This window comes from Eumetopias jubatus, unplaced genomic scaffold, assembly GCF_037043125.1.
Source record: "Eumetopias jubatus isolate StellerSeaLion01/CBP00866 unplaced genomic scaffold, mEumJub1_p1.0 scaffold_3, whole genome shotgun sequence".
Lineage (NCBI taxonomy): Eukaryota > Metazoa > Chordata > Mammalia > Carnivora > Otariidae > Eumetopias > Eumetopias jubatus.
In genome coordinates this window covers 19,876,494-19,937,441 of record NW_028274809.1, presented here as the reverse complement: position 1 = coordinate 19,937,441, position 60,948 = coordinate 19,876,494, and the positions used below count along the sequence as shown (strand labels likewise).

At 54.0% G+C, this 60,948-nt stretch overlaps 4 protein-coding genes across 5 annotated transcripts in view; all 4 read left to right on the top strand.

The window, feature by feature from the left end:
* The first annotated feature begins 271 nt into the window (after window positions 1-271).
* On the top strand, window positions 272-21,683 carry LOC114200141 (putative thioesterase PNKD). Its single transcript, XM_028092135.2, has 9 exons — window positions 272-461; window positions 15,245-15,360; window positions 15,505-15,617; window positions 16,282-16,340; window positions 17,068-17,160; window positions 17,506-17,669; window positions 18,374-18,460; window positions 19,394-19,509; window positions 19,744-21,683. Exons 1-9 carry the CDS (start codon window positions 301-303, stop codon window positions 19,915-19,917), a joined length of 1,083 nt encoding a protein of 360 aa, XP_027947936.2. The 5' UTR covers window positions 272-300; the 3' UTR covers window positions 19,918-21,683.
* Window positions 21,684-28,076: 6,393 nt separating this feature from the next.
* CATIP (ciliogenesis associated TTC17 interacting protein) lies at window positions 28,077-36,464 on the top strand. 2 transcript variants are annotated; one of them, XM_028092131.2, is made up of 10 exons: window positions 28,077-30,018; window positions 30,183-30,275; window positions 31,546-31,746; window positions 32,052-32,107; window positions 32,771-32,857; window positions 33,065-33,232; window positions 34,511-34,635; window positions 35,470-35,546; window positions 35,831-35,919; window positions 36,136-36,464. In XM_028092131.2, the coding sequence occupies exons 1-10, from the start codon at window positions 29,994-29,996 to the stop codon at window positions 36,364-36,366; spliced, it is 1,152 nt and encodes a 383-aa protein (XP_027947932.1). In that variant the 5' UTR covers window positions 28,077-29,993; the 3' UTR covers window positions 36,367-36,464. The 2 variants fall into 2 exon arrangements, with proteins under 2 accessions (XP_027947932.1, XP_027947931.1); XM_028092130.2 differs by having other exon boundaries at window positions 28,077-30,275.
* Window positions 36,465-46,103: 9,639 nt separating this feature from the next.
* On the top strand, window positions 46,104-55,182 carry SLC11A1 (solute carrier family 11 member 1). Its single transcript, XM_028092216.2, has 15 exons — window positions 46,104-46,249; window positions 47,043-47,176; window positions 48,022-48,144; window positions 48,445-48,564; window positions 49,352-49,458; window positions 49,903-49,973; window positions 50,301-50,368; window positions 50,539-50,694; window positions 51,348-51,506; window positions 52,573-52,662; window positions 52,794-52,913; window positions 53,344-53,493; window positions 53,930-54,003; window positions 54,396-54,549; window positions 54,693-55,182. Exons 1-15 carry the CDS (start codon window positions 46,243-46,245, stop codon window positions 54,801-54,803), a joined length of 1,644 nt encoding a protein of 547 aa, XP_027948017.1. The 5' UTR covers window positions 46,104-46,242; the 3' UTR covers window positions 54,804-55,182.
* Window positions 55,183-59,538: 4,356 nt separating this feature from the next.
* Window positions 59,539-60,948, top strand: part of CTDSP1 (CTD small phosphatase 1) — a 5,774-nt gene continuing 4,364 nt past the window's right edge. Inside the window, exon 1 of the mRNA XM_028092217.2 lies at window positions 59,539-59,702. Within this exon, the coding sequence (XP_027948018.1) occupies window positions 59,636-59,702 (67 nt within the window). The 5' untranslated portion in view covers window positions 59,539-59,635. The remainder of the gene's footprint in view (window positions 59,703-60,948) is intronic.

Here is a 60,948-nt window from a genome sequence, read left to right as displayed (position 1 = left end):
GCAGGTCAGGAGGCCGCACCCGCCCCGACCCCGGGCCGGCCAGCGGGGGCGGGGCCAGGCCGCCTCCTGCGGGTGGCATTCGGGGCTTGCGCCCGGCGGAGCGTGGCGAGGGGGCGGGTTCGAATGCGAGTCGCGGAGCGGGGCGGGGCCAGAATGCCCCCCCACGCCCCCCCAGGCTGGCAGTGCAGGGGGCGGGGCCCCAACCCCGCAGATTCCCTGCCAAGGGGCCTGGGCCGAGCCGTCGCCTAGCAACGCCCCGCCCCGCCCGCCCCCGGTTGGCCGCGGGCGCCTGCCCCCAGCATGGCCTGGCCGGGCTGGCCCGCGCCGTGGCTGTGGGTCTCCGGCTGCGGGCTGCTGCTCCTTGTCCTCGTCCTGCTCGTGAGCCCCCGCAGCTGCCGAGCGCGGCGGACCCTCCGCGGCCTGTTCATGGCGCGCAGCAAGCGGCTGCTCTTCCGAATCGGGTTAGTGCCGGGCTCCGGCGGCGGGATGCGGGGCTCTGGAAGGCGGGCGCGCTGCGGAAAGGGAGCTGAGAGGCGGGGGCCGGGGGGAGGGCTTGGGGGTTCGGACGAGGGCTGGGACATCCAGAGCCAGAGAAGAGCGATCGAAGGGGCGGGCTGGAGAAGCTACTGATTTGGGGGCACTGAGAAGAGCAGGAGTTGGGGGGGGCTGGAAAATTGGGATGGGCAAGAGAAGGATTGGAGGGGCAGGCCAGGGAAGGGGGGCATGAGAAGACATCTGGGGAAAAGGGCCAGATGAGGGGCTGGAGACAGGGAGCTGGAAAAGGAGCTGGAAAAGGAGGGCAGGTGCAGAAGAGAAGGAATGCCTCAGACCATCGAAGTGTCACTTGAAACCGCCAGCTCCCTCCATGTGTCCCTGTCCTTCTCCCCAACACCCAGCTCCCCACCACACAGTGTAAGCTCTTCTGTCCCAAGCGAGAGCCCCAACTGTGTAGGTCCGTCTCTTTCCTTCTATTCCCCCACCCTGGCGCGTGTCTGGAGCCCCAGGCTGTGAAATCCGACCCTTCTCGCTCAGCCAGCCTTGAGGAGGTTCACTGACCTCCAATGTCTTTTTCCTGTCAGAAACCCCTTCCCCCAGTCCTCACTCCTTCCTTCCCCCTACTTTTCCCTTTTCCTGGGACAGACAAGGGGGGTAACCAGCTCTGATCTGCCTGGAGACACTAAAGGGGGGGGGACCACAAGAAGGCTTCCTAGGGCCCCTAATCCCTTCCCGCAGCCAGCCAGGGCTGGGGGCAGGATCGCAAGCCTGAGGACAGCTATGATGGGGACGGGAACTGTGGGAGCCCTGGCCAGTAGCCAGGTTTGGGGGAGGGCCTAAGCCTGGGAATTTCCTGAGCTTCAGAGAGGACATTGTACAATTTGTCCCTCCTCCCCAGACCACCCCAGATCTTCCAAGAAGCTTCAGCACTGGGATTCTGCTCAAACTCAGTCTGAGGAGTAGAGATACAAGGGCTAGTGGCGGGGGGGGGGAAAGTGGAAAAGCATGGGGGGAGAGAGAATCTTGCATGGGTGCCTTTGGGGCATTCACATCTCTGATGGCTCAAACATTGGTCACATTCTTTTTTTTCTTCTAAGATTTTTTTTTTATTATTTTTAAGTAATCTCTACACCCAACGTAGGGCTCGGCACTCAAACTCACAACCCCAAGATCAAGAGTCACATGCTATACCCACTGAGCCAGCCAGGCACCCCAACATTGATCCCATTCTTGATAATGCTCCAACCAAGTCACCATTGCTCTGCAAATAGCGTTAAATAATGAGATTTACAGATATTTAAATAATTTCATATTTGGGACCTAAAGAAAATTTTCCCCATAAAATTTCTGGGAATTTCACAGCTCTATGTGGAGAAGGGTTTTTAAATTTACTTCTGGCTTTCAAAGTCAGTCACATTGAAGTCACACAAATGGACTGAGGAAGTGGAAAAGAAAGGTTTCCGCAAAGAACTGGAATCAGAAGTCCTGAAATAAAAATTTCCAAGATCGCCTTCTCCGCATCCTGAGGGACTGGGTATTCCTAGAACTTAGGATCTGGGAATTTCCCAATTCCCAAAACTTGGAATTCTCAGAGAACTTCTTTGGAATTCGGTTTTTCTGTTGGGCTTTCCTGTGTCTGGATCTCACTATTGCCTTGGAATCAGCTCCCCAAATTTGCAGAGCAAAAGGGCGTGCCTGGAATCAGAATTCCAGATCCTGCCCCTCCATGGTCTGGGAAACAATCAGTTCAGTCCCTTGGGGGAGAGGCTGTTGGCTGCTGGGAGGGACAGGGGGTGTGAGCAGGAAATGGTCTGGGGGAAATGGGCAGGTGTTGCTGCTGGGGTGTTGCCTCCAGGAAGGATGGGGAGGAGGGGGAGGGGGGATCGGATGGGACAGGCTGTGATGGGAAGGGGCAGAATGCGGGGCACACTCCACCCTAAACATGTGGCTGGGAGGACCACCAATAGAGGGTTCCATTGGGGGCTGGAAAGCAGGTGATGGAAATACTAAGAGAAGAGCAGTTATCATTAATAACAGTAATCAGTGGTGTTTGGAAAATTTTATAAAGGGCTTTCCTCAGACATAACCACAGTTGTCTTGGGATGGGGATGACTGGGCATCAGGGAGGGTACATCCAGGCTAACCTGAGATAGACACACACATGGGAGCATGGGAGACAGCGAAGCACATTGCGTGTGGGGTTGGAAGAATCTGCTTTTGAATCCTAGGTTTGTTGCTTAGTAGCCACGGGATCTTGGATCGATAACTCGGCCTCTCTGTGCCTCCGTTATCTGCATCTGTAAAATGGGCATGGTGATTGTACCTCCCTCATGGGGATCCCGTGAGGACCAAATGAAATTGTGCATATAAATGCAAAGGTCTGGCTCATAGTAAGTGCTTGGGAAGTGTTGGCAATGGCTCATTCTGGAGCATGGAGAGTGGGGTGGGAGGGTGGCATTGGCCAGGCTCCTTCTGGAGCTTCCTTCCTTACTTCTCCTGTTTTCCAAGCCTATCTTGTCCACCCACCCCTCAGGAAATCCCACATCCCTTTATTCATCCAATGAACTCCTAATGCTTCTGGGTTGGGATTGTGGGATCACAGATATGAACAGAGTCTGGTTGCTGCTCTCAAAGTATAGGGGAAAGGAACATGAACAGGGACCCAAACTGTGGCAGGAGGCGGGGCACGACAAGTTCCCCAGGGTGTGGCAGGGGGTGACTGAGGAGGCTGGGATTAGAGCGTGGGACTCTCCCATGTGTGCCACCAGCTTTGTGCCTCAGTTTCCCTTTTGCCCTTTTGCCTTCTCAGTGGTAGTTGAGAAGGTGTTGCAGAATGGGGCCCTGTGCCTGGGTGGCTCAGTCAGTTAAGTGTCTGCCTTCGGCTCAGGTCATGATCCCAGTGTCTTGGGATTGAGGCGTTGGGCTCCCTGCTCAGCGGGAAGCCTGCTTCTCCCTCTCCCACTCCCCCTGCTTGTGTTCCTGCTCTCGCTGTCTCTGTCTGTCAAATAAATAAATAAAATCTTTAAAGAAAAAAAGAATGGGGCCCTGAGCAGAGCCTCTGTCTTCCGGGAGGGTTGGGGGGTGGTGAATGGGGAACAAAGCTGAGCTCGTTTGGGGCTCGGAATGTCTTGCACAACTGAGAAAGGAGATGACAGCCAGCCTTTGGGGTGGGCAGTCCTAGCTGCCAAAGCCCTTCTATCCTCCCTGACCAAACCCCCTCTTCATTCCTAGGCAGAGAGGGTCTTTCTTTTTTTTTTTTTTTAAGATTTTATTTATTTATTTGACAGAGAGAGACACAGCGAGAGAGGGAACACAAGCAGGGGGAGTGGGAGAGGGAGAAGCAGGCTTCCCGCCGAGCAGGGAGCCCGATGTGGGGGATGTGGGGCTCGATCCCAGGACCCTGAGGTCATGACCTGAGCCGAAGGCAGTCGCTTAACCAACTGAGCCACCCAGGCGCCCCAGAGAGGGCCTTTCTTGACTCTCCTGACCGACGTAAAACCAACTGTCCCTGGGACAGACCTTGCTTGCTCTATTTCTGCAAGAGGAACCCCTTCTCTGGGGCCTGTGAGGCCCACTGGCTTGATTTCAAGGAGCGGCAAGAATCCTGGGCTGAGGGCCCTGGAGTAAATGACCAACCTGCTTGTGACCTGAATGAAGGCTGCGCAGAGGCACTGGGCTGGGCCATCCCCAGCGCAGCCTGCATGAGGGGAGCAGGGTCCTTTTCCTTTCGCAGGCCTTTGGGACCCTGGGGAGCTACAGCCCCAGCATCCACAGCGGCCCCTTGGCTGCAGGGTAGTTTCCAAAGAGTGGCTCTGAGTGCATGCCTCCTTCCCCGAGCCACATTGCCTACACCCCAGCCCAGGCCTTTGGGGACCCTCCTTCACCCCCTGCAGACCTGCCCGATGCCATTTTCCGCAGGCCTGGATCTCTTTCTACACTTCCGTCTGGGGCCCATCAGACCTTCCTTCCTCCGTATGTCTCTACCTGTCAAATGTTGTTGCATTCTCAAACCTCACCTTCAAAATATATCCAAGCGCACCTGGCTGGCTCAGTTGGTAGAGCACACAACTCTTGATCTCGGGGTCTTGAGTTCAAGCCCCTTGTTAGGTGTAGAGTTTACTTTAAAAAAATAGATAAATAAAAGTAAAATATATCCCAAATCTGAACACACCTATCCGTACTTCCGCTGTTGTCACCCTGGGCTGACCCATGGTCCTCTCCTGCCTGGCCTCCTAAACTGACCGCTTCCTTTGGTGTTTGTACCCCCAAAGTATTCTCAGCACAGCAGTTAGAACGAAACCATTAAGATTTAAGTCAGAAATGTGCCATTCTCTGCTCAGATTCCTCCCGAATAGCTTCAAGGTCCTGTGTGACCAGCCCATCCCCCACCCCACCTTTTATGCTCTTCACCTTGCTCATTCTGCAAGGTGCCTACTCCGGCCACTTGGCTCTTCCCTAAACACTCTACGACAGTCTTACCTCTGAGCCCTTTGATTGCTGTTCTCTCTCACTAGAACCTTCTTCCCCCCAGATGGCCACATGGCTTGCTGCCCCACTCCCTTCAGGTCTCTGCTCAAATTTCACCCTACTGGGGAGTCTTGCTCTGACCACCCCATATAAAAATAGCAACGCTCACACCACTGCACTCTATCCCCTCTACCCTGCTTTGTTCTCCATAGTACATATCACCATAGGGCATCCTATATATTGATTTGTCTATTGGTTTATTGGTTTCCTCCCCCAACCAGAATCTGAGCCACAGGAGGGAAGAAATTTCTTTCCGTAATGTATCCCAGTGTCCAGAACAGTGCCAGGCACACAGTTGGCCCTTGTTAAAAAGTTTTTTGAATGAATGAAAAGCTTGGCGCAGGTGCCGTCTCCTCCATGAAGCCTGCCCAGCCTCCCCGGTCCAAATTCATCTCAGCCTCCAGCATGACCTTGGCCCTGGCCTCCCCCTTAGAGCTTTCACTGCACATTCTGGCTTGTTCTTACATTAGGTGTCCACAGGTCTGATTCCCCCACTGGACTCCTAGCCCAGGGAACGGGACTGAATCAAAGAGGGCCTGGCACTGGGGTGAGGGACAGCAGGGGAAAGCCGAAGGAACAGACCCAAACCCAAATCAAACAAAACCCAGGGGCCTTGGCTGGGCAGGTGGCCAGGATCGCAGGCAGGACTGAGCCCTGGCCAAGAGGCCTCTGGCCATGGCGATGCCTCTGATTCCCCCTGAGAGCCCTCAGCTGGACTCCTCCTCGCTCTGGGAAGATGGATGGAGTCCAGAGTGGGCTGTGAGGGCTGCAGACAGGCATGGAGCCTGGAGCTCGGCCCCGTGGTCCCCCGGGCAGGCCTGTTCCGACCCCGTGCAGGCACTGCCCCTCTCCTGGGCATGGGGAAGTGCCCCATCCCCCAGCTCCAGGCTTGCCAGCAGCTTCGGGAAACTCCCTCCCTAGGGCCTTTTTAGCTGTCTCATTATCTTCTTGGTTTCCTCAGTTTTGAGAAAGTGTAAAACATTGAGCCTCTTTCTGTTCCTAAGGGTCCTGGGAGCAGGCCCCGTTCCAGTAGCGCTCCAGGCCCCTCGGCCCTCAGACAGGCATTTCTGGGTTTGGTTTCATAAAGAGGTGCAAAGCCTAGGGCAGGCTGTGTGTCCTGGGGGGCATGAGAGGAGATGCCAAAAGTGCACCCTTGACCAGAGGCCTCAGCAACCTGGGCCTGTGTGTTGGGGCCCAGTGGAGTTCAGGGCCCAGGACGAGGTGGGACTGACACTTGAGAGCCCTCAGGTCTCTCTGGCCCAGATGGGGAGGCCACCCTCGGGTGGAGGGGAAGAAGAACTCCATTGTGTGTTCTGCACTGGGTGGCTGAGGGATCAGGGGGAGGGGAGGGGCTGTGTCTCAGTCCCCAGTTGGCCCACAGGCCTCCCATGGGGCTACAAGTTCAGACTCAGAAGCCAGAGAAGCCATGCTTCTGTGCAGTGAGGCTGGGAGTGAAAGGTGTGCCCGTGACCCCTCACTGGGGTGACTGGTGCTATGTCCCAGCCCTAACCCCTCAGGGAGGGCCCCCAGGGCAACTGCAGGAGATCACCCCAGGCAGTCTGCCCCCACCCCCACCCAAACCTGCACAGCGGTTTTTCTGAGTCCCAGGAGGCCAATTAGGAAACTTTCTTTAGTTTTTGGTGACGGGACAGTGGGTAGTTCTGGGCCCCAGAAGTGCTGAATCAGACAGAATCCAGGCAAGGGGCCAGGGCGTGGGGCGTGGGGGTGGGGCTGAGGGTGGGGGCAGGGAGAGCAGGGGGAAGAGGAAAAGGTCCAAATTGTCCTGTTTAACCAGCACCCCCAGATCATTCTGATGCAATGGCCTCAGGCCCAGATCCCACCTTTCTGACAATGCCTGGGAACCCCATGGCAGAGAGTTTGAATCCCACATCAGGCCCTGGGGTGTCAGCGGCATCTTGTAAATCATGTGACCTTTCCAGGCTGAGCTGCTCCTTCAGGGAGGAGGAGGAGCACCCGGTTTCACAGAGAGGGAAACTGAGGCGGGGAGTGTGTTCCTGGTTCTTGCCTCTGGCAAAATTAGAAAGGAAGCTGTAGGGGCCCGTTACATGGGGCAGTGACTCCCAGCGAGGTGGGGGGGCTAGCGGATGGGACAGGTTCTTCCCAGTGACTCCTCCACCTTCACATTTTCCTGGCTGGGGTCTGTTCTGTTTTCGTACTCTTCTGCCCACGGAAGCCTCAACCCAGTCGTAAATCCGGGATTAGGAATCAGAGCCTCGATTTGAAAGGGACTTTCAGGATTCTCCAGTTCAGGGTGTCTTACCCTGAGGTCCATGGGGTCTCTGACCTTCTGCGTTCATCAGCAAAATGCAGCACATGTAATGAGTTCGGCCCAAGTGTGGATCTCGACAAGGCTAAAACCAGGGATCCAAGAGGTCCCAGCAGACAGATCCTGGGTTGCGTGTCTGGGTCACTGAAGTCACCCTGACATACCATTTTTCTCAACAGAGGCCCTCAGAGGAGGTTGGTCTACCCATAAATACTTCAGGCCCACTCACGTCATCCTCCACCCTCATTCAGGGTTCGGGGAGGATGTTAGTAGTTAAGAGTGTGAACTCTAGGATCAGGCTGCTGGGGACGAGTCTCTGCCCCACCACTCGCTTTGGTGTGATCCTGAGTGGACCCCTTCCCACCTTTCCGGGCTTCCGTGTCCTCGTCTATAACATGGAGGAACGAATAGTAGCTGCCTCCAGGTTGTTTGGGGGTGGACAGGAGATGACTGGTGGGAGACACTTAGCTCGGGGCTGAGGTGAGGTTGGAAGGAGACGAGCCCGTGAGCTCCAGGGGCGCGCTCTAACCTGCGTGTGCAGACCCCTGTCCAGCGCTCCCTCCGTCTCCTCCGTTCAGGGGCCCCGGGCCCAGACCCCAGAGCCTGGGAGGTTGGAATTTGGTGCCCTGTGACGCAGCCCCACCCATGCCCTTGGGTCTAGGTGACCTGGTTATCAGAGCACCCTGCTGGGCCAGGTGTGGGTGCAGCAGGGAGAGGGAGGGACATGGGAAGCCGATGGGTGAGCGGGGGAGGGGAGAGCAGGGGCAGAGGCCGTTGCAGCTTGGGCCTCATAAGCCCCCACCAGGCGTCACAAGGTCCGTCACAAGGTCCACAGCCGGGCATGGGGCCCGCGGAGCTGATGGAGCACTCTCTGCACCAGGTCACTGCTTTAACACCGGCATGCTGGCCCCCCACCCCCAGCTTTTCCTGGGCACCAAGTCAGCATTTTCTGAGAGCCAGTGTGTGCTGTGCTGGGGCTGGGGGTACCCCGGGGAAGGGTGAGGAGGAGCCAGGAGGAGCAGGCTGGGTCACCAGCCAAGTCCGCCTACACCATGCATGGCACTGATTAGATACCGGGGAGAAGTGGGTAAGGCCCTGCCACTGAGGGAGCAGGGAGGTGGGTTTGAGCCGAGCTCCCAAGGATACTTAGGATTTGAGTAAATCCAGAAGGCCTGGAGGGTATTCATGGCCGCGAGCAGGAGCTGAGACCGGAGCTGAGACAGGAGCTGAGGCAGGATAGTTGTCTGAGATTTGCAGGAGGCATTTGAGGCATTCAAAAGAAGATAGATAATATAACAATTCCCTCGACCTCCCAGCTTAAGCAACAAAATATTACTGACATGGTGAAGTCCCTGTGCCCACCTCCCAGCCTGCCTCCTTCCTGCCCCTGCAGGAACCCAGCTGAGCTGCCCGTTGACCATCCCCTCGGCTGCCTTGATTCTTTCACTACAGCCGTCTGTATCCCCAAGCAATATAGATAGTGCTTTTGCATGTTTTGGCGTTTTTATTTATTTTGTATTTTTTTTAAAGATTTTATTTATTTATTTGAGAGGGAGCGAGCGTGTGTGCACACAAGTGGGGGGAGGGGCAGAGGGAGAGGGAGAAGCAGGCTCCCCGCTGAGCAGGGAGCCTGATGCAGGGGTCGATCCCAGGACCCCGGGGATCGTGACCTGAGCCGAAGGCAGACGCTTAACCATCTGAGCCACCCAGGCGCCCTGCTCTGGCATTTTTAATAACTGTTGCAGATTGTCTGTTTTCCCTGTAGTATGTCTGTTAGCTTAATGTTGTATATTTGAGTTTTGTGCACGTTGAGACCTGGTGCTCTAGATCATTTTGGTTGTCAGACACACCCCTGTCACCAGTGGGGAGCCATGGAGGGTTCTTGAGCAGGAGCAGGACTCATTCAGGTGGCGCTTTAAGAACTTATATTTTTCCATTGGTTTGTGGTTTGGGCAGAGAGCTGAGGAAAGGAGGCCTCATGAAGAGCTTCTGGGGCCTGTTCCCTGGCGCAGCTCTTGTTGGGGTTGTGGGGAGGCGAGACTGAGAGGATTCAGTTTTGGTAGCATGTGTCAGGGAGAGAGTTCAATGTGGAGCTCAAGCTGTGTCACTGGGAGGGTGACATGGCCTTTCCCAGAGGGAGAGGCTGTAGGGGGATATGGGAAGGAGCTGTCAAGGACGGTTCTGGACCCTGGCGACTGTGACACCCAGCCAGCACAGCAGGCAGATGAAGAAGGAGCCACAGCTCTGAGACTGGATAGAGTCACACAGAAGTCACTGTCAGGGAAAGAGCAGGCCTGGGGACAGGATCCCAGGGTCACTGGGTTCTCACCCCCATCTCCCAGCCCAGGCCAGCCTTCCGGTGCTCTGTACAGTGACCCAGACTTCAGGCCCACAAGGCTACCTTGTCCCTCCCCCCATAGCCAAGCAGGGCACCCATCTCAGGTCTGGCATCCATTCCCCCCTACCTCTGCCTCACCCCTCCAGTCCTGTCACCCCGACGGTCCCTTGTCGTGTCCCCCACTGACGACTCAGGTCCTTCGGCCACCTGCCATCCTGCACCCTTTCACCGCTCCCTCCAGCACCGCAGGCCAGCAAGCTCTTAGACAGGGAAGTTGAAGCATGTGCCTCTGTGCTTTAAAACCCACCAGCAATCCCCCCCCGACCCCCACCCCCGGCCTGGCCCCTGCCCACCCCGCTGACCCCTTCCCTGGCACTCTCCATCCTTCCGGCTCTGCCTGGCGACTGCTAGAACATGCCTGTCTGTCTCAGGGCCTTGGTGCCACAGCACCCCGGACAGCCTGCCCTCCCTCTCTCCTTTCCATTTCCGGCTCAGGTGTGACCGTCAGGGAAGAGCCAGGCCTTTTCCCTGATCACCCTCTCCACAGTCAGACTGCCTCCCCTCTGCTGCTCTCTTCCCTCACCAGCTGCACTCAGCCGCTCGCCTCTGACTGATTCCTTTCCTGGTCTGGGGTCTGGCGGCCCTCGCCTCTGACTGATTCCTTTCCTGGTCTGGGGTCTGGCGGCCCTTGCCTCTGACTGATTCCTTTCCTGGTCTGGGGTCTGGCGGCCCTGGCGGCCTCGCTCTCTGCTCTCTGCCCTGCATCCAGCACGTGCAGCAAGGATTTGCTGAATAGAGTGAATGAAAGAAAGGGGCCTTGTTGACGGCAGCCTCCCAGTGCACAGCTCCTGCCCTCGTGGCTCTTGACCTTCGCTGGGGGAGAAAGCACATATAAGAAGCATCCAGTAAGGGAAAACAGGCAACGTTTATCAGTGCCTCCTGAATGTGGACAGCCATGTTCCAACAGCTGTGAGGGGGGCCCGGCTGAAATCGGGAAGGAAGCGACAGTTGCTAAACCTTCCACCCACCAGGCCCTCGGCGGACTGTTCACATTTGTTATCTTGTTTTATGTCACTGAATGTTCACACAGTCCTGCAGGACTAAGTCCTGGTGTCTCCACTTTGTAGATGAGGAAGCTGATCTAAGAGACCAATAACTCGCCCAAAGACATGGGGCTGGGGGCGCCAAGCCATCACTGGAACCCAGAGCTTCCTATGGCTAGGGCCCGGGCACTTTCCATAAGCCTAAGTAGGAAGGAGGAAGGTCAGGAACAGGACTCCAGGCACGGATGCGAGGTGGTGTCAGGGCACAGAGGAAAGTGATTTTATTGACTTATTTATGGTCTTTTAAGTTTTCATTTTGAAATAATTTCAGACTTGCAAAAACAGTACACAGGATCCCCCATACACCTCTCGCCCAGCTCCCCTGAATGTCACGTCTTCCCTAACAACAGACAGCAAAACCGAGACGTTAACGTCCATATAAACTCTTACTGACTCTCCAGACCTTACTGAAATTTTTCCAGTTGTCCCATTAACATTCCTCTTCTGGTCTGGAATCCAGTCCTGGATATTTATGTTGTTCCAACCAATCCCTTCCTGCTGGGCATATCTGGTGTGCCGGCTCTGTAATTACAAGAACACAGCACAGAGAATGGGCAGCCCCTGCCGGCTGGCTGCCTTCCTCCCCGCGGGGACTTTTACACTTCCCGTCTGTCCCGTTCTTGGTGAGGCTTCTGGCCCAGCGGGCTCCCTCGCTTCTTGGAAATGTCACCTCCAGAGTGGCCTTCCTTGATGTCACCGTTCTCCGTTCTGTTGCCCAGTTTGGTGTTGTCATCTTGACTTGACAATATGTTTGTTATCCTGCCGGTCCCACTAGCACATAAGATGCCAGAGGGCAGTGACTCTGCCTTACTCACTCTGCCCAAAGCCGAGCCAGGCCTCACTAAATATTGTTGCATGGGTGAAAGTGGGAAGATCTGCAACAGATTTGAAAATGAAACAGAAAGAGGGCCAGGGTGACTCAGTCGGTTGGATGTCTGCCTTTGGCTCGGGTCGTGATCCCAGGGCTGGTCTCCCTGCACAAGTGGGGACCTGCGTCTCCCATTCCCACTGCTGCTCCCCCTGGCTGTACGCTCTATCTCTGTGAAATAAATAAATAAAATCTGAAAGAGAGAAAGAGAGAGAGAGAGAGAAAGAAAGAAAAGAAAGAAACAGAGAGAAAGAAAGAAAAAGAAAGAAAGAAAGAAAGAAAGAAAGAAAGAAAGAGAAGAAAGAAAGAAAGAAAGAAAGAAAGAAAGAAAGAAAGAAAGAAAGAAAGAAAGAAAGAAAGAAAGAAAGAAAGAAAGAAAGAAAGAAAGAAAGAAAGAAAGAAAGAAAGAAAGAAAGAAAGAAAGAAAGAAAGAAAGAAAGAAAGACTATGGAAACTGGACATAAAGACACAGAAAGCATGGCAAAACCCTGCCACAGGATGTCCAAATTCCCCAGGCACACAGGTGCATGGGCACCCGGAACAGAGATGGCAGTGATTAATCTCTAATGCAATCATGGAGACCTGCTCATGTTTGACCAACTTGTTTGTAGACAAATCAGCCACCTCTTCCCAAAGGGGCCTCAAGAGTGGTTGCTCCTGCCCCCTCCACCCCAAGATAGACACAGCAAATCTCCATAGATATTTAGGGTCCATCATCTACCCCCAACCCTGCACCTTGACTCCTCTCAGCCTTTTTTTTTTTTTTTAAGATTTTATTTATTTATTTGAGAGAGAGAGAGCAGGAGAGAGAGCGAGCAGGGGGGAGGGGCAGAGGGAGAAGGAGAAGCAGGCTCCACGCTGAGCAGGGAGTCCGACATGGGGCTCAATCCCAGGACTCTGGGATCATGACCTGAGCTGAAGGCGGACGCTTAACCGACTGAACCACCGAGGTGTCCCTTCTCTGTCTCTGTCTTAATCAGCCAGAATCCCTGCCCCTTTTCTGACTTGCTGGATGACCCTAAACATTGCACAGGAGGCTTTTGACACCAGCAGCCCAGCACCCCACCCTGGTCTCATTTTTCCTTGTGAGAGGCCAAGGTGTGAGACAGCTTGAGGTGGCTCGTCCTGAGCTGGCTGGGCTGCTCACAATATTTGCAGGGCCCGGTGTAAAATGGAATCCGGAGTCTCTTGCTCAAAGAGCAGGAAAAAGGTGCCATGAAAGATACTAAAATATAAGCTTTTCCTTTCTTCTATGATTTCTTTTTTGACTTGTCCTGATGTTTTTATTTATTTATTTTTTTTAAGATTTTGTTTGACAGAGAGAGACAGTGAGAGAGGGAACACAAGCAGGGGGAGTGGGAGAGGGAGAAGCAGACTTCCCGCGGAGCAGGGAGCCTGATGCGGGGCTCCATCCCAGGACCCTGGGATCATGACCTGAGCCGAAGGCAGACGCTTAACGACTGAGCCACCCAGGCGCCCCTGTCCTGATGTTTTTAATTTGCTACTCAACATCAGCATAAGTAAAGAAAAATTAAAAATCGAAATTATCAGCATGAATTTTGCCTTTTGCTTTATTATATACAATCCCAGTTTTTTGTTTTTGTTTTGGGGGGGTAGGGTTACAGGTGGGAGGGGGAGAGAATCCCAAGCAGGCTCCACACCCAGTGCAGAGCACTATCCCACAACCCTGAGATCAGGACCGAACTGAAACCGAGTGGGAGGCTCAACCGACTGAGCCACCCAGGCACCCCTGTACAATCCCAGTTTCAAATGCAAATATAAGGACATTTAAGTCACATATGAAATCACTGAAACTGTAATTCACATTTCCTAGCTTGTACACAGTATTTTGTTCTTACCCAAGCAGTGGAAATACCGCACAAAACAGAATTACCTGTTTCTTTTTTCCCTTTTGGTACACCCGCATTCTGCCAGCCCCGTCTGCCTCCGGCTTTACTAATGAGCCCGGGAGGACGGAAGGGGCAGGACAGATGGGCTACCCTCTTTCCCTTGCCTCCTGTAGCATTGTTTGCAGCGAAAACGGATCATACAGGGAAGTAACACGAGTAAGAAAGGATGGGGCAGGGGCGCCTGGCTGGCTCAGTCGCTAAGCGTCTGCCTTCGGCTCAGGTCGTGATCCCAGGGTCCTGGGATCGAGCCTCACATTGGGCTCCCCGCTCCGCGGGAAGCCTGCTTCTCCCCTCTCCCACTCCCCCTACTTGTGTTCCCTCTCTTGCTATGTCTCTCTCTGTCAAATAAATAAAATCTTTTAAAAAAAGAAAAAGAAAGAAAGGATGGGGCAGGGTTTCTCGGTCATTTGTGTTTCTTTTTTTTTTTTTTTTTTTTAAAGGTTTTATTTATTTATTCATGAGAGACAGAGAGAGAGAGAGAAGCAGAGGGAGAAGCAGGCTCCCAAGGAGCAGGGAGCCCGATACGGGACTCGATCCCAGGACCCTGGGATCATGACCTGAGCCGAAGGCAGACGCTTAACCATCTGAGCCACCCAGGCACCCCATTTGTGTTTCTTAGAACACCTTCTTTATGCATCTGAAGCACGTTCTGGTTTGGACCAAAGGCGTGGCCTCTGTATACATAGATGCATACTCACCTTGCAGCCCCTTTGAGTCTTGAATTCCCACCACGGTGGGGCCACCAGAATCCTGTGCTAGGGGGCACCATGAACGTGGTAGATGTGGGCTGGGGGAGGGGGCAGCAGGAACTGAGCATGCGCATACTGTGTGGTCTTCGACCCCGGCATATTCCCTTGTCCTGTCAGACTTCACTTCCGGGACACAAAGCCAGAGGTAAAATCATTAAGAATTTCAAGACGGCGGCAGTGGAGCGTGGAACCCAGCGTGGGGCCGTGTGTGCCTGCGCCAGTCACATGCTCGCCCTGCATGCCGCCATCCTGTGTTTGGAGGACTCTTAGTCACAAGACCCCTCTGTGCCTTGTGCCACTTTCTCGCCTTTCCCATTTGTAGCCTGGGATGGCCTGACACGGTGGTGGGAAGAGGGAGTGTGGTCAGGCCATGCCGCCTCACCTCTCCCTACTTCCTCCGCCAACCCGCGGGACGGAACTTTCTATAGTTTCCCCTAACAAGGCCCTGCTGTCTGCTGCCTCTGGGCCTCGCCTGTTGTTTTCTCTGCCCCAGAGGCTCTCCGAGTTTGGTCCCCGGGCCAGCGGCAACCAGCAGCACCTGGACCTTGTTAGGAATGCACATTCCCAGGCCCCACCCCAGACCGGCTGAGCTGGCCCAGACAGGGGGGTGGGGCAGAGAATCTGGTTCAGCAGCTCCGCGGCGGGATGTGATGCGCCACTGCTCTTTGGAACTATGTTTTCCACCTCATTTCAGCTTCCTAACTCCTACACCCTTTTTGTGGAATAAACCCCTCACCCTCTGAGTCCCTTCTGTGAATCCCTCAGCTCACATCTCCCCCGATGGGCCTGAGGCTTAGGGTGTGTCTGTCCCCTTCTCCCTCTTGGCCTGAGGACTGAGCAGGGCAAACAGTAGGCATACACGTGATGGTAGAGATGCACCGACTCAGGGTGCGGCCAAGGGAGTGGAGATGGGGGACCCCCGGCGTGCGCGGGGGGCGGGGCTGAGCGCAGACCTCCCGCCCTGCAGGTACAGCCTGTACACCCGCACCTGGCTCGGGTACCTCTTCTACCGCCAGCAGCTGCGCAGGGCTCGGAATCGCTACCCCAAAGGCCACTCCAGAACCCAGCCCCGCCTCTTCAACGGTGAGCTCTGGCTGCCCCGGGCCAGCATGGCCCCAAGCTGTGCCCACCCCCCCCCCACCCCCGCCTATGCCCCATCATATTACCTCCCTCCACCGCTGGGCTCCCTGCCCGGCACCCCGCCCACAGCCCATCTCTGTCCCCCAGGAGTGAAGGTGCTTCCCATCCCCGTCCTGTCAGACAACTACAGCTACCTCATCATCGACACCCATGCCCGGCTGGCTGTGGCTGTGGACCCCTCAGACCCTCAGGCCGTACAGGTGAGGGGAGGACTGGGTGGGGGCAGGGGTACTTTGGGTCACCGTGGGGACTGGCAGCTTTCCCTCACTGGAGAGGGGCTGTCCCTGATCCCTCTGCCAGTGGGATGTGCCCCCTCCTTGTGCCCTCACACAGAGACCCTGACATGCAAGTACACACAGAGACCCCCCCCACAACCACAGCGGGGGGTGGGGCCAGTGTCCAGGGCTTGGCGGGGGCTGGGGGGGGGGTGCGGACAGCCGTGGGGGAAGCCCAGCCAGAGGGAAAGGGACGCCGACTCAGGACCATGGTCTGAGGTTTCTTCTGTCTTTCACTCTCTGTGGTGCCTTTCTGACCCTCCTACTTCTCTCCTCATCTGTGTCTGTCAGTGTCTGGGTCTCTCCAGCTTTCCTTCCCATTTCTTATTTCTCTGTGTGCATGTGTATCTGTGTGTTCCCCTGCCCCTTGCATCTCCCTCCACCCACCTCCCCATGGCCTCCCCTACGCCCTGGCTCAGCCTCGGCTGCCCCCCTTCTCCCCAGCCTTCTCCTCCCTACCCTCTCACTCTCTAGCTTCATCACCTCCCTGTCCCTCATCCTCCCTGCTCTCGCCCCTTTGCCCAGCACCTGCACCCCTGTCCCTTGCTGCACACTGCTCCTCAGTCTCAGTACCTCCTCTCTCCCTCAGGCTTCCATTGAAAAGGAGGGCGTTAATTTGGTTGCCATCCTCTGCACCCACAAGCACTGGTAAGGGGCTGGGGTGGGGGTCTGGGTACAGATGATCTTCCCTGGCCAACCCTTGCCCCAGTGGGCTTGGCAGGACTAGGCCCAGTGAGGACACGCTGGGCTGGGGGGCAGGGAGTCAGGATGCGAGGGCACCCACCTTCTTCATAAAGTTATGGGGGCACCAGCAGAGAAGGAGGGAATGGGTGGGTCTCCCACCGCAGCGCTTATCAGGCTCCTGAAACCCTAGAGGAGGGCAGGGCAGGGCAGGCATTTATCTTTCATTCCTTGGGCACGTATTAGATGCCCAGTGTGCTCAGGACATGGACAAACCCTGTGAGCTCTTTCCCCAAGGAGATTATAGTCCGGTAGGGGAGACAGCCCTGTGTGACAGTGTACAACAATGACAAACATTTAGGTGGCAGTTGGCACAAAGTACACGAGGTGGGGGCCCTTGGTGAAGTGTGACCAGATCCACTTGGAGGAATTAGAGGCTGACGACCCTGGAGCTGAGAGAGTCCAGAAAGATTGGTCGGCACTGCCTGGGCATGGAGGGGAGGGATGGCAAGTCGTGGGGATGACACTGCGAGCAGGGGAGCAGCTCACACAAAGCCTAGAGGTGTGGACAGCTTGGCTCAGTTCAGAAGCCTAGGGCTCAGGGCTCGAAGGCCTGGAGATCTAGAACGAGGAAGGCAAAGAGGCTTCGTACCATTGCCCCTCAGAGTCCCTGCCTGTCTCTGCCATCTTCCAGGGACCACAGTGGAGGAAACCGTGACCTCAGCCGGCGGCACCAGGACTGTCGGGTGTATGGGAGCCCTCAGGACGGCATCCCCTACCTCACCCAGTAAGTCCCTGACCCGGGGTGGGTGGCCCTTCTGTGCCCCCTTTCCCACACCCCATCCTGCAGTCGACTATCGCAGGACTGCCAGCAGTTGGATCTTTGCTGAAGCCCTTCCTGGCCCTTAGAGGGCAGATCACAGCCCACCCCCCAACTCATCCAGCCATGGTCCCCAAGAGAGGGAGAGGCGAGGGTTTAGATCTGAAGCCCTAGGCACTGTCAGTGCCTTCCCTCTCTGGTGTGGAAGCCCTGCCTCCTTCAAATCACCCAGCTCCTTGGACCTCGGGTAGGCCAAGGATCGGCACGGCCGAAGCTCTAGCACCTTCTCTCCCCTACTGCCTTGCTTCTTAGTCCCCTGTGTCATCAAGATGTGGTTAGCGTGGGACGGCTTCAGATCCAGGCTCTGGCCACTCCTGGCCACACGCAAGGCCATCTGGTCTACCTGCTGGATGGGGAGCCCTACAAGGGTCCCTCCTGCCTCTTCTCAGGGGACCTGCTCTTCCTCTCTGGCTGTGGTGAGTTCCTCCCAAAAAGGGAAGCAGGAGTGGGGGGTAGGGGTCAGGGCAGAGACCCGAGGACAGCACAGCCCCATGCAGTACATGAAAACTTTGCTTTCAGTGCAGACACTGCCTGGCTGTTACTCCTATGCATGTTAGCCCGTTGTTTTGAACAACCTCACGACTCCCCCACAGGGGATGCACAGAATGAGACAATGCTTGTAACTGAGTACAGACCTGGCAGGGCGTTCATTTCCACTGGGTAGAGCCTGCCTAGTTCTCCAGTACCTGGAGAGACTAGGTTACAAAAAGTCGAGAAGCCCCAAATGAGAGGGTGACCCGTGGGTAGGGAAGGATCGTGGTCCCAGGCTGCGCGGAGTCTCAGAGGGCAGCCCAGGCAAAGAAAGAAGTGGAAAAGAGCCACCCCACACCAACTGTGCTTGGGGCCCTGGGCACTCAGCCTGAAGCGTCCATCCTCCTCTCCATCCACGTGTCAGTATGTGCAATGCGGGCCTTCCCGCAGGCTTGGTTGGGGAGTGACTATGTGGGTTCAGCAACCAGTCGGGGGGGAGGGCATAGAGGCCTGGGGGGTGAGTGTGGCAGGGGCCAGGTTGAGGGCTGGTGGCCAGCCCCAGCTATGCACACTGGTCCCCACCCCCTCCATGTACCTTAGACCGAGCTGTGTTCTTGTACCTTGTAACACACCCACTTCCCCTCACCAGGACGGACCTTTGAGGGCACCGCAGAGACCATGCTGAGCTCCCTGGATACGGTGCTGGGGCTGGGGGATGACACTCTGCTGTGGCCTGGTGAGGTCCCCCCTCCCACTCCTCCCTCACTCCCCTAGAGTCCCAGCCGCCCCAGCTGCTGGCCCAGAGGGGACACCACTCCACCTCTGGTGGCTCCTGGAAGCCACCTCTAGCCGTGAGGGCAGAGCCCCTTTCATTCTGGAGTACTGGCTCTGAATGCCTCTGCTTCTCACGCCAACTGCCCCTGACAGCCAGCCCTCGGCCTCTTGGGAGCCCTGTAGGCCCCGGTGCATCCCAGAGAGATGGCTGATATTTTATAGCCAGAGCCGAGAACAGAAAACAGCCTTTGCTTATCAGAGAAGTCAGTAAATCCGCTCCGCACGTATCCACTGCATGCATCCATATCCCACATTGCATGTGCATCCGTCCCCATGCATGTATGTGGCACGTCTGTCCGTCCATCCGTCCAGACACTGCATGTCCCTACATACATCCACGAACATTGGATAGCCATAGTTTCTCAAACACATCGCTGAGATGTCAGCTAATCTTCGGAACGTATATTTATCCATCCACTCATTTGACAAATACTTGACTGAACGCCAGATGCATACCAGGCTCTGTCCTAGGCTCCGGGAATGCATCTGTGTTCTAGTAGCATTATTTTTTCCACTTGCCAGATGACAAAACTGCGGCTCAGAGAGGTGCCATGACTTGGCTGAGGTTGCACAGCTGGGCAGGGGCGGAGTCAGGGCTAGGATGCAGGGCTCCCAGCTCCAGGTCTGGTGGTTTTGCCCCTGAACCGCTTTGGCCCCTTCACTCGTGGCTGGCCTGTGCCCACATTTAGAGAAGCAGCCCCGTGTGGTTGGGGCTCTCCCGGCAGTGCCAGCCCTCCCCCTGGTCGTCAGGTACCCGGAGGGCTTTTTCTGACCGCACCACCCCTCTCTCTGTGTCCTGCATCTTGCCCCCCAACCACCCCCCGGTGGTCCTTAGGTCACGAATACGCAGAAGAGAACCTGGGCTTTGCAGGTGTGGTGGAGCCCGAGAACCTGGCCCGGGAGAGGAAGATGCAGTGGGTCCAGAGGCAGCGAATGGAGCGCAAGAGCACGGTGCGGGGCAGGGCCTGGGGTCCAGGCCAGGGGAGGGGGGGTGTTTTGCCCAGGGCACTCCCCAGCAGGAGCCCCTCCATGCTGAGCTGCGGCCTGCAGACCCGTCCCTAGAGCCCCGACATGTTTGGTACACAGGCCTTCAAGAGAGGCCCCCTGGCCCCTGAGATGGGAGAGGCCAGGGAGGCTTCCAGACTCTCGCCGCCAAATGCCAAACCGGTGCCTCTCGTCCCACAGTGCCCGTCCACCCTGGGAGAAGAGCGCTCCTACAACCCCTTCCTGAGGACGCACTGCCTGGTGCTGCAGGAGGCTCTGGGGCCAGGCCCGGGCCCCACGGGGGACGATGGCTGCTCCCGGGCCCAGCTCCTGGAGAAGCTCCGCCAGCTGAAGGACCTGCACAAGAGCAAGTGACAGCCCCCCAGCCCACCACAGCCCGCCCCCCCATGGCGGGGAGCCCCCCCCCATCGCCCACACCACACCATCCCCCTCATTTGCTGCCACCACCACCTCATCGGCACCCCCAGTGGGCCTCAGGCCCCAGCACTGTCGGGGGGCGGAGGGGCAGGGGGACGAGGCCATGAGACCGAGAGGATGGAGGCTGGTCGAAGGCTCGGAGGCCCCACGGGGCCGGGTGGGGGGGAGGCTGAGTCATCCAGGGCCAGAGGAAAGGGGGAGCCTTGGGACATCTCCAGACCCAGCTGGGAGGGTGCCTCCTCCCTGGCTCTGCTCCTGCCCCTGGTGAGGACGCAGAGAGTGCTGGTTGGCGCTCCCTCAGGAGGCCTCACCCGCTGTAGCCCCTGAGCCCAGGCCAGCGGGAGTCGTGAGCGGGTTCAGACCTCTCCCCCCTTCTCCCTTCCAGGCTTGGGAAAGACACGCAGGCCCCCCAGAGTGGCCTGAGGTGTGGTGCCTTGGAAAAGCAGTCACTCAGAGGGGCAGCTGGGCTCTGGTGTCCAGAGACACTGGCCCTCCTCCCCAAGCCTCCCCGCTGCGTCCCCCCCACCACCATGAAGGCATTTTTTTTTAAACAGAGCCATTTCTGGGAAAGATGAAAGGGCTGGACATCCACGTGTCTGGACAGTCTCGGCCTCAGTGAGTCCCCTGCAGCCTGGAAGAGGGAGGGTCCTGGTTGCCACAGAAACCATGCCCTCAGGCTGAGGAGACACCAGGAGCTGGGACTGCAGCCCCACAGGTGGGGCCCAAAGGACCCCCCCCTTCCCAGGGGGCAGAGAGCCATCCTCCGCCCGGGCTGCAGCAGTCTTCTCCTGATGGCTCTTGTTCTTAGGAACTTCTGCCTTGTTCTAACTCCTGCTTTACTCTCAGGCCCTCTCCTCTTTTAGTTATGAAGCCATTTCTCTGGCCCTCTGCGGTTTGCCACGAACATCCCCATGTCATTTCTCATTCGATCCTTGGTCCCATCCTGGCTGGGGAAAGGGGTCTACGCAGCAGAGTGCAGAAATTGGAAGTCTGGGAGCAGAGAGCGGTCAGCTCTTGAGTGAGTGGTGACCTCCAGGACCCCAGGTCTGAAACCCAGCTCAGCCTCTCCTCCGGTCTCTGGCCCACGTCCCTTCGGGGCCACAGAGAGGATCCCTAAGGTCCTCGAGCAAGCATACCTCGGGTCAGCTGGGAGCCTTCTCTTCCTGTGTTCAAGCTTTCCCTCGGGCTCTGCTCGCCTCTGGTGAGCCTCTGAGATGCCCCCTGCCCTCAGTTTCCCCTCATCATCCCACCTCTGCCTCTGTCCCCAGCCATAGCCTCTGGTACCAACTCTAGCAATACCACCAGAATAGAGTTCCCCGCCCCCCTGAGACATGCAGTTCCATGCCGCTGTGCCTTTGCTCATGCTGTTCCTTCAGACTGGAATGCCTTTCCCCCGCTCCTCCGGCCTTGTCTGCCTGGCAAACACCCACTCATCTCTCACAACCCCCCTCAAAGGCCCCCTCATCCAGGAAGACAACCCCCATGCCCCTCACCCTCCAGGCTACCTCTGCTCTTTGTAAATGCTTCTCCCTCGTGGCACTTCTCACACTGTGTTTTACTTGTTTACATGTTTGTCTCCCCTTCTAGACTGTGAACCCTTCAGGGCATGGACTATATCTTATGCATCTCTGTAATTCTGCGCCCAGCACGGTGCCTGGCACACAGGAGGCGCTCAATAAATCTTGAATGAATGAATAATTTAACTGGGGCTTGATCACTCAGTGAGATCATCTTTATTGGTGGTTCCGTTTTCCTGAGTTACCAGTCTGCTAACTTGGAGCTACTGCACTCCAAGAGCCTTGGCCCGGAAACAGTGCTATAAATACATCTTCCCATGGCCTGTGTGCACTTTTTCAGAGTTACAACGTGCTTACCTCATTGTTTTCCAGAGCTTGGGAGGCACAGGTGCACCACTGGCCACAGGGGAGAGGAATAGCACTGAGGGGCAAGGCCCTGGCACTAGCCTCTCCTCAACGCGTCTCTTTAACAGAGCCAGACTCTGGGTCCACACCTTAGTCGGTCAACTATCTTGAGTTTAACACTGTGGTTTTGTTTTCATTGTATCTACCTTTGAGGTCATTTTTTTTTAATTTATTTATTTTAGAGAGAGCACACAGATACATGCGGAGGGGCAGAGGGGGAGGGAAAGGGACAAGCAGACTCCCTGTTGAGTGTGGAGCCTGACTTGGGGCTTGATCCCACCACCCTGAGATCGTGACCTGAACCGACACTCAACCGCCTGAGTCACCCAGGTGCCCCTGGGGTCAGTATTTTTGACAAGTGAAGGCAGTTTTCTTTTTTTCTTTTGTTTCCACAAAGTGATAGCAGTTTTCAATTCATGAAAGTAATTACAGATATTTATTGAAATAGCGATGAAGTAAAGGTGGCCCTGGGCCATGGCAGAACTCCTTTTTTTTTTTTTAAGATTATTTATTTGAGAGAAAGAGAGCGTGAGTGATGGGGGGGCGGTGTGGGAGAGAGAGAGAGAATCTCAAGCAGACTCCCCACTAAGCACAGAGTCCAACCCGGGGCTCGATCCCACGACCCTGAGAACACGACCTGAGCCAAACTCAAGAGCCAGCTGCTCAACTGACTGAAGCCACCCAGGCAACCCCATAGCAGAACTCTTAAAGGTGGCCTTGATATGGCTGAAGACTGGGCAGCACTGGCCTAATTCCACATTTCCTTGGGGCCAGACCAAGGCATAGTTTTCCCACCCCTGGGCACAATTCAGCCTACTCTCTTAGGCGCCCCTCACCCCAAGCAAGGAACCTTGGCACTGGCCCCCGCTATCGTGGATCAGGGCTGTACTTAGGGTGGACATGGAGGAAGGGGCCATGGTCCTCACCTTCCAGAAGAAGGGCAGCTCTGTGTGCTCTGTGGTTGTCTCTGGGTCACTCCTATCTTGAATGGGCAAGCCCCAGGGCCAGGTCTCTTTGGGTATGCCCAGCTACAAGGGGCATTTGGTGATGGTTTTCTAGGGTTAGTGAAGCATTTTCCTAGAGCCTTAGGTGATCAGCCCACTGGGACATCATCATGAATGATGGCCCATGCTTTCTGTGGTGCTGGCACCGACCAGCAATAACCAGGCTACCTGCCCTTTGCTTACAAGACAGCAGGTGTCACTGGCCTCAGAGACTTCGGTTCCATTCCCAGCTCTGTCATGCAACATCCAAGTGACCTTGGGCAAATTTCACTTCCCTGACCTGTTTCTTCACCTTCCGTGGAGATGACAACCTTGAATGAGTCAAAACACTTTCAGGTACAAGTGACATACTCAACACTAAGGAACTTAAACCAAGAGGAAAACTTATTGGCTGGTGAAATTAAGAAGTGGGAGATTATGTCCTGGTGACTGCAGGCATCGCTGGATCCACAGATTCAAAGGGCCATTTTATCATTCAGCTCAGCTTTCTTCTGCATTGGTATCATTCTCTGTCAGGCTTTCTCCCTGCAGTGGAAAGATCACGTCTGTAAGTTCTAGACTTACAGGTTACTAGTTGGTTCATCAAACCTAGCAGGACCTCCAATAGTGGCAAGGGTTGAGTTTCATTGGTTCAGCTTGGGTCATGTGCCCAATCCTGAGCCAATCAGGAGTTAGGGGAATGGGCCCCTTCTCACCAGCCAGGTTAGGGTCACATGACTACACTTGGAAGGGCAGTGTCAGACCCAGCGGAAAGGTGCGCTGAGGCTGTGGAAAACGTCCCCCAGACTAATAGGGGGTCTGATAACAGAAATGATGCAAGGCCTAAAATCACTGACGTTCACCAACAATTCCACTTATTAGAGGCTATTGGGAGAGTCTGATGAGCAAGGGCATATGAAGTCACTTTGGAAAATGCTACATCAGATTCCTGGTGCTATAACTCATTATATAGAAGAAATGGAGGTAGACAGGTGGCCCCAAAGGTATTTGAATAATACCTAGTTTTAAAAATAACCAGCAAGCAATTCATTTTTTCCTGAATCACAGACTGTCTCTACGGGCAGGAAAGGAGAAAGGGAGGACACTAAGTGGGCAGCCTCAAGCGTTCCAGGGAGGAACAAAGCCCGGGGGAGCTGTCATGTGATCTCGAGGAGCCCTGTGCCTACCTATGTGTGGGGGGGTGGACTTAGACCTCCAAGGCCCTGGCCACACACGGAGACTTTGAAAGTGGGTAGAAACCTAACCTAGGTGGTCAGTAAACCCTAGGCAATTACACTTACTGAGTTCCTAACTATAGACAAAGCCCCACAAAAGATGCAGAGAAAGACATCTGTCTTAGGGTTCTTCAGAGGAACAGAACCAATACAAAAGGAGATGATAGATGATGATGGATGGATGGATGGATGGATAGATGATAGATAGATAGATAGATAGATAGATAGATAGATAGATAGATAGATAATAGTTTGATAATAAGATGGGACAGGGTGGCAGAGAGAGGACTTGGAGAGGGACGGGTCTGGATAGGAATATAGGTTCTGCCTCTGGTTGACCATGGGTGACACCAGCCAGGCATCTCATGTCACCGAGCCCTGTTCTAGAGCAACTGGGAGAACTAAGTGAGATGCACAGTGGTGTTCAGTGAACAGCCACCTCTCTCCTCTTACTGTTACCAATAAACGAGGGCCAGTCCCTCAGGTACGGTAGGACAAACTGATTAAGAATATGGACTCTGGAGACAGCCCATCTGGGACCCTTCCATTTTTTTTAAGATTTTATTTATTTATTAGAAAGAGAGAGAGCACGAGCCGGGGGGAGCAGCAGAGGGAGAGGGAGAAGCAGGCTTCCCGCTGAGCAGGGAGCCCGACATAGGGGCTTGATCCCAGGACTCCGGGATCGTGACCTGAGCCGAAGGCAGACGCTTAACTGAGCCACCCAGGTGCCCCCACGCTTTCCATTTATTAACCGGGTGACCTTGGGCAAGTTACTTAACCTTTCTGTGCCTCCGTCTCTCCTGCGTCCACTGAGGGCATGGCTTGTACCCCGTGGAAGCTGATTGTGACGATTGAGTGAGTTCATACCTGCCGAGCTGGACATATCGTGAGCCCTCTCCACGTTAGTGGCTGTGGTTCTGTAGGTGCTGATCCCAGGGGCTGGGAGGACACTGGCTGTGCCTGTCACAGGTTCAGAGAGGCCAACCTGCCCAACGTGACTGCACAGCTAGTAGGTCAACCTGCTACAGAGCTTCCCTCCCCTGGCCTAGCAGGCTCTAAGAGCGGACGGTAACAAGGGTCTGTAGCAGATCTCTTATAGAGATTTAAAAATTGGACTAACAAACTGGATGTCGATCCTTCTGTGAACTACTTTGTCACGTTTCTTTCTCTCCTAGCAGGAAACAGCCAGCATGAACGGGAAGGGGTCTTGGGGGGGGAGCTGGATGAGAAAGAACCTGGGCTCTCAGGAATGGGAGCCTGTGTGGACACGCAGGTGGGAGTCCTGTGCAGCTCCAGGGGCCTCACCAAGGAGAGGGGAGGAGGGAGGGGGGAAACTCTAAAGGGTAAAGGGCTCTGGGAGCAAATCCACCCTCAGGCCAGGAGGGGGGTGCATAGTAGGGAGGGAACCACATGGGCACCCCTTAAAGAGCATCTAGGCCATAATTTGCTTCTTCTTTTTTCCAACTTTGTCCTAATAATCAAAAATGTTTTTTCCAACTTTATGTAATTTACATACAAAAGCAATAGGGGATGCTTTTTATAGATCTTATTTAAATCTATCTTTTATTAACAACTTTATTAAGATGTCATTTACATAACACAAAATTCATCCTTTTAAAGCGTACAACTCAGTGGTTTTGAGTATATGCACTATTTTGTGACCATCACAATCTGCCTTCGGCTCAGGTCACGATCCCAGGGTCCTGGCATCGAGCCCCACATCGGGCTCCCTGCTCCGTGGGAAGCCTGCTTTTCCCTCTCCCACTCCCCCTGCTGTGTTCCCTATCTCGCTGTGTCTCCCTCTGTCAAATAAATAAATAAAATCTTTAAAATAAATAAAAGACTTATTGATTTGAGAGAGAGAGAGATAAAGCACGTGTTCGGGGGGAGGGGGGAGGGGCAGGGGGAGGAGAGAGAGAGAGAAACCCAGACTCTGTGCTGATTGAGGAGCCCCACGTGGGGCTCGATTCCATGATCCTGAGATCACGACCTGAGCCAAGAGTCAATAGCTTAATCTGCACCACCCAGGGGTGCCACAATCTAACTTTAGAACATTTTCAATCATCCCAAAAAGAAAGCCAGTGCCCATTTGATGTCACTCTGTGCCTCTGCATACCCACACCAGGCAACCACTGATCTGCTTTCTGTCCCCACAGGTTTACGCAAATCACATATGTGACATCAGACAATACGTGGTCTTCTGTGACCAGCTCCTCTCACTGGGCCTGTTCTCAAGTCTCATGTTCTGGCATCTGTCAGTACTTTACTCTTCTTACGGTTGAATAATATTGCATTGAGTGTATATACATTACATTTTGTTTATCCGTTAGTTGACAGACATATGGGTTCTTTCCACTTTCTGGCTATCATGAATAATGATGCTATGGTGCTATGAACATCTGTGTACAGGTTTTTGTGCAGACAGATGTTTTCAGTTCTCTTGGGTATAGACCTAGGAGTGGAATTGCTGAGTCATATGGTAACTCCACATTTAACTTTTTGAGGAACTAACAAACTACCTCCTAAAGTAGTGAGTTTTCTTAATGCCATTGACAGTCTCTCACGTGCAGAGAAAGGCTTCTTCAGAATTCACTTTGGCTTTTAAAAATTAATACTCAAAATAAAATTTAAAAAGTAAATAAAATTAGGGGGCACCTGGCTAGCTCAATCCATAGGCATGCGACTCTTGATCTTGAGGTCATGAGTTCAAGCCCCACAGTGGGCATAGAGCGTACTAAAAAAATAGTAATGAATAAAATTTTAAAAACTAATACTCGGTTTCTTAAATTGCAAATTTTAAAACATAAACATTTTTTAAACTTTTAAGTTCAACTTATCAGTCATATTTTAATCATAAATCCAGTAAATGTTAATAATAACTTTTAAGGAGGCTTTGATTAATAATTGGTCCTCTTTTCAAAATTGCAACTGCTCTAGGCAGTTTATGTTGTATTTATTCATCCCAGATCTTCTACCTCCTTTTTAAAAGGAATTGATTGTTATATGTCAATTATATCTCATAAAGCTGAAACAAAGTAAAGGAAAATAAAAATAATTCAATTATCTTAAAAAAAAAAAAAGAAACCGGCCTCCCAAGTACTTTACTGCAATCTACTAAAAGTAAACATATAAATACAGCAAATTTGGGGGCACCTGGGTGGCTCGGTTGAGTGTCCAACTCTTGATATCTGCTCAGGTCTTAATCGCGTTGGGCTCCATGCTAGGTGTGGAGCCTACTTATAAATAAACAAATAAATAAGTAAATAAAGCAAATTTCAAGGTTTTTATTTTATTTTTTTAATTTTAAGATTTAAAAAAATGTTTTGGGGGGCGTCTGGGTGGCTCAGTCGTTAAGCGTCTACCTTCGGCTCAGGTCATGATCCCAGGGTCCTGGGATCGAGCCCAGCATCGGGCTACCTGCTCAGCGGGGAGTCTGCTTCTCCCTCTGCCACTCCCCCTGCTTGTGTTCCCTCTCTCGCTGTCTCTCTCTCTGTCAAATAAATAAATAAAATCTTTAAAATAAATAAAAAAATAAAAAATAAAAAAATAAAAAAAGTTTTGGTTCTGCTTACAATTCCAGTAAGCATTTAACTTCAGAGTTCAGTTTAAATCAATTATTCAACCGCCCAATTTATTAATTTTTAAAGATTCTGTTTTATTTATTTGTTTTTTTAAGTAATCTCTATATCCAACATGGGGCTGGAACCCACAAGCACCAAGATCAAGAGTCCCACCCTCTTACGACTGAGCCAGCCAGGTGCCATTCAACTGCCTGATGTAAATTAGAATCTCAAGACTTCTCTTTTTTTATTTTTTTTAAGATTTTTTAAATTTATTCATTTGGGAGAGAGAGAGAGCTAGACTATGAGCCCGGGGTGGGGGGGAGGGTGCTCAGAGGGAGAGGGAGAAGCCAGCTCCCCGCTGAGCAGGGAGCCCAATGTGCAGCTCCAACCCAGGACCCTGGGATCATGACCTGAGCTGAAGTCAGATGCTTAACTGCCTGAGCCACCCAAGTGCCCCTCAAGACTTATCTTTTAAGCACGCTTCCATGCCAAATTATGTTAAAGACCTTGAAATACCAAATACGCACAATATGACACACACAAAAATTAATATTTTTAGTTCAATCGTCTCAAGCAATTCTACACATAATTCTAAATCTTCCCAAAGTTGATAGATAATTACCTAATGAGAAGACATTGGAAGATTACCTTCCTGAGGGCTATGGTGGGGGCAAGGGGGGCAGCTCCTTCAGTGATTGAGGTTTTTGAACAAGAGTTTTCTTTTTTTGTGACTCTGTCAGGCTGAGTCCCTTTTAATAGCCGCTATGATGCAGACTTGAAAACTTACAAGGTGGGGTTTGAGTCCTATCATAATTCAGTTTTCGTCTTTGGCACTGATCACTACCCATGCTGTGGAGCTGCTTGTTTGGATTCAATGTATTGTCTATTTGCTGCTTCATTTTTCTTTGAATTATCTCTAGGAGCCAGACTGGCTTGAGTTGAGTCCTGGCTCTGCCAATTACAGTTGCCCCTTGAACAACATGGGGGTTAGGCATGCCGACACTCCCCCCTTTCAGACACGGTTGAAAATCTGGGCATAGGGGCACCTGGCTGATTCAGTGGGAGGAGCATGTGACTCTTGATCTTGGGATCATGAGTTAGAGCCCCACATTGGGTTAGACATTACTTAAATAAATAAATAAACTTAAAAAATAAAACTGAACATTGTGTTTAAAAAAAAAGAAAAAATTTTTAAAAAAGAAAGAAAAGCCGGGTATAACTTTGACTCCCCCCAAATTTAACTACTAATAGCCTACTATTGACCCAAAGTCTTACAGATAACATAAAACAGTTGATTAACACGTGTTTTGTATATTCTATTATTATATATGGTGTTCTACCAATAAAGTAAGAGAGAGAAAATGTTATTAAGTCATAAGGAAGAGGGTTGCCTGAGTGGCTCAGTCGGTTAAGCATCGGACTCTTGATTTCGGCTCAGGTCATGATCTCAGGGTCGTGGGATGGAGCCCCGTGTCTGCTTGAGATTCTCTCTCTCCCTCTCCCCCTACCCCTCCCCCCTCTCTAAATAAATAAATAAAATCCTTAAAAAAAAAAGAAATCATAAGGAAGAGAAAACACATTTACAGTACTGTACCATATTTACCGAAAAACATCCGCATATAAGTGCACCCAGGCAGCCCAAACCCATGCTGTTCAAGGGTCAACTGTTATCAACTGTGTGACCCTGGGAAGACATTTAATCTCTTGGTGCCTCAGGTTTCTCAGCCATAAAGTGCAGGGGAAAAAAGGACCTGCTTGCAGGTTTGGTTTGAATACTGAATGAGATCACGTGTGTGCATCCCTCCAGAACAGTGCGGGGCCTATGGTAAGTATGGCTTCAGGGTTTGCTGGGATTGTCATCGTTACCAGCATCACTCTCACATGTGGTCCTATACACGTGGCTCTCAATGGGTTCTACCCATTTGAGGCCACGTCTGACTCAGGGCCATAACTTTCTCACTTTATTATTATTATTATTATTATTATTATTATTTAGTAATCTCTACACCCAACATGGGGATCGAACTCATGATTCCGAGATCAAGAGTCACATGCTCCTCCGACTGAGCCAGCCAGGCGCTCCCTAATGTCATTCTAATGACCCATGTCATCCCCCTGCCATGTCAAATGCTCCCTCTGCAGGACAATACTTCAGGCATGGCCTGAGCTCCAAAGCCCACAGCTCCTACCATTGCCTCCAAGGTCTGGGTGTTTTGTGAGGTGTGTTGATGGCCCTTTAAGAGGCGGTAGCTGGCTTCCGGTTGTCATGGAGACAGCTGGACACAGCCGGAGTAGCAGAAGGCCGGCAGCATGTCCTCTAAACTTCAATCCACAGGTGGGAACAGGGCTGCTGGGACTGGAAATCGGAGCGGCATCTTCCCCTCTTCTCCCTCACAATCCTCCTTGGGATGGCCTTGGGGGATTCTGCTTTGGGCAACACCTGTCCCACCCCTGTCCCTCTCCCCAAGGTTGCCATCTCAGCCTCTCCTCCCTCTCTAGGCCCCAAAGCCAAGGACCACCAGCCCTCAGCCCAAGAGAGTCTGCCAGCCCCAAAGGCCAATGCTGAAGCCATCCACTTCCTCAGCAACCTCAGTGAGCCTGGACAGTGGGGGTGTGGGGGGCACAGATGTGAAGGGGAGGGAAGAGAGAAGGCCCAGACCTGGCCCCCTCTCGCTCAGCCTTGATTCCCCTGGGATGCAGACAGGGTTCGAGGCCTACTGAAATATATATATATACATATATATATTTTTTAATACAGAAAGGTTTTTTTGTTTTTCATGTATTTTTTTTAAGGTTTTATGTATTTATTTGCGAAAGAGAGAGAGAAATAATGAGAGACAGCATGAGCAGAGGGGAGAGGGGGAAGCAGACCCCTCGCTGAGCAAGGAGGCTGACATGGGCTTGATCCCAGGACCCTGAGATCATGACCTGAGCCAAAGGCAGATGCTTAACCGCCTGAGCCACCCAGGCGCCCTGATAACTGTTTTTACTTTTTATTTATGTATTTATTTATTTTTGATAATTGCTTTTTTTAAAAGATTTTATTTATTTATTTGACAGAGGGAGACACAGCGAGAGACAGAACACAAGCAGGGGGAACAGCAGAGGGAGAGGGAGAAGCAGGCTCCCCGCTGAGCAGGGAGCCCGATGCGGGGCTCGATCCCAGGACCCTGGGATCATGACCTGAACTGAAGGCAGATGCTTAACGACTGAGCCACCCAGGCGCCCCTGATAATCGTTTTTAAAGATTTATTTATTTGGGGCACCTGGGTGGCTGAGTCAGTTAAGCGTCTGACTCTTGGTTTTGGTTCAGGTTATGATCTCAGAGTCCTGAGATAGATCCCCATGCAGGGCTCCCTGCTCAGCAGGGAGTCTGCTTGAGATTCTCTCTCCCTCTCCTTCTGCCCCTCCCCTCCCCCTGCTCATGTGCTCGCTCGCTCTCTCTCTCTCTAAAATAATAAATAAATGAATCTTTAAAAAAATAAAAGATTTATTTATTTATTTGAGAGAGAGCACAGAGGGAGAAGCAGATCCCCACTAAGCAGAGAGCCCCGTGCGGGACACGATCCCAGGACCCTGTGATCAAGACCTGAACTGAAGGCAAACGCTTAACCAACTGAGCCACCCAGGCGCCCCTATTTGTTGATAATTGTCAAGAGAAGACCCCAAGGACATGGGGACTGGGGGTGGTGGCGGGGTCTTCACCTGCTGGCTGTTGTACAGGCCAAGGGAAGGGAGCCAGGAGCTGCCTGGGACCTGGGGGATGAAGAAGGGGTGGGGGTGGCCCTGCTGGGGGGAGGGTCAGAGAGCCGAGGCCCAGGAGCTGGGGCTTTATCTGTGCCCATGGGACCCCCCACCCCAGAGCAGGAGGAGCTGCAGATGCTGCTATTCTCCGAAACTCTGGCCATGGTCTCAGACACGGGGGAGCCTCAGGGAGAGCTGATCATTGAGGTGCAGAGAGGGAATTACGCAGACGAATCTGGTGTGATGTCGCACTGCCTCCTCGTGCACGCCTTTAGCCGCAGCTTCATGGACAAAATGCTCTGTGGAAACTCCCTCCTGGGTAAAGTTCTTGCTGCCTGATGCTTCACCTCCATCCTTCCTCCCCTCCATCCCGTCCCCATTCCGAGGACTTTCACTCAAGACCAACCCTTGACTTCACCTTGGGACCAGAAGGCAGCCAGGAGGGTGTGTGGGAGGTGGGGGTCACAGCCACAGACTTAACGACAAGAGCACCACTTAGTTTTCCCTGTGGTCACAGTCCCCCTGAGTCCTCCAGCCTGGGCCCCTGCCCTCCCACCCTGCAGTCTTCCGGCCTGTCTCCGGTGACGGGGTGATGGGGACAGCAGTGTTCTCCTCCTGCCCCAGGCTACCTCTCATGGAACCTGCATATCATGGAGCAGTGTAGTCAGGAGTTCATCAAGGTACCTCCTGGGGCCCCCAGCCTGGCCCCCAAACCAGGGTGAGAGAGTGGAGACCCTGGGAGGGAGGGGGGGAAGAACGGAGGGACTCGGTGGAATGTCACCCCCGACTCTCTCCAAGTTACCCTGCAGTCCCCACCACACATAACCTGGGAACTAATCCACCCAGGGCAGCATGTTGCTTCTCGTGACCTTCTCCTAATACACGATCCCTGGGTCCAGTCCACCCGGAGCCTCCTCCAGGCTGAGAGCCCAGCATCTCCCAGAGGGCCATGCAGGCCAGCCTTTCCCAGAGCCTGGTCTTTCCCAAGGGCCTGTCACCCCCTCACCTCCAAATTCTCCTGCTCTGTGCCTCCCACACCCAGCCCCAGCTACCTCACTAACTTCTGGAACGTGATCAGCATTACACATTGGAAAACACTCATGCCTAAGAACCTTCCCACAGAAACCATTCCCATCTTTTAAAACCTGTATTCTGAGGGGCATTTGCTTTTTACCTTTATATTACACCATAATACGCCTTCTGTTCTTGAACTTCACTACAAAGGGAAGGTTTTCTATCCAAACTTCCCTCAGTTTTCTCATTTCTAAAGGAGAAGGGGCAAGGTGACCTGTGGGGGGTGCTGTTCAAGTTCCCGCTTCTCTCCTCCGTGTTCTGGCCCTTAGTTCCGCGTCCTCCCCATGGAGCGGAAGATGAGTTTGGTGAAGCAGGACGACCAGCTGGCTGTGACCAGAAGGGTCAAGGAGGGTGAGGTAAGGGTGAGGTAAGGGTGAGAGACAGGTAGGGGCCGTGCCCTGCATCCTCACCGAAGGCACGAGCAGGGGCCAGATTGTGTCAGGCCGGGAGCCTGGCATGGGGACTCAGCAAGGACCCTATATGTGCCCAATACCTGGCTTCCCCGTCCTCCCTCCCCACCCCTTCCCAGATCGATGTCCCTGACTCAGATTTTTCCTGAACAGGAAGTCAAGACCGAAGTGACTTTTGTCCCGGGGAGCTCAACCGTGGGCTTCATCTCCGAGGCTGCCAACCTGGTGTTGCTGAGGGTGATGGCCTGGCGGCAGACCGTGCCCAGCAGCGCCCGTTTCCTGGCCTTGGACACGGAGGGCAAATTCTGCTACTCCACTTACGTGAGGGCTCTCCCTGGGTGGGGGACTTGGCCTGGGGAAAAACAGAAGGGGCACTACGGAGGCCGCTGAGGTGGGAGAAAAGACAGCTTTGGGGTGGAAGAGGGGGTGGGCTGTGGGGCCCCGGGGGGGGGGGACTTCCAAGGGCAGGAGAAGGCAAGACTTCATGTGTTGGAAAATCACGTGGGGGGCAGGTGGTGGGAAAAAGAGGAACCAAAGCGGGGAGCAGTTGAGAAGCAATGTTTTTTGCCCAGACGTCAGTCCAGGAAAAATAAACATAGTGGAGGGCTGCTTTTAAAGACAAAAATTTTTTTTTAAAGATTTTATTTATTTGACAGAGAGAGCACAAGCAGAGGGAGAGAGAGGGAGAAGCAGGCTCCCTGCTGAGCAAGGAGCCCGATGTGGTATTCGATCCGAGGACCCTGGGATCATGACCCGGGCCGAAGGCAGCCGCTTAACCAACTGAGCCACCCAGGCATCCCATAAAGACAGATTTTTTTAACATCAAGAAATGCACCATTTCCAATGGCACTTTTATTATGTTCTTTTATTATGTCTCAGACCTGAAAGGTGTTCCTTTTTTTTTTTTTTTTTTTACTTGTGGCTAAAACTTCATAATCAACATACCCTAGGACTTCCTGCAATGTGAGATTTTAAAGCTATGCCTCTAAACACACATTTTGGGGGCTGATTTGACCAAATTTGTAAATGACATTCTAGTCTTTTCTATCACAAACATGGCAAACGGCAATGTGTTTGACACAAACAGGCCCATGTCACTTCCCCCATCTTCTTTTGAAACACATGTCTTATATTCGCGCTTTTCTGCCCACGGCCACAGCTGCTCTAGGCGTTTTAAGTTCTAACGACAAAAGGGCAGCCTGCCTGCAGCAGCAGGAGCCTGAGGCGGCCACAGATGGCAATCTAGCCCCCTCCTCAGAGCATCGCTGCCCCCCCTCACGCTCCCTGCCCCCCAGGCTCACACCTTGGTTGATCCTCATCCCTGTAACTCAATCTGCCAACCAGAAGCACTTGGTCATCAAGATGATGAGGGGAGTTGGGGCACGAGCAGCATGGACCTGGCTTTCTATGAGGGGACCCCCACTTAACTTGGGGGTGCAACTCAAATCCTGTGGCGGCTGAGGGCCTGTACAGCTGAAGGTTGCTTATCACTGATAAAGAATGAAGCGGCAAGATGGAGAAAAGGGCCAGGGTGAGATTTGGGGGAGATCCTGGTGGGCATCCGCCTCACCTCCCTCCCTCTATCTTGGCCGCTGCCAGCAAGATCTGGGCTTCCAGAAGATCCAGGTGGGCCGCCAGCAGGTGGAAGTGTTCATCGTGGAGCAGACTGTCCACTCAGTTAAAGGCATCCCCAATTCCTGCCAGTTCTACCTGCTCTCGGATGGGTGAGCTACTGACAGTGGGCGCTAGGGGGCAGTGTGGAACACAAGCCTGGGTGCTGGATCCTGGGGGCAGACATGGGGCAAAGGGAGACTACTGTCTCTGGGGACACCACCAGAAAGAGTGCCCCCTTGCTTGATCCACATCCGCTCTTTCTTCACATATTTACTCCTGATTCATACCATGCCCAATCCGGGCCCAATGCATTCACCTGATGTGTACCGTAACTCCCAGACCTCACCAGGAGCCCTGAATGGCTCAGAAAGTCAATGCTGACCCCACAAGCCTAAGGCACAGTAGCTAAGCATCTGCCACAGCTGGGTATAATACCAAAAAGCACCGAGGTTTGAACAACTTGACACTTGATAGAATCAATGTGCGTTGGGGGGGGGAGGGACATCCTGGCACACGGCCAAGCTGTCACCAGTGGGACACAGGCCCCAAAACATGAGAAAATTGGGGAGGAAGGGGGGAAGAATTTGTTTCTTGAAATTTCCAAAGAGGTATTGATATAATCATTACACTGGGAAAAAAGTAATCAGAACATTGTTGGCTTTCCTTATTTGATAACTTAGCATGTTGTTTCGATTTTGGGTGTCACATAGCTAGAGGCTCATGATTTTTTTAGTGCACCCAGCACACATCTCCAAGGGCATGGACAAGACCCAGTTTGAAAAGCAGGGGCTGTTATCTGGGGACCCAGAAGTGAACACGACCCTGGAACTCAGAGATAAGCAGTGTTGGGGGAAGCAACAGCAAAGGGAAGCCCCCAGGATGGCTCTCAGGGGAGTGGGCTGGTCTGGGAAGACTCCCACTCTCACACCTGTGTTGTATTCCAGGCACCTGGCCAAGAGAATCCAGGTGGGTTGCCCCGGGTACTGCATGATCACCCAGATGCCTATCTTGAGGGAGAAGGGTGAGTGAAGCCTCTGGCTGGCGCAGAGTGAAGGAGAGGTGGGAAAACCTGGAACCTTCCAGCATGCAGAGGCCGGACTGAGTGGAGATGGAGAAGTTTTGCCCTCCAGCCCCTGACCCCAAGGCAATTAGGGGAGGATCATTTTGCAGGGAACCCCTTCCAGCAACTAAGCCGAGCCCTGGGCCTCTACCCATGACTGCAATTTGAGTATTCTTGGGCATCCCTCTGTATCTGGGGAAGGTTCTGGGGTGAGGGTGTGCAGCCTTCCTTCCCTCCGCACCCAGATGAGACTGAGCCTGGCCCCGCATTTGAGAAGAGGCCCCTGGTGTGGGAGGAGGATATGGAACTCTACTCGAGGTTCGTGGACCGGAAGGTGAGGAGAGACTGCAGCCAGCCTGGGGTCCCCATTCCCCCCATCCCCCCCCACCCCCCGAGCATAAATTCCACCAGCACTGATCCCTCTTTGTGCCTGCTTGAAATGCACATCCCGATGGCTGGGAGGCCCTCCTTAGAGCGAAGGGGTAGGGGGCTGCTCCTGGGGCGCGGGGTCCCGGGTCCCCGGGTCCCGCTCAGGCTCGGTCCCCACCAGGAGGAGCTCCGTCTCAGCCACACCAGCTATCTGCGGCAGCACCCCGAGGCCCAGGCGCTCATCTCGGATTTCCTGCTCTTCCTGTTGCTGCGCCAGCCGCCAGACGTGGTCACCTTCGCCGCCGAGTACTTCGGCCCCTTCGCGAAGCGCCAGCCCCCGATCCCCGCCTTGCGCTCCTCCCACCGGCCCAGCCCCTTCCGCTCGCTGGACCCCAAGCGCCCGCCGCACTAGGCTCGGCCCCGCGCGGCGTGCGGGGACCGGGCAGGAAGCCGGGTCGTCGCCGAGGACGCAGCGGGGAACCAGAGGGACTCACCCCCGAGGCGCGCCTTCCGAGCTGCGGGTTCTTTGGGGAATAAATGGGCCCCACCCCCGCGGTTCTGCTGTGGGCGCGGGAACCTTCCCTGGCCAGAGTCTTGTGTCTTGGCTAAAAAGAGGAACTGTTAACAGAGTTTACCCAGCGTATTTCACGCTTCTTCCAAGATGCTGTAATCAACAGTCCTATTTTACGGATAAGAAAATAGAGGCGCGGAAAGGTTAAGTAACTCACAGAGTTAGTACGTAGCGAGCAGGAGTCAAACCTGGACGTTGATGCCGAAACCCACACTCTCGGTCACTAGGTTAGTAGGGATAGAGGGGCAGGGCTTCTGGGTGCCACTAAGCATAAACCAAATTACTTCGCTTCCACCCCACCCCCACCCCCCAACCAAGAAAAAGAGCAGGGGCTGGTGGGGGATCTGGATCCCCACTGGCCTCGCTCATCACTTCTGATGCCTCCCAAAACACGTGGGCGGCCAGTTCTCACACTCTACCTCCTTTTCCAGTGACACACAGGAACCCCCAAACTGCGTGCAGGGTCCCCAGTTACCGGCTCCCTGAGAAAAAAGGATAGGCAGGGGATCATCGGCTCCTTTAGGCTCCTTGTACAATGTCAATCTGGCCAATGGCTTTGTTTCTGCCCAGGGCTGGCCACGGCTCATCAGCAAATATTAGGCAAGCTTCTCCAGGACAGCTGGTAATGGGGGTGCAGGCTCCATTCCTCCGTTTTCGCACACATGGGCCCGCCTCTTCCAGCTGAGGAGACCCGGCAGGGTCTCCCCCTCCCGCCCCCGCCCAAGCTCCACCTTGTGATGAGGGCGGCCGTGACTCTGGACTCAGGGCAGCAAGGCTTGTGGAGAACTATCGCTTGAGTTGAGCCTTAAAGAATTTTTAAAAATATCTTTTATTGTCCCCATAACCTTATTTCAAAAGAAATGCATCTTCACTAGAGAAAACTGAGAAAAGGGGGTTAAACCAAAAGAAGAAAGTGAATTCACCCCAATTTCTCAAACTATAGGCTGCTGCTCTTAACATTTTGGCAAATATGCTCTTTACTCTTTTTTTGATGCATAAAAGTGGCCCATGTTTGTTCAGCATTTACTCTGTCAAGAAGTTTTTTGTTTGCTGTCTTAACATTGCCTTTTTTTTTAATTTTTGAAGAATAGTTGCGATACAATATTATATTAGCTTCCTGTTAAGCACTTTTTTAAAAATTCCTTTTTAAAGAAATCTCTACACCCAATGTAGTGTTCAAACTCATGACCCCAAGATCAAGAGTCACATGCTCTTCTGACCAAGCCAGCCAGGTGCCCCCATGTCAAACACTTTTATATAGAATGTTTGATCTGTCTTTAAAACTCCAAGGGACTTCTTTTAAACAAAAATGAAATCATATAGTAATACATGCTCATTAACTGATAATTATATACTTAATTATATTTTTTAAAATTTCAAACATTACAGATAAAGCTGGAAACTTCTAGCCCCAAACTCCTCATGTTTTGTAACTTTTTTCCTGTATTATAACTGGCTTTCTTTCGTTTAACAATATATTTTGAAAGAGTTCCATGGCATTATACAGTCCTCTATTTTTGATGGCTCTACCATAATTTTTTAAAAGATTTATTTATTTTAGAGAGAGATAGAGAACACGGGGGCAGGGGGCAGAGGGAGAGGGAGAATCCTCAAGCTGACTCCCCGCAGAGCACAGAGCCAGTCTTGAGGCTCCATCCCTGGGCCCTGAGATCATGAGCCAAAATCAACAGTTGGCCAATTAACGGACTGAGACACCCAGGCGCCCCAGATGGCTCTACCATAATTTAACCAATCTCTCCCCACTGCTAGCTTTTTGTCTGTTTTTTGGGGGCGGGGTGGCTACTATAAACAGTGCTGCATTGAACATCTCTGTAGCTAAATCTTCCCATGTATCAACAATTATTTACTGAAGGATACATTCTCAGAGGTGTAATTGCTGAATTGATCTTAAGGCTTTTGTTTGTTTGTTTGTTTTAGCATTCCCAAATTCTACACGTGTAGGATTTTTATTAAGGATCAGATAAAGCATTCCAGGCAGAGAAAATGACATGAGTGAAGAGTAAAGGTAGGAAAGTGCAATGTGTGTTTCTGGTCTAGAGCAACTGGATGCCACAGATCTTCCCGCAGTGATGGAAATGGTCTGTATCTGCTATGTCCAATATGGTAGCCATTAGTCATATGTGGCCACTGAGTGCTAGAAATGTGGTTCATATGACTGAGGAACTGGAGTTTTACCTTAATTTTAATTTTAATCTGGCCACATGTGGCAGTGGCTGCCAAATCGGACAGCAACAGCTCTCTCAGAGAGTAAGGTCTCTCCATTCAGCCTGGCACTCAGCTCAACAAATATGGGGTCCCTTCCATGTGCCAGGATCCTTCCGGGCAGTGGGAGATCAGCGGTGACAGGACAAAGTTCCTGTCCTCCTGATGCTTACTGGTTGCACGGGGAGATAGTAAACACAAGAAATCATTTCATATGGGCAATTTCAGACTTTTATGGGGAAAAAAAGTCAAGTCATGGGTAGACAGTGACTCAGGGTTGAAGGGTTGAGGGTGGAGATTTCAAGGAGGGCCTTCCTGGCATCTCAGTTGGACTGGGACCTGAATGAATGCCAAGGAGTCAGACCTGTGGAGAGCTGTGAGAAAAGCATTCTAGGCAGAGGGAACAGCAAGCACAAGGGCTCTTGAGCATGTTGCACTCAGAAGGCCGGAAAGGCTGGAGTACTAGTATGCTCAGTCATCATGAGGTAGGCAGGGCTGGGTCACAGAGGGTCCCCCAGGCCCTGGCAAGTTCACTTCATGTGTGGAGAACTGAAACACAAACTGCTCAGCCCAGCACAACCACAACACTCCACAAAGATCTGGAGAGTCGTGTCCAGTCCCCGATGCTCCGGAAGGGCAGTGACATCTGACCCACTGAGATCCTTCCTCTGCTGAGCTCCCTTGGAGCTGGCGACTTGCTGTGGGAGCATCAGGGCCCGGCCCTACCCGCATGGCACACAGTCAGCCTAGAAGAGAAGAGACATTAGTCAAGGATCCCATGAATGAATGTGTGAGTGCAGAACATGGAAAGAGCTAAGAAGGAAATGTATACATGCAACAGTAGAGTGTTAAATGTGCACTTGACCTGGCGTGGGAGCCCAGGGAGGCAGAGGGAAATAAACAACAATAACAATAACAGCAAGTGCTAGATAGCCCTTATTATTTTAATCCCTCTAAATATGGTAATTCATATGATTCTCACAACACCCCTGCTAGGTCAGTTCTATTACTGTACCCATTTCACAAATGAGGGAAAGGTTAAGGCCAAGACCATGCAACTGGCTAGTGGCAGAGCCAGGATTTGGACTCAGGGCATCTGGCTCGAATACATGTGTAAATTCACTCTGATAAACAGATCAGGTATGGCTCTCTGGAGACAGATCCCAGAACAGAGATGAGGCATCTTCCTGCTTTAGATACTTCCAAAGTAGGCTTGACTGTACACTGTCTTTCTCCTTCCTCAAGCACCCAGAAACTGCCCATTCCCTACTGCACTATCCCTGGCGGCAGCCTCCCAGCTGAGTTGCATGGGAAGGGCATTGTGCTGAGGGAGCACACAGCCTGGGCCTGGAGAAGTCAAAGAAGGCTTCCCAGAAGAGGTCACACCAGAGCTGCATCCTGAAGGACAAAAGGCTGTTTGCCAGGCAAAGGGTGTGGGGGATGTTTGAGGAGGAAGCAGCATATGCAGAGTCCTGGAGGTGAGAGGGAGGGAGCTTGGAATGTTTTAGCTACTGCAAGGGGTTCAGGATGGGATGGTGGAGGGTCTGGGAACCCAGTGGAAGCGCTGCCTGCCATCCAGGAGACTGAAAGACCCTGGAGTGGGTCAGGCAAATGCCCACATGCCTGCCTGTGTGTTTTCTTTCCTCCCACAAGAAGCCGTAGGTGAGCTGATAAACTAAAAGCGAAGCTACAGACAGATGGAGCCCCACAAGAAAAGTCTTACATTTAGACATTGGACAACAGACTCTAACCCCAGGGCTCATAACGTCCTTGGAAGGTGCAGATGTGGCCTTCTGACTCTCTTGCGTGCCTCCCCGCCTTTGGTTGAATCGGCTGTTCCCCCAACACCAGCATCTGTGATAAAACCTGTTCTTGTTCAGTTTGATGGTTTCCTCATTTTGTTTTATGAGATATTGCATACAACTGTCCCGTTAGCCCATCCTCACAAATTTCCCCTGTTTGAACTGCGCTGAATCCAAAGGCTTGAGTGGGCAAATGTGGGCACCCAACCACCAGCGGCTGCAATGTTAGTAGCAGAAAATGCATCTGAGGTGCCAAAGGATTGACGGTGGCCGGCGACATTTTGGAAACCCATTTATAAAAGCAACCAGCTGCAGAGTGCTAGGTGCATTTCTTGGGCTTCACAAACACACTTTGGGGTAAGTACTCTTATTACCCCACTTTCCAGGTGAGGAAACTAGGGCCTAGGAAACTTGCCTGTATCACAGAACTAGTAAAAGTCAGATTCAAGCCCAGGCCATTTGATTCCAGAAGCTCTGGTGGGTGGTTGTTGGTGGTGTTTTTCAATCAATGTTATGGAAGTATGATATCCATTCAATAAAACCCATCTTTTTCCTCTATTTTAAATATTGAGCTAATTGCAGATTCACACGTAGCTGTAGGAAAAAATTGAGAGAGATCTCATGTACGCTCTGCCCGCTCCCCCCAGTGCTAACATCTTACAGTCCTATTATACAATATTATAGCCAGGATTTTTTTTTCCCACCTTTTTGGGGGGTGGCAAAATATACATAAAATTTACCCTTTTAACCATCTTTGGGTGTATAATTCAGTGACACTAAGGATATTCACACTGCTGCGCAACCATCACCATCATCCATTTCCGGAACATTGTTATTGTCCTCAACTAAACTCTATACCCATTGAACAGTAACTTCCCCTTCTCCCTTCCCCTTCTCCCTTCCCCTAGCTCCCGGAACTCATCTTTCTACCTTCTGTTTCTATAAATTTGTTCTGAGAAACTCATATAAGTGGAATCATACAATGCTTGTCCTTTGGTGTCTGGCTTATTTCACTTCTCATAAAGTTTTCAAGACTCATCCATGTTAGAGCCTGTATCAGGCTTTCATTCCCCCCCTTTTTTTAAAGACTTATTTTTATTTACTTTAGAGTGAGTGGGGGGGAGGGGCAGAGAGAGAGGGAGAGTGAGAATTCCAAGCAGACTCCCTGCTGAGCACGGATCACAATGTGGGGCTCAATCCCACAACCCTGAGGTCATGACCTGAGCTTAAACTAAGAGTCAGACGCTCAACTGACTGAGCCACCCAGGAGCCCCCAGACTCTCATTCCTTTTTGAGGCTGAATAATAATCCATTGTATGGATAGACCACATATTGTTTATTCATCTGTTGATGAACATTTGGGCTGTTGTTGGCTTTTGGCTTTTGTGGAAATTGTTGCTATGAACATGGGTGTCAAGTATCTGTTTAAATCCCTGCTTTCAGTACAACCAGGATATTGACATTGACATAATCCATTCACCTATTTCAGATTTCCTGTTTTATCTGTACTCGTGTGTGTGTGTGTGTGTGTGTGTGTGTGCGTGCTAAGTTCTATACAATTTTATCACGTGTGTAGGTTTGTGGATCCAGCACCAAGGTCAAGATACTTGAACAGCTCCAACACCAAAAGGATCTTTCAAGTTACCCTTCCACAGTCACACCCACCTCCCTCTCTACCCTCCACTGATACCCGCTGGTGGCCACTACTCTGACATTCACTTCCAAAACTTTGTCATTGCAAAAATGTTCTGTAAATGGAACAATACAGGATGTAACCTCTTGAGATACACTTTTTTCACTCAGCATAATTTCCCAGGAGATTCATCGAAATCATTGTGTGTATGTATAGTTTGTTTCTTTTACCGAGGAGTTGTAATCCATGGTCTGTACAGCAGTTAGTGTAACCATTCTCCTGTTGAAGGACATCTGGGCTAATTCTTGTTTTTGACTATTACAAATAAAGCTGCAACTTGCATACAGATTTTTGTGTGAACGTACGTTTTAGTTTCTCTGGGATAAATGCCCAGCAGTATATTCTCTGGTATAGATATACTATAGTTTGCTTAACCATTCATCTAGTAAAGGACAATGTGGGTTGCTTCCAATTTGGGCTATTATGAATAAAACTGCTAAAAAAATTGTGTGCAGTGTTTGGGTGAATATGAACCATTTCTCTGGGAAAAAATGCCTAGGAGTGCAGTTGCTAGATCATATGGTAGTTGCATCTTTAGTTTTTTTAAGAAATTCCCAAACTATTTCCAGAGCGGCTGTGCCATTTTACCTTCCAGCCAGTAACATACGAGTGATCTAGTTTCTCCACATCCTTGTCAATATTTGGTATTGTGACCGTTTTTTCTTTTAACCACTCTGATAGGGTGTAGCAATAACTCATTAGGATTCTAATTTGCATTTCCCTAATGGCCAATGACACAGAACATCTTTCCATGTACATAGGATGTCCCCATCTGTACATCCTATTTGGTGAAATGTCTGTTCTTGGTTTTTGCCCATTTCTAACTGGATTGCTTGGTTTTTCACTGTTGAGTGGTAAGAGATTTTTCTATTTCTAGGTACTGGTCCTTTGTCAGATATGTGGTTTGCAAATATTTTCTCTGAGTCCTTAGTGCGTCTTTTCATCTTCTTAAAAGGGTCCTTCACAGAACAAATGTTGGTAATTTTGATGAGGTCTGATTTATCAATTTTTTCTTTTATGGATCATGCTTTTGGTGTTGAGTCTAACAAGCCTTTGTCTAGTCCTAGATACTGAAGATTTTCTCTGACTTGTTTTTCTAAAAATTTTATAGTTTTATATTTACTTTTAAGTCTGTGACCCATTTTGAGAGAATTGGGCTTCATGAAAGCTCACCTTGTATGTGCAGGCTTTAGTATTCAGCAACACCTCCAGATCCAAGAGGGTTGCCATGCAGATTTCTGGAGCCCTAGCTCAGTAGCCTCCTACCTGCTGATACTCTGCCAGGAAGCTCTGCTCTTAACCATTGCACTGTACTGCCTCTTCTGTAAGGCAGAGGTTGTGCAGGTACTGATCAGTCATTAATTAATTACACTTATTGAGTCCAGGCAAAACTCCACAAAAGATGCAAAGAGGACGACTTCTGTCTTAGGGTTCTCCAGAGAAACAGAACCAATAGAAAATACAGACAGATAGATAGGTAAATGCTAAGGAATTGTTCACATGAGTATGGAGGCTGAGGAGTCCCAAGATCTGCAAGCTGGAGCCCCAGGAGAGCTGATGGTACATGTAATTCCAGTCTAAGTCTGAAGGCCTAAGAAGCAGGAGAGATAATGGTCTAAGTTCAGTCCCAGCCAAGGCTGAAGGCAAGAGAAGACCAATATCTCAGTTCAAAGATAGGCAGAGAGGGGCACCTGGGTGGCTCAGTCGTTAAGTGTCTGCCTTTAGCTCGGGTCATGATCCTAGGGTCCTGGGATCGAGCCCCACATCGGGCTCTCTGCTCCACGGGGAGCCTGCTTCTCCCTCTCCCACTCCCCCTGCTTATGTTCCCTCTCTTGCCGTGCGTCTCTCTTTGTCAAATAAATAAATAAAATCTTAAAAAAAAAAAAAAGATAGGCAGAGAGAGTGAACTCTCCCTTACTCAGCCCTTTGTTCTGTTCAATTGGTTGGATGAGGCCCACCCTCATTAGGGAGAGAAATCTGCTGTACTCAGCCTGTGGATTCCAATGTTAATCTCCTCCAAAAATACACACCTCCTTCACCAACACACCCTGAATATTTGACCAAGTACCTGGGCACACTGTGACCCTCCAATGTTAATCTCCTCCAAAAATACACACCTCCTTCACCAACACACCCTGAATATTTGACCAAGTATCTGGGCACACTGTAACCCTGCCAAATTGACAATAAAATTAATCATCATAACATCCTACCCCAGCCGACCCCACATGAGCCCAAGGTAGTGATTAAGGAACTTGAGACGGTGGCGGCACGAGGAACAACTGGATTGCACAGTGACAAACCATGACTTTCCCCTCTCCCTTATGACCTAACATTCACTCTTCTTCCCGCACCCCCTCTTCTCCAGTCCCTCCAACCTCCCCCATCCATGAGGAGCCAGGAAATTGGTTGCCAGCATTCCCCATCCAGATCCCAAGCTTTAGCTAAAGTGTTTGCCTCAACATGGGGATACATCGTATCCCTGTTCAGACCTGGGCCCCAGAGCTTGCACCTGTTTTCCCTGGATCCTGAGGTCTTAGACCTTGGCGCTGGAAACCCCAAAGATTGGTTTTGAATCTTCTTGGCAGAAAAGGAAGGCCACAGGATAGAGATCGGGAGTGGGCATGGGAAAGAGAAGCATGGAGCTTTTCTGAGGTTCATGACTGAGCCTCACTTCCCTCTTAAGGGAGGGCAGCAGTGGGGACACAGCACAGACAAGGAGAAGCAATCAGGAACTGAAGAGTCTTACGCCCCCATTCATCCAGATACAGACCGATAACCCTCAAGTGGAAGCTAGCCTAAAGGAATATTTTGTTTAAATTACACGATATTTTCAATTTTTTTGAGCCTAAGATTCAAGAGGCATATGTTGCATAAAACTCAACATCTTCCTGGGCACCTGGGTGGCTCAGATGGTTAAGCGTCTGCCTTCAGCTCAGGTCATGATCCCAGGGTCCCAAGATCGAATCCCTCATTGGGTTCCCTGCTCAGCGGGGAGCCTGCTTCGCCCTCTGTCTCTGTCTCTCTCTTATGAATAAATAAATAAAATCTTAAAAAAAGACAAAACAAAATTCAACATCTTCCAATATCCTTGACAGATCAGAAGACATGGTGACAGTGGGCACACATTCCCACATGACAACTGGCTAGAACTCTGTAGGTACTGTTCCCGTTGGACAGAGTATGTGTCCTTTGTTTTGCTACAGTCTCCACCACTCCCTGTTACTCGCTGATACTGAGGCTTGGCATCATTCGTCGTTGAACACTGAGCTGGCACTGTTTTCTTACTCCTCACCTGTCTCCTAGTTTATCTGACCTGCCTGGCCTTCTTGGGCACCTACTGTTTTGACCTCTTAGCTTGTCTGAGCCCTTCATGTAACAGAAGAACCAAGTTCAGAGAAAGGGACGGCCTGGTGACAATCTCAAGTGAATCAATGGCAGAATCGGGACCAGAGTTCCAGTGCCTCCTTCTTCGGAAGCTCTCCTTGGCCTGAGTCATCAGGGCTTGTCCCCGTCGCGGTGCCCGAAGGTCTTCTCCTCTGAGGCACTCAATAGGAAACTGAGGCCTGTTAGCCATCAGGACTGCCATTGCTGGGGACTCCAGACTGAAGAGAAGGGCCTGACTGCTTGTGTGTGGGCAGGGGGGTCATGTGATCTGGACATGAACACCCAAGCAGCAGGAAATGTCTTGAAATCAGAGCTAACTTGGGAGCCACAGAATGTACGGCACCTGGAAGGGGGCCAAAAGTGTTGTGAGCCTCGGGCCAGGAGGAAAGAAAGTTCCTGCATTTTGGTCAACAAGACTCTTCCGCCAGAGCAGCCACTTCTGCCTTTGGAAAGGTTTCACAATGTATGTGAGGACTGCTGAGATCAGCTGAGGATGGATAGGAGGGTGTGGCCTTGCACACTGATATGCTCCAGCCCTCAGAGAGGGAGCGTGTGTGCTGAGTGGCTGCTAACATCCCACTCACACGCAGAGTGCTTGAGTCTGCCATCCTCATGACAGGTGAGTAGCCCCTCCAGGGTCAGAGTCGTAAAAGGGGGTTGGGAGGAGGCAAAGGAACCCCCTGATCCCCAATGGGCATCCTGGTCTTGACCTAACTCCAGACACCAGTCTGGGGTTGGGCTCTTTGCATCCCCAAGTGCACAGCATCCCCTTTGTCTGTTCTCTGTGCGTTTGGAGCTCCTGGAGTTTACCTGGCTGGTGGAGGAGGCAGGAGTGAGGCCACGGGGCTTACACATTGGCATCAGTATGCCCTCCTCAGAGTCCGGTGTCCCCCTCTGCATCCTTTGTGGCAGGAGAGATAAAGATTTGGGAATTTTTGTGCCCACGTGGAAGGAGAGTTATTCTAGAAGCTGTATTCCCACATGTCTTCTGAAACATTTGGTCAATCAGGGCGCCTGGGGGGCTCAGTCATCTAAGCGTCTGACTCCTGATTTCAGCTCAGGTCGTGATCTCAGGGTCGTGAGACTGAGCTCCAGATTGGGCTCCATGCCCAGCGTGGAATCTGCTTGAGATTCTCTCTCCCCCTCGTCCCTCTCTTCCTCCCCCTTGTGCATGCTTGCTCTTTCTCTCAAAAAAATTAATTAACAAATTAATTAATTTAATTAAATCTTGAAACATTTAGTCAAAGGGTGGAGGTGATGGACCCAAGATGGGAGCCAAGGGCTCCTGTTTTCTTGGGCCTTAATTTCTCCACTTTGCCAGAAGGCTGTAGGGGAGGAGAACAGAGGACTTTAGCTTTGGGCCACCAGAAAGAAACCAGTCAGTCACCATGCCTCCTTGGGGCCCTTTGCAGGTGACAAGAACCCTCAAAGTCTAAGCAGGCCCAACTATGGCTCCATCTCCAGCCCACCCAGCTCAGAGCCACAGCAAGAACCTCTCAGAACAACTTACCTGAGTGAGAAGATCCCCATCCCTGACACAAAACCGGTAGGAATGCTGGAAACTTCCTGGGGTCTTTCAGGGCTGACAGCATGCTATCGGATCTCACAGGCTGGGGGGAAGAGGGCTCCAGAAGACCATGGCAAGTCCCTTCCAGCTCTGAGCAGCAGTGACTGGCAGTGGCGACTGCCCTTCTCCTGCTTCCATCCTTAGCACTTGACTGGGGAGCTCAGGTTTTGTCTAAAAATGATCAAGCGGCTTTCTGAACGAATTTCAGCTTTCTTACAGAGGGAAAGGGGCCTGGGGGGAGCTCAGGCTGGAGTCTCAAGGATTTGTTGTAGTATTAAAGGAAAGGACCGGCTCGAGCGCATCGGGAGAAGTGACGGGAACTGCAGGCTGTTTTCTAGGATGCTGTCGGCCTGAACTTCCAGAATCTTTAGCAGATCCTCAGGCTGCCAGGCCTAGCCCTGGAATGGGGTGGGGAGACCCGAGGCTCAGTGGACTCCAGAGAGGAGGGACTGTGGTTTGAGAAGGAACTGGGGAAGGAGGAGCAGGACCAGGGAGGCTTGACCCCAGAAAAGACCCCCGCTGGGCTCTGAGGATCTACTGAGTCAGGGCAAGCTTGAGGCAGACTGGTCAGTTGTAGGCCGGTTGCCAAATTGGACAGATCCAGAAAGCAGATCTACTATGACTCAGCAGATCCTGTTGCTTCCTCCCACCCCACGCCCTCCACGAACCCCCAGGGGTGGTAGCTCCGGGAATGGGGGGAAAGGAGAGGCCAGGACCAGACAGCCTGGGCTGATGAGCCCAGAGGGGGTTCGGGGGGGGGCGGGCCAAGGCCCATTGCTACCACCCCTCTACCCAGCATCTCCTCGCTTCACTCCCACCCACAGGGCGCATTCAGCCTGAGGAAGCTATGGGCCTTCACGGGGCCTGGCTTCCTCATGAGCATCGCTTTCCTGGACCCAGGAAACATTGAGTCGGATCTTCAGGCTGGTGCCGTGGCTGGATTCAAAGTGATTGAGTCGGGGCACCCTGGGGAGGGCGGAGACCCCTCAACTTGCCACATTTCCCCAGAGTGGACTGCATGGCCGGTGTTGGGGGGAGCAGGCATCAAGTTCAAATGGGCCTGAAAAGGGTCCTCAGGGCTGCCCTGCCAGAGTGTGTGGGGGGGAGGGGGGGAGTGTTGGTCTTCTCGCTCCGTCTCCTCTACTCTGTCCCCAAGGGGTGTGCTTGGTTAGAGGGGTACCAGCGGCAGCTTGGGGTTGTCAGACAGCATCCCCCCACACTGAAGGCCTCCCCCTGCCTCCCTGCAGCTGCTCTGGGTGCTGCTGTGGGCCACCGTGCTGGGCCTGCTCTGTCAGCGGCTTGCTGCCCGGCTGGGCACCGTGACAGGCAAGGACTTGGGCGAGGTCTGCCGCCTCTACTACCCTAAGGTGAGCTTGGAGGGCCTGTACAGGGAGCACCCACAGACCCCAAGCCCCAAACAGCTATTTACAGCGTCCATGATCAAATAAACACATCATCTCAAGCAGAGCCTCACAAGTCCGTTTGATAGATGGGAAGACTGAGGCTCAAACTAATGGTTCACAGACTGAGAGGGACGTTAGAGATCCCTGCTTGTTTTACAGGAGGGGACATTGAAACCTGGGAAAGTGACTTGCCCAAGGTGCAAACTAGGCAGGCATTGGCTTGAGATGGTCATTGGCTGGGGTGGACACCGGGGACTTCCCTGCTGTGAGTGTCCAGGCGGGAAAAACAGAAACCATGCCACAAGGGATTTCAAAGGTATTTAATGCAGGGATGCAGTCACAAAGGTATTGGAAGGGCTGGAGGAGCAAGGAAAGGGGTGTTACCCAGAGATCAGAAAGCTGCTGGGCAGCTGCCCAAGAGCCATCATTTGCTGCCAAGCTTCTGGAAGCACGACCACCACTGTCGAAATGGCCACCAATACCGAGAGAGCCAGGCTGCCTGGTGCCCTTGCCGGCACCACTGCTGGGAACACCACTAGAAATAGGGGGGGGAAATGATCTCTCCCTGCCTTTCGTTCTCCCTTAATTGTTTCCTACAAAACCTAAGTGGAAGCCAGCAGGCGAGGCCAGCAGGGGTCTCGTGCAGGCTGCCAGCCCAACAGGATAGTGCCGGGTATGGAAAGCCATCAAGGACATGGGGCATCAAGGACAACTGGCCCAACGTTGGTGAAGAGTCACCTCCTCCCCCCAGGTGCCCCGCACCCTCCTCTGGCTGACCATCGAGCTAGCCATAGTGGGCTCGGACATGCAGGAGGTCATCGGCACGGCCATCGCGTTCAGTCTGCTCTCAGCTGGACGGTACTGCCCCCAGCGGGCCCCAACTCTCCAGTCCAGGGCTTCATACTTCCCTGAGTCCCTTTCACCCCGCAGTCCCCTCTGACTTAGAGCTGTTGGGCTGTGTTGCCGGCTGGGGGGCATCTGAGAGATGCTGAAATTCTGAGAGACCCAGAAACGTGAAGTGACTCATCTAAAGTCACACAGACACCGGTCACCAGGCGGGCTTCGCCAAGCGGACCTCGGGACTGCAGCCCCAGGCTGGTCCCCCACCCAGCTGGGCCCTCCCCTACGTTTTGTGCCATTTCTCCGGGCTCCAACACACTCCCGCTCCCCTCTCCCTTCGCTGCCTGGGGCCACCACGTGGGGCCCTGCTCCCAGGAGGCCAGATTCCAGTCTCCTGCCCTGGGGGTGGGAGTTCCAGGCCCCTGCACCAGGCTGGGCTGACCCCGGCCACTCCGGTTTCAGAATCCCACTCTGGGGCGGCGTCCTCATCACCATCGTGGACACCTTCTTCTTCCTCTTCCTTGACAACTACGGTGGGTGTGGCCCTCACAGGGGACCGGGCGGGGGGAACAAGTGAGTGTATAAACCATGCTCTGCGGTACTGAGAGGAGACAAAGACTCTCGGCCCCCTCCCTCTGGCTGTGTGGCCTTGAGCAAGTTACTTGGACTTGGGTTTCTCCATCTATACCATGGGGATAATAATAGCACAAACGTCACAGGGCTGTGGTGAGGATTCACTGAGGTCATATCTGTGAAGCACTTGACACGGTGCCTAGAACAAAGTGCCCAAGGTATTAGCCATTAATAATCGCTTACATTCCAATTTTTGTTGTTGTTGTTGTTGTTGGCTTTCCCCCTAGGGTTGCGGAAGCTGGAAGCCTTTTTTGGATTGCTTATTACAATTATGGCCTTGACCTTCGGCTACGAGGTGGGAAGCCAAAGCCGCAACACCCTCCGCCAAGGCCATTCCTTGGTGCCCCTTGCAGAGCCGAGGGGGAGGGGGCCGCGGCCTCTGGCCACGCCCCCTAGCGGCCAGGGTCCGGGCGGAGGGTGGGAACGGCGGCCCAGGGCTCGGCCTGACCAGGCGTCTCCCCACAGTACGTGGTGGCGCGGCCGGCCCAGCTAGCGCTTCTCCAGGGCCTGCTCCTGCCCTCGTGCCCCGGCTGCGGCCGTCCAGAGCTGCTGCAGGCCGTGGGCATCGTCGGCGCCATCATCATGCCTCACAACATCTACCTGCACTCGGCCCTGGTGAAGGTGAGCCGAGGCAAGGGGACAGAGAGATGCCTGCTCCCTTCCGCCCCCGCTCTCGCCGCCTCCAAGCCGGGAGCCCCGCCCCTTTGGCTCCAGCCTTCCGGATTTTAGGCGGGAAGTGAATCATTCTCTCCTTACCCAATATGTAGTAATAGAGCGTCTACTATGTGCTGGGAGCCAGGGGTCAGTGATGCAAAGACAGACAAGTCATCTGCCTTTCTGGGGCTCGTATTCTAGTGGGGCAGACAGACCATGAGCCAGTAAACAGGTAAAGGAAACAATTATAGATTGTGAAAGGTGTTTGAAGGAAGGAAACAGAAATATGATAGAGAATGACTAAGCAGGAGCTACTTTAGAAAAGGTAGTTGGGAAAGGCCTTTCTAAGGAGGTAACCTTTGAGACATGAAGGATAGGAAGGAAGATCAGGGGAGAAGATATTCCAAGTAGAGGGAATGGCAAGTGCAAAGGCCCTGAGGCAGAATATAACTGGGCATGCAGGAGGGGTGTCAGCTGACCGAGACCTGTCCCAAACTGCCACGGGGAGGGCTTTAGGAAGAACTGGGGTTTGAAGGGAACATAGGTAGAAGTGTGAGGGTGGAGAATGTTGGGGGAGCTCTGAGGAACTTTGGCTCTTTCCTCCCCTCTGACCTTCTTAGTCTCGAGAGATAGACCGGTCCCGCCGGACGGACATCCGAGAAGCCAACATGTACTTCCTGATCGAGGCCACCGTCGCCCTGTCTGTCTCCTTCTTCATCAATCTCTTTGTTGTAGCCGTGTTTGGGCAGGCCTTCTACCAGCAAACCAACGAGGCTGCGGTGAGATATACCTCCCCACACAGCCACAGCCGGCCTCCCCACCCCCCCAAGCCCTGCAGGCTCTGCTGGGGACACCAGGCAATGCATCTGAGCCCTCTGAGTGTCCGTCCTGCACTTCCGGCACCGGTAGAGGAGGGCGTCTGTGACCAGGCCTCTGGTTGAGACCCCTTCCCCACTCTGCTGGGGAGTCACGGCTCCCCCCAGGCAACCCACAGGGCGGCAAGGCACAGACATGCAAAGGAGGTGACTGGGAGGGAGGAGCTGAGTCTCCGTCCTGGGACCCAGCCTTCCAGTTATACCTTGAAGAATGGCCAGGATTTGTCCAGCGAACTGCAGGGAGGGCACTCTGGGAGTAGGTGCCTGCCTGCGCATGAGCACAGAGTTGGGACTGTTCAAGCAGTCCGTTTCTTCTCTGAGTCCTCTCTCCTGATCATCTTCATTGTCAGCAGATAAATCATCATTCATTCAGCAAAGATTTACTGAGTATGTGTTAGGGATCAGGCAGTGCCTCGACCCTGGGGATATAGCAGCCATGATACAGAGCTCCTCACTGGCTCTCTGGGATTTGGGACCTGGGCCTCTCTCCTTCCTGAGTGGGTCTCTGTCACGCGGCTCTAACAACTGCTAGCCAGGGGTGGGTGCTTTCTGAATGCAGAGCACTGCGGGGGGAGGACTGGCCGTGCCTCCCGGGACTTAGGCACTGCCACTGCCTTGCTCTGTGGCCTTAAAGACCAGGCAGTCTCAGGGCTGTGGTAAGTGGGTCCGGTGTAAGGGAGAGGAGACTGTGGAGCAGCTTGGGCCACTGCCAGCCAATCGTCCCTTTGTGGTAATGCTAGCCTTTACAAACCCAACAGAACCCTGGAAACCGGGTTCCCGTGTGAATTCTCCTCAATTTTAGATGTTGGCAACCAAATTCACATTACAGAGGAAAAACATTCTTTAGTCAAGCAAAATAACATCTGGCCAGATTCGGCCCGCGGGTCACCAGTTTTCCACCCCTGGTCAAGGCCTGGCTGTCTGATTTTCTGAAACTAAGCACTTCACGTCCCCTTCCTACTGTCCACAGTTCAACGTCTGTGCCAACAGCAGCCTCCTCGACTACGCCAAGATCTTCCCCAAGAACAACCTTACGGTGGCGGTGGACATTTACCAAGGAGTAAGCACCAGGCAGGGATGGGCATGGAAGCTAATGGTCCGGCCCCAGCTGGGCTCGTGGCCACGCCCATCTCGGGGGTGGAGCCTGAGCGAGGGGCGGTGCCACAGGTCTAACCACACCCCGTCCTGCAGGGCGTGATCCTGGGCTGCATCTTCGGCCCGGCTGCGCTCTACATCTGGGCGGTGGGTCTCCTAGCGGCCGGGCAGAGCTCCACCATGACCGGCACCTACGCGGGACAGTTTGTGATGGAGGTGGGGTCTGGGGCGGGCCGGGAAGGGCCAGGTCCCAGGTCAATGGGTACACCTCTGGGGGCTCAGATACCAGCCTCATTGCTCCTTAAAGCAGCCCAGAGGGCGCTATTGTAAGCCCCTCCCCGCCCCCCTCCCCGGTTTAACGATGAGAAAACATGCAGAGAAGTGAGGTTACTGGCTCAAGCCTGCAGACCCACGACTAATAGGAGCCTTTTCCCCAAAAGCTTAGTCTTAGGCAATCAGCTGTGGGGGGAACCCCATTTCTCCTCATCCATCCTCTGCCAACTAGAGTAAGAGCTGCCCCCATTTTAGAGATGGAAAAATAGGGGGTTCCCCCTGGTGCGAGATGGGCTGAGGGACGATAGAGGATCCCTCCTCTGGAATCCCTAGTCCTGAACCCCACCACCAAGGTGCTCACCCCACACCCCAGGGCTTCCTGAAGCTGCGGTGGTCACGCTTTGCCCGCGTGCTCCTCACTCGCTCCTGCGCCATCCTGCCCACCGTGCTCGTGGCAGTCTTCAGGGACCTGAAAGACCTGTCAGGTCTCAATGACCTGCTCAACGTGCTGCAGAGCCTGCTGGTGAGCCCGTGGTCCCTAGCGCCTTTGCCCCTGCCGAGCTACCCAGGAACCACAGCAATCCTCCATACGGAGCCTTCCCCCCACCCTTAACACTCCTCTAAACATACCTTGCCTTTAGGGCTCACGCAATCCCCAGAGGAACCACCATTGTCCCCATTTCACAGATTGGAAAACTGATGTACACAGTTAAGTGACCAGTGGAGAGCTGGCGTTCAAACTTAGGCAGCCTGGGACCAGAGCCCCCAAATGCTTTCTCCTGCTTAGAAGCCTCACAACTTTGGAAGGCACAGAGGTGGAGAACCTGAGGCTCCGAGTGGTTAGGGGACTTGCCCAAGGGCACACAGGCAGAGCAAGACTGGAACCCTGCTCCACTCCTCCCTTCTTGCTGCATTGTGAGGGCAGGGTCCCTCAGCCCCATCCTCCTGCTTCTCCCCAGCTTCCCTTTGCTGTGCTGCCTATCCTTACTTTCACCAGCATGCCAGCCCTCATGCAGGAGTTTGCCAATGGCCGGTGAGTATTCCCCATCCCCAACACCGGACTTGCAATTCTGCATTTGATCCTCACAACCACCCAGAGGTAGGAATTACCAGTATCCAGAGAAGCTCATAAAGGTTAAGGAACTTGTGCAGGGTCACCCAACTATCAAGTGTGGGGAACTAGGCCTGGGAGGCTGTTTCTAGAGCCTGAGCTCCTCACTGTCTCACCTCAGACTCTGCTCTTGCCAAATCCTGCCAGTGTGGAGCCTGGGGGGCCCAGGAGACAGAAGTGGGCAAGGGGTCTGCTCCAGGTCCCACGGCCCGGAGAAGGTGGCTTCGTGTATCCCCTCACTCTCCTCCAGGCGGGCTTGGGGCAGTGGAGAGAAGGAGATGCAGCCTGTCCTGAGCCTCCCTCCTGTCCCCTAGGCTGAGCAAGGCCATCACAATCTCCATCATGGCGCTGGTCTGTGCCATCAACCTCTACTTCGTGGTCACCTACCTGCCCAGCCTCCCCCATCCGGCCTACTTCGCCCTTGTAGCCGCGCTGGCCGTGGTCTACCTGGGTCTCACCACCTATCTGGTACTGTAGGGCCAGAGGGTGCCTTGGGGATGGGGGAGGCAAGGAAAGGAGGCAAAGGATGGAGGGCACTGGGGGAAGGGGGTGCACCGGGGCTTCCTGGAAGGCCTTGTTCTCTCCTGGGCTCACGGTCGCCCCTCTCCCAGGTCTGGACCTGTCTCATTGCCCATGGAGCCGCCCCTCTGGTCCACAGCTCCCATCAACACTTCTTGTATGGGCTTCCTGAAGAGGAGGAGAGGGGGAATATCTCTGGATGAACTCCCACCCAGGGCCTGGCTGGGGGATGGAATGACCGGGGCAGACTGGCCTGCTGGAGTGTGTGTGGAGGCAGCAAGATGGAGTGGGAGTTTTGGAGGCAGGCCAACCTGGGTTCCATAGGAACCTGCTGTTTCCTAGCTTGGACAAGTGATTAACCTCCAGTCTCAGTGGTCTCATCTGTAGAATGGGGACAACACCAACCTTGCGGTGGATATAAAGCACTTTAACACAGTGCCTGACACTTGGGACTTAAAAATAATAGTAACTCCAAAAATATTAATTGAGGGACCCAGTTGGGGGCGGGACACAGGTTCCAAACTGGCACTTAGGATAGTCTGATGAATGCTCAATAAATGCTAGTTCACTTCTCGTCCAAAAGAGCGGGAGAGCAGAAACCGGGAAAGCACGAATCCTCGAACAATTAGAAGCAGCCCTCTACTCGAACATCAGTTCGCTCCTACTCCGTTAGAGTAGCCTCAGACTTTCTGTTCCACCCGCAACCCACTTTCCAGGCAGTAAAACGGAGGCGCAGTTGTCCCCTCTTCGGGCACCAGGTCGTGGAACCCAAGAGTCCGTGCCTCGGAGGCCCAATTCATTTGCTATCTCCCCAGGGGACAGGGCGTCCGGGACTCCCACGTCGCACTCTTAACGCTCCCTCCGCGCTGACTCCCAGCTCCCCCTAGGGGCAGGGACGGTCCCGAGCGCCCTCACTCCCCGCCGCGGCCTCACCCCTCCCGGCCAAGGAGGAGGAGGAGGAGGCGGGCGCTCGAGCCTAGCGCCCTGGGGCTTCAGAATCCGCCCAGGCGAAGGGGCGGGGGGTGAAGGGGGAGTTGTGTGGGCGGGGAAACCCCTTCGGCCGCTGGGAGCCGCCCGGCACCCCTTCGCCCGGTGCAGGGGTTGCACTTTACAGACGCTCCCTGGGCTGTTTCTAGGCTCCCCCAAGTCCCTCCTCCTGCCTCTTCGGGTCTCCCGGACCCCAGTCTTTGGGCTGCGGAGAGCGGTAGCTAGAAGGGGCCGCCAGGTCTTTCCCGGGGTTGAGCCTGGAGCCAGCTTTGTGCCTGGAAGCACCCCCGTTTGCCCAGGATCTGGCGGGGCAAGCTCCGCGCTCTGGTTGGGGTGCTTGTTTATGAGAAGAATTTCCTCTTTCTTAAAAGGGCAATGATGCGAGTGGGGCCCTTAAGGAGGGGACAGGATGGGACAGATCTGGCCCAACCAGAGAAACGGTTGGGAGAGGGTACAGTACCCGAGCTGAAAGGCCGCTGTAGCCTCTTCTGGGCTTGGCCCTGGAGAGGGCTGGGACCCACCTTGGCTGAAGAAGGGAATGGATGGGGGCCGGATTAATGGAGAAAGAGGCATCTTCCGTACTCCTCTCCAGCTTCCTGGAGGTGTCCCCAGCTGTACCCCGGCACACCCCTCTCCATCAATTCACTATTAATTGGGTCCCATCCCTGTGCTAGACGTGGGGGAGGGAGGCAAAGTCCCGAATTAAAGACGTCAGCTCTCAAGTTGCTCACACTCCAGTAGGGGGAGCCAGCTACGTTAAGTGACAGCAAATCACTCAACAGTGGGGCGAGGGAACGACCCAAGTGTGTGTCGGGCACACCTGGAAAAGAGTGAAGCCGGGGCCAAAGCAGGTAACTCCTGAACAGGATTTTGAAAGCTGAATGGAGGAGGGGCGGGGAGCAGCCAAGGGAGAATGAATCTGCCAGGAGTGTGGGGCAGGTGTGTGCTAAACAGAGACATGCAACGTTGTGGGGAGTTCTTGGATCTTGTAGAGCAGGATCGGGGAGCCCAGATGAAGGAGCAGGCCGGGCATGTGAATAGTTAAGGCGGCCACTGAGAATGCGGGTGCAGGGAAGGCGGGGAGGGGAAGGGACCAAAGGGTCAGCTACGGGGCTACCCTGGGCCTGGGCAAGGGGTTAGCATTGAGGTCAGGCCAAGGTCAGTCGTTTCTGGGCAGGAAGCCCTTACAAGAGGCTGCCCTCCACGCCCCTAGTAGCTCTGGTTCTTCCTAGAGGGAGGGAGGGGGGAGGGGGCCTGGCACCTGGATTCTCCCCAAGGGCCTGAGGAGGACACCCTCCCTTTCCGCCCTGACCCCCCCTCCCCCTTCACTTTCCTGGGTTGGGCTCTTAGCAAGCCCATTTGGCAGATGAGGACGCTAAGGTGCTAAATGGAGACTCTTGTCCACGGTTGCTAGTCAGAACACAGCGGAGTCCTGGTGTTTCTGGATCCACAGCCCGTCTGATCTGATTCCTCCTGGGGTGCAGGAGAAAAATAACTTGTGGGTAAGGTGACCTCCAGCTGCAGGGGCAGTGCAGTTATGGGGTAGCGGCTGGGTGTGGACACTGCCCCCCCTCCCAGGGAGGAAGGCCAAAGAACCCCCGAGACCTTACAGAACACTTCCAATGGCTTCTGTGGTCTCCACAGACCCCCCACCCCCGCCCCTGCCCTGCGGGGGCGGGGGCGGGGGTGGGGGTGGGGGCCGGCTCCTGACTCCCTGGTAACCACCTCTCCCTAGGGGAAGGTCCACCTCCAAGGCGTTGGAGTCTGGGAAGGTCTCCCAGGGGAAGAGGCCTTGGAGATGGCTGATGTTAGGGATGGGAGGCGAGGGGGATGGGGCCCGGGGTGGGCAGCGACCCTCCCCGGTGCCCTATCCATTCGGTCGGCTACTCTGACTCGCAAGGGGACAGCCGGGCCAGGTTTCAGCCTTCAGAGAGGGAGAAAGGAAAGGAGAGGAAGGTGAGCCGCCCTGCTCAGGCCAGGGTTCATTCAGTCCTCCACCACACGTTTCCTTTTGGGGTCAGTGCGAGCTGGGCATCCGGAGATAAAGCTGACACCCCGCCCCGGGCCTCAACCGAAGGGGGGGGTCTCGGCTTGGTGGCCAGAACCCCACCTCTACCCTCGCCGGAAGGCTGGGTCAAGTCCCTTCACTTCTCGGAGCTCAGTTGCCTTATCTGTAAAATGGGAGAAGGGGGTCGTTCTGAGGAGTGAAGGAGATTAGGGGGCGCAGCCAGAGCAGGGTGTAGACGAAGCGCTAGCTATACGTTGGTGATTATTAGGATTAAATGCAACGCTGGTGGCGATGTGGGCGCCGAAGGGCAGGAGACGGCTGCGGGGTCCGGCCTGGGGCTGGGCTGGGGGGCTGGGGGCTGGGGGTGGAGGGAGTCCCATCCAGCCCCGGGCCGCCTCCTCTCCGTCGCAGGGCAAGCAGCTGGCGCGCCTTCGGGCCGGCACCGCCCTCCTGCCCTGCAGCCCCGGCGCTGGGCCTCTCCCCTCCCCAGGGCCTCTCCCCTCCCCGGCTCCCCCTCCAACCCACCCCGCCCCGGGCCTGGAGGACGTGCGTGGAGCTCGCACCAGGCGGCTGGACGGGACAGGACGCGCCCGCTCCGCCCCGCCACCGAGGCCCCGCGGGGGAAGGAAGTACTGAGGCGTGTTTGTCAGGGCTTGGCGTTATTATTATTTTTTAAATTGTGAACACAAAATAGTAAGGAGAATGGAAAGAACTTCCGAAACAGGAGAAATAAAACAGAACAAAAACACCCGCAGACCTCGCGGCGCATAACACGGGAGTTTCCCTCGAGAAGAATCCGCGTGGAAACGCGGGCCCCGCGCCAGTTCGTGTCTCCGTACACCCCAAGTGCAACGGGTGTTTAAAATCGTACAAACAGCTGATGTCTGTGGACGCCCCCACCGTCAGAAATCGGGCCCGCAGGGATTAAGCGCCCACTGCGTGCGGACACCGCATGACCCCCCGCCCCAATAATTACAGCGTGCCCGGCGTGGGGAGTAGAGGAAGGGTCTGGGAAGGCCTCTTGGAGCAGGTGGCATGTCGTAGAGGTCCGTGGGATTTGGCTCCGTGAAGGGCATGGAAGCGCCTTCCAGGCAGAGGGAACAGCGCACACGAAGGCCCTGAGGCACATAGGGACTTGGTGCCCTGCCGTGGGCGCGGACGTTTGGAGCACCCGATGGGGCAATTGGGCGAGGTCCGCAGGGGGCATTCCGGGACAGGGAGTTGTAATTGTCACGCCCTACAGATCCGGGTCACCTGGCCCCGAAACAGCGGTGGGTGTTGACGGTCCCGGTCCGGTCAAAAGCACAATTCTGCGGATCTGCACAGACTTTTGGAGCCGGCAGAACCTTCGCTCGCTCAGGACTTCCCTGCGAGGCGGTCCCTGCAACCACTGAAGACCCATTTCGCAGACCAGAGAGCGTTATTCCCGTCTCCCAGATGAGGAAACCGAGAAGCGGCTAGTCTCTGGCGCTCGCGAAGTGCAGAGGTGGAGCCGCGCCGCCCTCGGGCACTCCCCGGCGTGGGTGCTCGGTGCGGGTGGGGCGGGCCCTGGCCCCGGGCTCTCGGCTGTCTGGAACTGTGGGCCGGGTGCCGGTCCTGCCACGCAGCCGCAGAGGCTCGGCCCCGCGGGCGGGCGGCAGGAAAAGAGGCGACGCCCCCTGGAGCGCGGCAGGAACCCGGCCGGGCCCGCCTCCCGGCCAGCAGAGCCGAGCCGCGCCGGCCCCAGCGGTGATGAAAGCCGCGGCCGAGTCCAGGTCACGCCGAAGCCGTTGCCCTTTTAAGGGGGAGCCTTGAAACAGCGCCCGGGTTCCATGTTTGCATCCGCCTCGCGGGGAGGAAACTCCATGTTGTAACAAAGTTTCCTCCGCGCCCCCTCCCTCCCCCTCCCCCTCAGAACCTGGCTCCCCTCCCCTCCGAAGCTCGCGGGGATCCCTCCCTCCCACCCCTCCCCTCCCCCCCGCGCCCCGATTCCGGCCCGAGCCGGGGGGGAGGCCGGGCGCCCGGGCCAGAGTCCGGCCGGAGCGGAGCGCGCCCGGCCCCATGGACAGCTCGGCCGTCATTACTCAGATCACCAAGGAGGAGGCGCGGGGCCCGCTACGGGGCAAAGGTACTGGGGCCGCGCGGAGGGGGCTGCAGCTGGGGCGCCGCGGGATGGGAGGAGGAGGGGGTCGAGACCCTTCCCGGGTCAGTCGCCGCCGCCGCCCCGGGCGCCCGCCACTGCTGAGCTCAAAGCTCCCAGCCGGAGAGGGAGCGGGGAGAGAGTTTGAACTCGCCGAGGCTCCGAGACGCGGGGCGGGGCCTGGAGCCACTTGGGCGCTCCCGAGTGCTCGAGGTGGGGAAACTGAGGCAGGGATCGAGAGTGGGTTCCTTCCGGGTCTCCCGGGCTGGCATTGCGCGTTGCCCGACAGTCGCCCCCTCCCCCCCCATTGGCGCCAATGAGGCTGGGAGATGGAGGGTTGAAGAGGGCGCCTTCAGGCCACCCGCTGAGGCTCCGCCCCGGGCCGCGGTCTGGTTGGGTCGCTGGCGGGGGCGCCGAGGTGACAGCGGGCTGGGGAGGGTTGGAAGGATCTCCCGCCAACGCACAGCTATGATCCCAACAAACTTCCGCGTCACGCGTAGAAGCATTGAGCCCCTGAGAGGCACGAGAGTGGGGCAGCCACTTCTAAGGGTCGCTAGCGCACCCGCGGGGAGTCCCGTGCATCGGGCTGAGCCCCAGGCGCCCCGGCTGCAAGGCCTTTGGGCGCCGGGCCTGTGCACACACGCACCGACCCGGTGAGCGGTGCCGCCCGCCTGCCTCGGCCGGCCCCCGGGGGCTGGAGGGTCTAGGCTGGGCGTCTGCCCCTCCCTGTCCCGGCGTTGACCTCAGAGGCTAGGAAGCCCCTCCGGGTCGGCCCAGCTCTGGCCAGGGCCTAGCTCCGCCCGAAGGCAGGGGCCCCGGTAGAGGGGCGGTGGAGGGTGGGTCCGTCAATCAGGCGGCGGATGCCGGGCTCTAGGTCGGAGGTCTGGGCGGGGCGAGGGCGGAGGAGGCGGGGCCGGCAGATGGCTGCGGGACACCGACTCCAGGCCCCCACTCCCAGCCTCTGCGCCCAGCCTTAGTAAGGACTTTGGACCCACGTGGGCGGAAAGGATGGGAGGAGGGCGGGAGTGGAGAGCTGGGGCCTCCGGCCCCAGCTCTCCTCGGTAGGGGCCTCAGCGAGCAGGGGCTACTCAGGTAAGGTGGGTGTCAGGAGGCGTCCCCAGTGGGGCTGATCCCTCAGGAGTGATGAAGGCTAGGAGGGAGGCAAAAAGAAAGCACTTTCCGTGGGCCCCTTCCAGCCAGCCCACTGCCGGATGAGGGTGGCTTTGTGCCCACA

What these genes read in the sequence shown, in the direction of transcription:
- SLC11A1 (XM_028092216.2), top strand. An exon ending in GTGCCGTGGCTGGATTCAAA is followed by an intron (nt 48,145 to 48,444) that starts GTGATTGAGTCG and finishes GCCTCCCTGCAG; the next exon opens with CTGCTCTGGGTGCTGCTGTG. An exon ending in CCTTGACCTTCGGCTACGAG is followed by an intron (nt 50,369 to 50,538) that starts GTGGGAAGCCAA and finishes GTCTCCCCACAG; the next exon opens with TACGTGGTGGCGCGGCCGGC.
- LOC114200141 (XM_028092135.2), top strand. Translation starts at nt 301, where the DNA reads ATGGCCTGGCCGGGCTGGCCCGCGCCGTGGCTGTGGGTCTCCGGCTGC. An exon ending in CGGCTGCTCTTCCGAATCGG is followed by an intron (nt 462 to 15,244) that starts GTTAGTGCCGGG and finishes CCCGCCCTGCAG; the next exon opens with GTACAGCCTGTACACCCGCA. An exon ending in CTCTGCACCCACAAGCACTG is followed by an intron (nt 16,341 to 17,067) that starts GTAAGGGGCTGG and finishes GCCATCTTCCAG; the next exon opens with GGACCACAGTGGAGGAAACC.
- CATIP (XM_028092130.2), top strand. Translation starts at nt 30,092, where the DNA reads ATGGCCTTGGGGGATTCTGCTTTGGGCAACACCTGTCCCACCCCTGTC. An exon ending in CCACTTCCTCAGCAACCTCA is followed by an intron (nt 30,276 to 31,545) that starts GTGAGCCTGGAC and finishes CCCCCACCCCAG; the next exon opens with AGCAGGAGGAGCTGCAGATG. An exon ending in CGAGGTTCGTGGACCGGAAG is followed by an intron (nt 35,920 to 36,135) that starts GTGAGGAGAGAC and finishes GGTCCCCACCAG; the next exon opens with GAGGAGCTCCGTCTCAGCCA.